The 61,611-nt window shown below is 36.0% G+C and overlaps 1 protein-coding gene across 1 annotated transcript; it reads left to right on the top strand.

Annotated features, from left to right (window-relative positions):
• The first annotated feature begins 1,564 nt into the window (after nt 1–1,564).
• Nucleotides 1,565–57,021, top strand: TTC7B (tetratricopeptide repeat domain 7B). Its single transcript, XM_010017578.1, has 15 exons — nt 1,565–1,589; nt 2,966–3,120; nt 4,252–4,420; nt 18,085–18,215; nt 20,366–20,487; nt 33,213–33,291; nt 34,673–34,845; nt 38,504–38,567; nt 43,812–43,949; nt 47,769–47,852; nt 48,941–49,045; nt 50,342–50,459; nt 50,649–50,706; nt 55,511–55,583; nt 56,857–57,021. The coding sequence occupies exons 2-15, from the start codon at nt 2,971–2,973 to the stop codon at nt 57,019–57,021; spliced, it is 1,629 nt and encodes a 542-aa protein (XP_010015880.1). The 5' UTR covers nt 1,565–1,589; nt 2,966–2,970.
• The last annotated feature ends 4,590 nt before the right edge of the window (nt 57,022–61,611 follow it).

Below are 61,611 nucleotides of genomic sequence, written 5' to 3'. Positions count from 1 at the left end.
TGCTGAACCAAAGCACTGTTTTTAGAGTGTCATTTGGATTCCTTGCTATGTTTGACATTTGTATTTCCTCAGCGTTCTTTAGAAATGAAGTTTGCTCAGTGAAGTGTTAAACTGAATAAAAGAAAAGAGGAATGTTGCTTGTTAAATGAAATACTTTGGTTTTGATGAGTACAGATCAGGGAGGAAGTATCAACTTGCACATCCCTTAAAACTTAAGCTACCACTTAGCTTTAAAACGACAGTTGGCAAGATTAATCTTCATTGTTATTCTCCAAAGTAGAACATTACTATGCTGACCCAAAGTATTATTTTCAAGGTCCACTCTTTTTTTTTAATCACCTTTTTAAACAGTATCATAAACAAAATTTGTGTACTTGGAACATTATCTGGAGTCTTCTGAATATTGTTAGTAAAATGCCTGTGCTGAAGGTCACTCCTCAGTGACCTATTCTTTGTAAGGCAAAGAGTTGCATCCTGTGAACATGTTCTGAAGCACAGTTTTGTGAGTTTGGAGCAGGCCTCTGATGTCTGAGACCCTTTCACTAAGCACATGTTAAACTGCTTATACCAAAGACTAACCAGCCTTGCATCGGTGTACAAAACCATCTTTTCTGTGCATGCAGTTTACACTCTGACTTCCAGAGAGACGGAACAGTTGCAGAAAGAGCAGTCCTACAGTGTGTTATGCTAAAGCTATCTTTGAGCAGGGATTTAACGTTGGTTATAATATCTGACTTTACTAGTTGTTTATAATAATACTGTGACTATGTTAAGGAAATGCTGAATTTGGAATAAGGCTGTAAGGAAGGAGATTTAGGTCAGTTTAGTGTCTTGTTTAGTTTGCAGCTTAAAAATGAAGCTGTGTAAGCTGTTGATTTTTATGAGTTATGCTAAGATTTCTGTTTGAAGTAAAAGAACATGAAGAAAAGGCTGTAACAAAATAGTTTCTGAGTATGGTTGACAATTAGTAGGTAATGAGATTTCATTGTTATACTTTAGCTGTATTATTGAGTAATAGTAATTTTTTTTTGTTTTAACTGGGAGTTGTATGTCTTTAGTTTTTTTTATTTTAAATTATTTGAAAGATGCCAAGTATCATTATTTTTTCAAATGTCTCTAAAGTAACAGTACACCAGGAAGGCACTTTCCCCCCTCCCTCCTTCCATATCTTTCAATGAACCCACATTTTTTGGCTAGCATGTATCAAAGCTGTATCCAGAGTTCATTGTTGTAACGAAGATAAATTGAGCAGAATTAAAGACAGCTTAGGCAAAACAAAATGTGTATGAGGAGGCATAAAGGTGCTTTTAAAAGAAGAAAGTGTATGTAGAAAGTGATTTTTTATTTGGTGTTGTCTGACCTGGAGATGAGATGAGTATAGCTGAAGTATCAGGAGAAGCTTTGGTGGGCAAAGGAAGGGAACTGTTACTACAAATTTGAGATTGATGAATTTGACAGCTATGATCTGAAAGCCAGAAAATTAAGCAGGCTGGTAACCAGGCTGCACCTGTGGCATGGCTTGTCTTCATCTGGATGCTGATGTCTTTCCCTTCTGCAGCAGCGTTTAAACAGTAAAATGTGAGTGAATGGTAGTTGAGAACAAATAAATGCCCAGATTACTATGGCTATCTTTCCCAGAACACCAAATAAAAAGCATAGATGGAAAAAGAAGCATTCCCTTTTTGCTTTTGCTATTTGTCTGGTCTCTTAAACTCTCTGTTGAAGAAATTATGGTTAAAGAATCAGCAGTTAGCTGGAGGTTTTAAGGAAAAAAAAAATATTCTAGGTTTTTGTCTTTCTACTTGATAGGACATATACAGAACTGGTCTTTATAGCTTACTGTATAATGGCATTGTACATGGCTCATATACTGACATGAGACTGAAATTTGCTGTACTTAAAAGGTGAGATAATGCTGATGCATTTATACTTCCTGAGGAAGTAACACTGACTTCTGCATGTCCTGGTCTTTCTGTCCATTTCCATAACCCATAATGGCACAGTGCTAAAGATTATAGGGTGCTGAGCACTTTTCTGATCACTAGCTTTTTGCCTTTCAGCTTTTTATAATCTATTTTATTTATTGTTAGGTTATTTTTTGTGTTATTCTGACATTGTTTACAAGACATGACCTGGTCTTTTCGAGTCCCAGACAGCAAGGTGATGATGTTTGCAGCTCTCTCCTCACTAAAGGAAGTATTCGACATGTTTCAGTAAAATAATTTTCATGGTCCTGGATAAGGGCAAGGAAGAGGATGACCAGTTTCTTGAATTTCAGCAAATGTGCTAGCTGCAGCTTTACTGGGCAGCCTGATGTTACGTTCTACCTTCATGTCTGAGAAATGGAGGTAAGCCTCCTAAGAAGTAGGGAGAATGATGAGAAATGGACTGAATGGAATGGCTTAAGCCTTAGCAAGCTCCAAGTGCTGTCTACATTCTTACAGCCGAGATACAGATGGTGATCAAAGGCATTGTGAGGGTCATGTAACTTAAAACTAGTTGTATAAAGGAATCCAATATTCATATTTGAAACTATATTTGAATCCAGTATTCATATTTGAAATTAAAATAGGTGTTTTGTGAAAAACACACCTTTTTTTTTTTTTTTTTTTTATGTTAAAGCGAGTATCAGAAGTGTGTCTTGTCAAGTTCAGAAAGCTATGTAAGGCTTTTGAGTCAAGTGTTGCTTTTTAAGGAGGAAGGGGAAAATACTGACTTCAGGCTAATGTTCTAATTCATTATAGTTTAGAACACAGGAGACTTGATTCTACAATGAATCAGGCAGGTAAAAGATAAATTGAGAAGTAAAATGAAGTGCCTTATGTCTTGTGTTAAATCTGAGTACTTGATGCTGTGTTTGGTTTGCTTAGTTTGTATTTAAAATTCAGGCAATTGGCTGCTTCCACTGAAATGTTAGTAAAATGAAATTATTTCTAATATTTAATGTGTTTGTTTTTATTTACAGATGACATGGCAGAGCTTCTTCTTGGGGAGTCCAAACTAGAACTATTTTTGAAGGAAAATGCTCTTAAACAGAGCAGTAGCCCACGGGGGCCCGGGCCAAAGCTGACTGAGGTCAGGAAACATCTCACGGCAGCACTTGATAGGGGAAACCTAAAGGTATGTGTCAGTCTGAGCACGTATTAAAAAAGCTGAAATTGATTGGAGTACTCTGCTGATCATGGAGAAAAATGTGCAAAGTGCTTGTGTTTAATATCATTGCTATTCCCAGAATCAGCACTATGCTGTTTCATGGCTCTTTGTGTCTTTGTGGACTTTTATTCAGCTGAATTTCCCAAATCTTTTTCCAGTAGAGGAATAAACAAATAGCTATTGACTTCAGGATGCTTAAGTGAAGTACTTAGAATCTGTTTTGATGAAGTTTTTCTTGGAGTATATAACTATATTATTCTCTGTAGTGCATTAAATAGAAGTGTTAAAAAATGCAAAATACTTCACAGATTTCTGTAGTAGTCTGAAATACTCAGAATAGGTTCCTTAAGTTATGTTTGTGGGTGCAAAAAGTGAGGTTAATATTGAGAGCATTTTCTGCCATAACGTTTTGATGTTCTTCACCATTCCAGCCCTTCTTGTACTTAAGTATTGTTGTAGCTGCTACATCAGCTTATCCTTTCTGTACTCAATGTCCGCCTATTTGAACTCAAAAGAACCTTGTTTTACAGTAATCTGTAATGTTTCTTTTCCTATGATTTGTGGGAGTATTAATTTCTCTTCCTTTTCTTTCTTTATTCTTCCATAAATCCTTTTTTTTTTCCAAGACATTTTTTCTGCCCTGATACTTTGAAATCATGTGAGTTAAATATATAGGCTATGGAACATATATAATGAAGTTCTGATGCTGTGTTATTTTCCACTGTGCTTGTGGTGTTAGAAAATCTCATTGGAGGGGTTGTAATGGTAGGTTGCTTTTGAACAGTTTTGTCACCCAGAAAAGCTGGATTCTGACTGAGAAGTATTTATGATGTATGTGTAAATAAATATGTGAGTATATAAAATGACTGGTAGTGCTTTTCAGTACTGGTGAGTGAGTGGTGGAGTGAGATTTTGTGGTTTCACCCCCTACCCAAGCTTCCCAAATATTACATGAAGACAGAATTCTGTTGGTTTGCTCTGTTACTGCTGAGGGTTTATACAGTGAATATATACAGAAAACAGACAAAATAATTATCAGAAAGAATTAAGTGTGTTCTATCATAAAAAAAAACTCCTTTCTATTCCTTTTCCTTCTAGCCAGAATTCCTACAAGAAGCTAACCTAATTATGGCCAAATTAAACTATGTGGAAGGAGATTACAAAGAAGCTCTGAACACATATGCCAGAGTTGGAGTTGATGACTTGCAGCTAGCTGCAGTGCCACCATACAGGCTACGGATGATTGCTGAAGCATATTCTACTAAAGGTAAGATTACTCTTTCCAGTATAATAATGTGGAAATAGTTTTTTAAAATTTAATTCGTATCTTGTCAAATTCTAAAGAATTTTTTGGCATGGTGGAGTACCACGTTTATAGATAAGTAAGAGTATGACTTGGCTGCTTTAAATTATTCAGTGTTTGTGCTAGGTTTGAAAAGACTTGAACCTCAACTAATGTTGTAACTGTGCTGCCACCCAATCAAATTTTTTGATACGTGTATTTAGAAGTCCTTCCAAATGTAAATGTCCTAATAACTATGGCTAGGTGCTAGAATTACTGTCACCGTTGCTGAAAGATAAGAGTTCCAGAAGTAGTGCAGTTTTTTGTGCAGTTTTGCAGTTGCTGTGAGCAGAATTGGAGAACGTTGATTCCCATGTGATAACTTTTACTGAACGTTAAATGCTCAACCTAAGCTAAATTGCTTAACTAAACTGTTGAGAAAAATAGTAATAACATGGTAAACAGTATGTTTCTTATGCAGTTTTATTTTTAATTTTTTCTTACATAAATATATTCTAAAAAGTCAGAAAGTGAATTTAATTTTTATTTTTTTTTAACTAGTCTGGTATAGTGAAAATTGTAATTCTGGCCTTGTGTCTTAAGGTGGCAGTGCCACTTCAGTTTAGAAAATTCATTAGTAGTCTAGGCAGGGTCAGCGTGTTGAGAGAATTGGCAGTCTGTATGCTGTAGGTGTATTAGGATTAACTGTGTCTAAATGTTTGCTTTGGTCTGCTGGTGTTTAAGTTTGGGTTTGGTTGGATATGTACTTTCTGTTATGGCAAGAGGAGTTTCGAAGTCAGTGAATACAATTTATGAGAGACTTCAATAGCATTCAGTGACAACTGGTCAAGGATTGTTTCTAATACTAGTCTTGGAAGAGAGTGACTATTTTCCACCAACACAGTCCTCTAGTAAATATTAGATAAGCGTGTATCATTCTCTATAGCTATGTCAGGGAAATAAGAGAATTAACTGATAGCAGAGACAAAAGGATGCTTCCTTAATCTGGGCAATATTTAGATTCAAGTGGGAAGAGAGTACATGTGGAGATCTTGTATGTGACATAAGTCTGCCCAGTTCTCTCATTCAGTATCTCTGTGGGCTTTCTGGCAGTGTCTGGTATGGGTAGACTTCCACCCAGCTCTGTGATGTCTGGTTATATTTTGGTTTGGTTTTTTTAGATCTATGAGGATATCTGTTGAATTTGTCATGTTCGTTCCATGGAAATGCAATCTTGGACATGATCAACTTTAAGTAACTGAATTTGCTTATATCTCCAAGGAATCCCAGTAATTTAATTGAATCTTTTCCCAGAGCTCAGCTCTTCTGGCTCATTTTTATTTGACCTCATAAGGATATATAAAAATTGAAACGTAAAGGCATCAATTTTGCAGGAAGGATTAGTAATACTGATTTTATCTAATGTTAAAATAGTTTATTAGAAAATAGTAAAATATGTGTCTTTCCTACCCTGGAATGTTTTATAGGTTCAGTTTATTAAAAAAAAAACAAGGGAGAAGAAAACCAGCATGTCTTCTGCCAAGACATAGAGCAGTTTTTGCCTATGATTTAAAATGTTATACATAAACATTTAAATATGTCATACCAAGCTTTATCTAATCTTGATCAGACTTCGTTAGTTTGGTCACTTCTACTGGGTGACTGGCTACCAGTTTATGTGAGCAAACTGAGCAAACTGTTGATTTGTTGTTGTTCTGTTCATGTTCAGAATAATTTTTTTTTTGTGATTTTGTTTCCAGTTTGAATGGGAGATTTAATATCCCTTTTTTCCCATGGTAGCAGGTTGCAAGAATGTCTTCCATGTGTTCTAGCATGAAATAGAAGTCACAGAGCAGTCTTAATTTAGTATGTGAAGTTTAGAGTAATTGACATATGTTTAGAGTAATTGGCAGCTAAATAGTATATGTTTCTACCCAGTAATGTACAGTTAATTCTCACTCTCTTTCCCCTTCTGCTGGAGTTTCTTCTTTCTTCTTGTAAGAGTGGACTATTAAACTTTTCGGTCTGATTTAAGAGTCTCTTTGGATGTGATTGAGGCTTGTAGTTATTACCCAGCTAAATAAAAGTTATTCTTACCAGGTTTTGTGCTTCACTGGGATTCGTATTTCTTGTTGCAAGTTCAAGGATAACCTGATTATGTAAAGACAAAATTGTTCTGGGTATTCAGATTTCATTTCTTTGGCAGTCATGAACTTAGCATCATGTTATTAAGCAGTGAGGGACTATCTGTGCTGCCTTTTGGCAAGCATGAGGCCACCTGCTCTACTCAGTGTGCCCACCTGCACAGCAGCAGTTGAAGTTACCTGGTTTTTGTTGCCCCATTTCAATCCAGATTAGGGCAAATTGAGTTCCCGTAGATTTGCAGTCTTGTATGCTGTTGTGTAGCGATCTGACGCTGATGTACTTACCTCTGACAAAGGCATAGGGCAGATAACGAATGGTAGTTTTTAATTGCCTTAATTTTTTTTATTTTTTTTTCTTATTTAAGGTGGGACCACCTCCATGTGCTTACCTCCTCACTCTGAGGTGTCATTCTGTAACCTCAGAAGTGATAGATTGAGTGGGATGCTTGAGTTGACATGCTTGTTCTTCTACAGTTGTTACAGGGTACTAAGGGAGCACATTATGCTGTAACCCTAGGCAGTTAACAGTTCACAACAAGCCCTCAGAAATGACCTGCTTCCCATATGCCCCGTCTTAGACTTGGTTGTGGAACTTACAAAGCATGCATTTTTGTTCTTCACAGCAAAGAAAGATTCAGCATATGTGTATGGATGCAACAAAGTGCAAAAATGGGTTCTAGGTCAGGTTCAAGCTAAAATTTGCTGGAGTTTTATCTACTGATGGCTGGAAAGAAAGGGAGGAGGAACAGCAGTGCTGACAATTGTAGGGAGAAAAAATAGAATCAGAACATGGCAGGGGAAGTGAGATCCCCAAACACTTGCTCTGCTGTGTAGGGTGTGTATGTATTTCTGTATGTGTATATATATGTGTATGTGCACATATATAAATATACTTCTGTATGTATTTATATTGTTAGAAAGTAAGATGTTTCAAAAATCAAAAGAGGAGTATTCTTACTGCCTCTTCAGACTCTCCAAAGTGAGTGTGTCTGAATGCATTATCTATCAAGGTTGTTTGTAAACCTCACTGCAAAATACTCATTAAATTACAATAGTCTTCATTAAAAAAGTAATCATTACAATATTCCAGAATATGAAATTTAATGTCTTTGCACCCCTGCAGTCTTCGACTTGGAATAACTCTGTCATTAAACCAAAGAACTAAAGCCATCTAGTGCCTGCAGCGCACGTACATATTTTTTTAATTACATAAATTAATTAAATGCATGTATATTTTTAAAAGAATGTTTTTAATTCTCTGTGCTGTTTATAGCTCTAGGTGAGGACAGCATATTCAGAAGTATATAAGTGAAAGGCATAAGACAGAATGATAGTAAGTCAAGCAAAGGGTTCAAAGGCTCTCAAAACCCAGCAAGGAAGATTAAACGATTGTTAGTCTTTTCTTGGAAATGTCTAGTTAGCGACATGCTGCTCCAGATCTTCCGAAGAAAGCTTCTTGATAGCTTTGTCAAAATGCAACATTGTAAAATTTCAATGAAATTCTAAGAAAATCCCATCAACTTTTCTGTCTCCTTGACAGACAACTCTTTGCCAGCCTGTGATGTGCAGGGAACCACAGGGCCTGAGTGCCCGAGCAGTGCTGGAAAGTGGTTTCTGTCTGTTGCTTCTCCTAGAGAAAATGTTCAAAATTGTAAGTGTGGTGATAAAGGCACTGCTGTATTTCATCACACCAAGAAAAGCTCATGGCCAGTTGATTGTAATCATGAGGGGGGGATAAAAAATGTTTGGAAAGAAATTCAAGGAATGAGACAAGTTTGGGTTTTTTGTGTGTTTGTTTTAGTTTTATTGGTGGTGGTGGTTTTGTTTGTGTGCTTTTGTGTTTGTCGTTTGATTTGGTTTGGTTTGGTTTGGTGATGGGTTTTTTTGTTGGTTTTTTTTTTTCCTCTGGCTTTGGCAACAAAAGCCACTGGTAGCAGTGATCTCTTACGCTTTACCTTGAGTAGAAGAAGATGCAGGAGTGGTCTGCTGAAAAGTGGTCTGCTGCTGTGTCCATTAAGCCAGCAGACTAGCTATGTGAATATGCATGAAACAAAGCCTCAGAAACTTGATTAGCATAGGTCTGGGCTCAGCACAGTTTAGATATCCCTCATGGAAAAGTTGTGAGGAGGTAACTTCCATGCAGGACACATAATGTAGTGTAATTCCAGAATGTTCCTGCCTTTCTTCACCATTCCCTCAAATTCTCAAGTCAAAACCAGACGTGTAGTAGAGGATGATGTTCTTTTATGTGCTGAACTTTGTGCATTTTTGACCGTACACGGATTTTATATTTTTTTTTTGGTATGTGTACCCATAGAACACAGTTCTAGATTAGATCTAGTGTATTTTTTGCTTTAAGAAAAGAGCTGATTTCGATACAGTGCTTCTGAGTAATAATTCTGTGTTTCTATGGTAGAAGGTGTTGTGTGGGATAAAGTATTAATAAAATCATAGTTGTGATATTAAATAAAGAATTTTCTTAGATTCAGACTTACTTGAAGAAACTGAGTGGGGCAAATGTCATATAAAACACTGAAATGAAAAGATGGAGCTTTTCAAATCAATAGGCCACTTTAGTATTTGGAAAAACAAGAGACTACTTGTTTGAGTCCATTGGTTAGTTTTTCCCCCATCTGCTTGTAATGACATTTGACATGATAACAGAGGAAAAGCATCTGATAAAGCAGTTTTCTGAAACAGAATGTCTGTGTTTGAAGGTGCCAGCTTATTTCAAGCAGGTGTAACGAAGGAAAGAAAGATAGGCATAAAAGGAGGACATTGCTGAGGACATGGGCTGATTAGTATGACTGTTGTCACGAAGTGTTAGCCTGAAAGCAGGTATAATAATGTTGCTGGCACCAGCTCCCTGATGCTGTTGCCCTTCGTTCTTCTGTAGTAGCACGTAGAGGTAGGTCTGCTCCTGTAACCTACTGTCTTAATCTGAAGTTTTAAGAAGCAGTGCAGTAAAAAGCAGCTTTTTTTTTTTTTTCTTTTGCCACAGATGTAGCTTGCACATTGGTATTAGAGCTGGGTATTAGAGCTGTCTTATGCAGTAAGGACAAAGCTAAGATGAAGCAGGAGGAGGAAGAGGCAAGGACAGTCTTGAGATTGTGGTGGCAAGCCTTGGTTTAAAGGAAAATGTAGGGGGTTTTGCACATTTCTGGCTGTATTAGTTGACGTTTAAGTATCTGCTTAGGAATTGTAGAATAGTTTGGGTTGGAAGGGACCTTAAAGATCAACTAGTTCCAACCTTCCTGCTGTGGTCAGGGACACCTTCCACTAGACCAGGTTGCTCAAAGCCCCGTCAAACTTGGCCTTGAACACTGCCAAGGATGGGGCAGCCACAACTCTGGGCAACCTGTGCCAAAGCCTCACCACCCTCACAGTACAAAATATCTTTCTAATGTCTAATCTAAATCTACCCTCTGTCAGTTTAAAGCCATTCCCCCTTGTCCTAGCATTACATGCCCTTGTCAGAAGTCCCTCTCCAGATTACGTGTAGGCCCCCTTTAGGCATTAGAAGGCTGCTGTAAGGTCTCCTCGGAGTCTTCTGTTCTCCAGGCTGAACAAACCCAGCTCTCTCAGACTGTCTTTATAGCAGAGGTGCTCCAGCCCTGATAATCCTCATGGCCCTCCTCTGGACTCACTCCAACAAGTCCACATCCTTCTTATGACAATCTTCTGATAAGTAGAGCAGGTTCCCTTGTTATAAGAAGTTAATTTTGTCTCTTCAGTAGCCATTTGTTTACTTTCTTTGCTAGATCAGTTTAATTGGCAATGCTCAGTCCTGACGCTAAGGAAAATCTTAACTTACCAAAAATTGAAATAAGACAAGTTAGGAATCTGTAAAGAAGTAATTAAAGACTGTATATGTCTGGCTTCCCTCTCCACCTTTTTCATCTTGGGCTTGTGAGGCTAGCTCCAACTTTTCGTACTCCCTTCTCTTACAAGACCAACCAGAAAAATGCTGTTACCATACAGAAGCCTATATTTAGAATCCATTTTAGTAATGGCTGAAGCTAATATTCGCCTAGGGATATGGCCTTAGGGAACAGGATAATTAATTTTTTGCAAGTTTTCAACAGCATATGAATGAGGTAATATACTGAAAAGCGCACGCAGGCATTATTCAAATACCATGCATGGCAATATCTGCTGTGTTTCTAAGCAATTTCTGTGTGCTTATGGAAGCAGAGATGAGATGCATGCACAGTGGGATATTGAGGTGTTAATTTGAGGAGGTGCAACTTGTTGGTAACTCTGAAATAACAGGTATATATTTAACTAGGAAATAAGCTTATGGAAATCTTAGGTAACATGATTCTTATACTGCTGCGTAAGTCAAAAGACAATTGAAAAATGAATTTATAATACTTGATGTTACAAGTTAGTGAATACTTTTATAAATGCTTATAGATGAACACAGCAATTTACAGGTCTGGTATTTCTAAAAGTCTACAACTTTGTAAACTTGATTTTAGTAAAGATTAGTAGATTACTCCAGGTATCTGTCAAGATGGCTGTGTGTATTACAGTAACAAATTCTTGTTAGGTATTTGAGGGATGTCATTTGTAAGTTAGTCTGTGACATTACAGGATTGTAGCCTTATTGCTGTAGGCCATTTTACGTCTCATATTGCCTGTTCAAGTAACTGTGTTTATATTTAGGTGATGTATATTGAGAAAGGTGAGACTGTTTACTGCTGCTGACCCATATTGAAATTTAATGTTGCGTTTACCAAGTTAAATGATTGGCTATTAATTATTTCTGTTTACAGAAACATGTAAATACTCATTAGGTTCAGTGGAAGTGTTAGGTGCATGTGAATTGCTACTTTGCAGTTAGCAAAAGATGCTGTGCTTAACTTTAATCATACACGATTGTAATGGGATCTTGTACACTGCTAGCCTGTGTCAGCAGACACCAAGCAGTTCTTCATCGAAGAATGCTAAATGAAAGCTGTTTTAGTAATTATGCTTGGGATCTCTAGCCTCATTAGGCAATGGGTCAAGAACTCAGCTTAAGTTCCCTCCTCCTGTATTGCCGTGCGAATGTTGCAGCCTGTCAGCAGGTGGTTTGCGGGCCACAGCTTGGAAGTCAGTGCCATAGATAATTCAAACTTCGTTAAAGCCTGTCTTTCCCAGTCTATTTTTATGACTTCTGCCCTGCCTGAGCAGGCACTGGGGGGAACCCAGGAGTTTGTCCCGCTTGCCACAGTTCTGCTTTTAGCTCTGGTATTTGAAATCCAGACACTGAATGAAAACAATATGTTTCTTATTAAAATAGACTTCTTCAGGACTTGAGTGTTTTTGTCATTCTTAGTTTCTTTCAAATCTCTAGAATTTCTTCAAGAACTTGCCTTTGGCAGAGTGAGGAGAGGGAGAAAATGTTCGGTCAAAGTGAAAATTAGCGATTCTGTTCTTTTTTCTTATGCCATAGGAAGAACTGGTGTCACAGTGGAGCCTGGTCTTTTTTCCTCAAAGAAAGATGCTTGTAGGAACAACCCTGAAAATTTACAGCAAAATAGCTTAAATTCCATAGTTAACCCATCTCCTTTCTCCTGGGAGAACAGCTTCCTTGATGTCCACTCCATATACTGGTGTGTAGCTCTTCTGCTTTGGGGAGGGTTCATCTGAGATTCACTCACTCCAGCAGTGAGTTAATTATCAGTCCTATTTGCACATTTTAGCTCGAGTTTGAACTTTTTCAGTGCCTCTACAAGGTGCTTGTCTTTCAAAGGACTGTATTGTAAAGCAAGAGTTGGCTGGCACATGGTTCTTAAATAAATGCACATGTGAAAATACTGATCTCTTTAAATTTTAAAAATATTATAAAAGTCTATTGTAGTCTTCAGAAAATACAAAGATTTGAATGCCATCGCATTTAGAGGAAAAGTGTAACCATTGTTTCTTGTTATTCCAAGTTATCACAAAATATTGTTAGGTTTTGTTTTGTATTTTTACCTTGAGAAACAGAGACACTTAGAAGCATTAGCATAACTATGGCGTTAGAAAAGCCCTGCTAATGAAATGACATTGCAATATGAGCATACGCAATAAAATGCTGTCTTCAACTCTGGAAAGTTGTTTATGTTGCTCTGGGTGTCATCTAGAATGGAATTTAATTTTCTCTAAGTAGTCTGTGTTTAAAAGAGTGGCTAGTCAGAGCTGCTTCCCTTAAATTCAAGTATGCTGAGAGAGGGGGGCATTGACTTTCTTTCTGATGCCTTTTCAGGAAAGCCAATTTGGTTTGAAACTAGCCATACAGGAGATCCTACCTCCTTACAGCTGTGGGAGAACTTTTCCCTGTGTCTTGGCATGGGGGGATGGGCAATCCAAGATACCTGAAAAATCAGAGAAATTGTTAATCTTTCCTTAGCTTGTCTAAAGAAATAGTAGGAATTGCCTAACACAGTGCATCTGCAGTAACTGTGAAAGTAAGTAGTAGTTCATTATAAATATATTTCCTTACTCTCCATTCTTACTTTTCCTCCTTTCTGTTATAATAATTACTTTACAAACACCTGTAGAGAATTGAAGAGCATTCATGCTTTGCTTTCTAAAAAAGTTCTCTGGAAGCAAGTCATAATCTTTGAGGACTTCTAGAAATAGGTCCTTCCCTTCAGTGAGATTAGCAGTGTTTTTTCTAAGCTCAGAAATAAAGTGTGGGAGTTCTATGATAGCAGTAACTCAGATTGTTTCAGTTCCTCTTTTGAAATTACTAATGTTTGCCATAGTCCATGTAATTGCTTGCTATAAATACAAAACTTTTTTAAAAGGAGTTGAAAAGGGTTTCTTTTGTGTGTTTCTAGCTTGGAACACTTACCAGTGTTGCTTTGCATATTGTATACGGAAGAATAAGTGCTGTGTACTCAAACACACTTGGCTTTTATTTGTCCATTTAAGGAAAACAGGAAGCAAACCCAGAAATCTTTATCTATTGATGCAACTGTTTCTTTCTTGCAAAAGCATGTTTCTTATGTATCAAACAGTCTTTCACTGTTTTCCCTCTGTCCTTTGACTCGTCTACGGAAGACAGTAGATAAACCATGTGTCCATTGTTATTTATGGTCTCTAAAATTTATACAGATGAACTACTGGCTGGCATAATGGAAAATCCTCAGATATACAATGCAGTAAATGTGAAGAGTTTTCTCAGCCTTGTGTGGGTTTTTAATTTGTTTGGTTTGGGTTTTGTTTGGTTTTTTTTTTAATGGTCTCAGTAGTGGTCTGGGTGGTAAAAATACTTGGCAAAGATCTGAACTGTGCTGTGGATTCCCTTTTTATATTAGAGTAATTTTTGTTTTACTCTGTGTAATGAAATGGGAGTGTCAGTTAATCAGTTTTCCTACAGAACATTTAAGTCTGCCTTTTCTTTTTTTTAAAGTAGTTTGTAGGTGAAAAGTAATCGCTGTCATTGTCCTTAACGTAAAAATAATAAGAATAAGCAAATATATTGATGCGGACTTCTTAAAAACTGTTTGTTTATTACTTGTTCTTACTCAGTCCTTTTTTTTGGGTAGTGGTCTCTGTGTGAATATGTGGTGGTAGGGCTGCTGTGCTTTTGTATTTATAAAAAAATTAAATCATTTACTTGGCATAAACTTGGCCACTGATCTGAGGCAATAGACATGAGAATGCCACTTGGAATAAGCGATAAAGCCGTCTACTGTTTGCTTTTTGAATCTTTTACAAAATATGGATAAGTTATAAAGTTTTTTAAGATTTAAAGGAAACCTTGCAAGTTATCATGTAATTTAAAGATGAGGAGTACTCTTTTCTTGTCCAAATACTCTTTGTTGCTGTTTTGCTCTTCTGACAACTTAGAGTTACTTTGCAAAACATGTGAGCTTAACCAGTACAGGCTCGTATTCATTTCACTGCTTCTCACTTTCTTTTCCCCTCAGGAGTCAGCTTGCTTGATATCAGTACTAGATATGTATGAGATAAGTGTCTTCCCAAAATAAAACTGACCCAGTTTGTTGGAAGCTTTTACTTGATTTTGACTGGAAAGACTTAAACTTAAAAGCGATGAATATCAAAGTCATCCTATCAACTGACGTGATATTCATGAATGCAGAATAAAACAAAATAACCAGTAAAAGTTAAACAAGCCAACAGCTATGTCCTTTACAACAAATGCAATAGTATTTTGTTGCTGTAACATGTAGCTCTTTTCCAAATATCTCAAGGCAGTTCATAAACAGTTGAAGAAATTCTTGCCCTTTTGAGGGAGAAAAGCAGAGATTCCTGCCTGGCAGGTGCGGGAACAAGCACAAAGGGAGACCTGACTTGTCTGAATATATGAAAAAGTCCTCAGCAGATAGTTCAGGGTGATTTGTATTTCTTTGAAACTCATGTGTTTCTCACTTCTGTTTGTTACTATTTGCTTGTTCTTTTGTTTAAGGGCATAATATAATAATCTCTATTTTAATTAACTTTTATCATCTCTCGGTATTCTTACAAAGAAGGGGACAGTATATTATGTGGTTGTCATTGTTGTGTTGCTACTTATATCTATTTAAAATTAAATAATACTTTTATGTACTTTAATACATTATTTCTTAAATTTAATCTGTATTTAAGAAAAAAATTAAACAGCTACTCTGGAGAAATTATAGGTTTAGCTTGTTACAGAAATCATAATTTATTCAGGGGTTTTCTTCTAATTGATATGTTTTTGTTTTTAATACAGTATTGAATTGCAATTATTCCTTCTGTCATCAAAACAAATACAGTGTCCAAACCATCCTGTTAAGTGGTCACCTCAGGATAGTTCTCCAAATGAAATTCCTACTCCAAAGCATTGTATGTTTAAAATGTATATACTTTCCCAGATTGTATCTTAAAGAAAATTCTCAGCCAAAATGAGAGAATGTTCTTATAGTGAGTTTTTCAGATTAAAAAGATTATAGTTGTGGCCATAAAGCATAAAAATAGAAATAATAAATCCAAGTCAATTCTACAAATAGACAGTTGAGTAATATGTTTCATGTAGTGGAGGATTACTGTGGGGTACTGGCTGTTCATGTCATGGGAGAGAAGGGGTGGGGAGGAGTGATCCGCTTACCAACTATCTGGTGCTTTCAGTCGTTTGACAGTTTTACTGCAGCTCATTTATTGTATTTTATGGCCACTTCTATGTCAGTTTGAAGGTTTTTGTGTAGGACACGGCAAACTTTCTATCCAGCATCAACATTGTATTTAGGTCTTATCAGAGGGTCCATTCAAGCTTACTATGGTAGCAGAAGAACTGACCTTTTTCTGAAGTTTAATCTTGCTGCTTTTGGGTCTATGATTTACAGTTAGCAAAAAGACTTTTGGATATTTGCTATTTAACTGAAAAATTAAAAGAAAGCAGATTAGTGTAGGCTACTCTAGACTATTTTCAAACATAGTTCATTTTCAGAGATATGTTGGGTGAAACTGTAACATGTCAGAAAAGTCTGGTGTCTGTTTGCTTCACTTTAGGAATGTGTAGGTTTTTGAAAAGTGTATTGGTTTTTATTTTGTCTTTAGCAGAGCAGTTAGTACTGGAGTCAGGATTTTGTTTTAACTGGATGTATATCTAGCAAATAGAGCTGTAGAATATCTGTTGATTGTACTGGTGAAAGGGTGGATTGGAGGGTAAAAGTGGCCAGTAAACTCTGATACAGGCTTAAGGCATCCTCTCAAGCCAGAAATATGGCTTGATGTTTTTTTTTTTTTTAAATACAGATCAATTCTACTTCTGTGGGGAGATATTTAAACTTAATAGATGTTTTAAAAGAATCTGGAGGTCGTAAATATTGCATAGTTCTGAGTTTTATTAATAAACAAACTCCAGGTTCCATGGCTGTGTCTTCCTAAGTTGTTTTAGTAAGAAAACTGACGTAATTCCAATAAAACATACTGTCCTCACCTTACAGTATTGATGGGTAGAAATCTTTTTGATAAACTAGTCTCCAAATTAGGGTTTTGTACTACATGGCTTTCTGCAGACATCTGCCCAATATATAACTGTGTTTTGTTGTTGGTTTTGGTTTTAATTGCTCCAGCAATAGATTCTCAAAACTCTGGGTGATGAATTAAGAATATATTCATTTAAATTATGAGTTACATTAATGTGTGAGTGGTTGAAGGCACTTTTAAGATGAGCAAGCTGACAAGCTGGAAGAATGACCTGGAATAAGTCTCTTAAGAAAATGTAGAAAGTGCTGTACCTCAATACAAATAATTACTCAAATAAATACAAGATGGGGTAACTGATGAGGCAGTTGGCCTGCAGAATATGATCTGGTAATCTGTTACAGATCATAAACAGAAGAGAATGTTTTACTAATATGTAAGGAAGGGCACTGAAGTTCTGATTTGCATTTTCATTTGTGTTTTTATGTATCCTATACCAAAACAAGGAATCTTCTCTGCTCAGTGCTATTGAGACTTTGACTGGAGCTGCGTATCCAGTTTTGGCACAGTTAGTCAAGAGAGAGGTAACCAGTTAGAGAATGTCTAGAGGAGATAAAAATGATTACCTGTCAAGGAATAGAGCATAGTAAGGGAGAATTGACATTTGCTGTAAGCATGACTGTTTCTCTCTAGATAAACATAGGAAAAAATGTTTCATAAAGAAAGGAATAATCTCTCTGTGAAGAAGGAGTAATTAATCTGGGGAGGGAGATCTAGACATTAGGAGAAAATGCTAATTGTGAGAGTAGTTGAGTTCTGCAATAATTTGCATAGGAAGGCCAAAGCATCCCTGTCATCTGAGGCCTTTAAGAACAGGTTAGACAAATGTCTGGATTTGGTTGATTCCTTGGTCAGAAAAATGGATTAGTGTTCTTCAGGTGCTTTCCAGCTGTTTTCTCTAATTATCTTGGAAATAACTGTAATAGAAATGGCTTCTGTAGAAGATAGCATAGATTAGTATGAGTTGTTGGGTTTTTATTTTAGACAAGCAAAGACTTTATTTTATTTTTGTCCTTCAAAGTACTAGATAATGTATTTGGATACGTCCTGAGAGGAAAAGACTTTTGTGCCTTGATGAGAGCGAGCTAGCTACCTCTTGAAAAACTTAAATACAAAATTACTCTTCCTAACCACTTTTTTTTTTTTTAAATGTATTTGTTTCTATAGGTGCTTCTGCCTTGCACAGGCACTAAGTTTAATATTGCCATGAGTGCCTTTCTTCACCCTGCCTTGGTTTCTATGATCAGTCTGGAAAAATGAAGAGGTATTCAGTAGTTTAAAACTGGTATAGAAAGACACTAGGGGTTTTTGTGGTAGACCATCATAATGTCTTTTAAATCAAAATCGCTTAAAACAGTACTGCTTCTGGTTTTATGATTATTAAGAAGAGTTACTGTTAGGTATGTGTTTCTTAATGTCTGTATCAGAGGACCATACCTTTAAGCTTTTGGTACAGGGTCTTAGCCTGTACTGTTTTTTAGGTGTATTATTATATGACATTATTTTTTAACACTTCATTTGAAATTTTATTTATTTATTTATTCCCTCCCTGCCCAGGTCTCTGTCTTGAGAAGCTGCCAATTTCTTCTTCAGCCAGCAACCTCCATGTGGACCGTGAACAGGAAATTATTACATGCTATGAGAAGGCAGGGGATATTGCTCTTCTGTACCTTCAGGAGATAGAAAGGGTAAGATGGGATGATTTGCTTAATTGAAGAATTGCGTGGCTCATTTTTCACTGATGTGGTGTGGTGTTACCAGCAGTTTCGTAACTCATCTAAAAGACATCTGATATGGTTTGTCTTAGGGCTTTGATGCACATTTACAATTGGACAATAAATTAATATGCCTTAATGGATGTCTGGTAGCTGTCCTCCTGAATGTTCTCTCATTCTGACCTCTTAGAAAATAGTGCTAGTAGTCTAAAAAGGGACAGAGCTCCTCTGAACTACTATATATATTCAAGATGCTCATCTGTGGCCTCTTCTTACCCTGTAGTAGTTCATTTACGAACATGGGATTATGGTGTCTTTCAAATACACATGTTGGAATATGTACACTGTATGCATATACTAACTAGCTTTTCAGATAATTCTTAAAAAGAATTGAATTCAAAATGAAGCTACAAAGACTGAAAACTGATCTTCTTGTTTATTTGGAGCTAATAATTTAACTGGTTTTAAGTCATCTTTATAAAACTACTTGGCAGTAAAATTCTGAAATAACATTTTACCTATCAGCAAGACACTTAAGCTATTGTTGGTGTGTCCAGAATAGCATCTGAAAGTACATTTGCTTCAACTAATAGGCCAAATCCTGTGACAATGAAAAAATCATCAGATATGATAGCCAGATAAACATATGATTTTAAAACATAGATGAACTTCAGATAAATCTTAATAGTTTTATAAATTGGATCAGGACAGTGTTCTTGGACTTGGTGGCCTATTTTCCACTTTCTCATTAATATATTACTCACTGTATGTATGATACTACAGATACAGTTAAAATCGGAGGTACTAGACATGTAGGAGATCTGTTTTTTATTGATGAAAGCTTATATATCTGGGCTTCACAACGTTAGACAAAATACAACTTACAGCTCTGCAGAATAGTAGGCAAGTTACTGTTTTCTCTTTTCCTCCTATTTTCTAAGTTATGGATAATGAATTATGGAAATTTCAGGTTAGGCTCTTTATTTGTAAAGAGCATAGTGCTCTGTGATTTAAAAGCTTCAGGCTTTATCTGAATTTAAAGGGATACATAGGCTCTTTTATTTCCTCTTCTTATTTTCATTTACACCATTAACCTTGTCTTCTGTTCTGTTTCTTAGCACTTAGAAGTGGTAAGATTTAAGTGTTATAAATGCTTCTTTTTTTTTTCTTTTTTTTTTTTTTTTTAAAGAAAAGATAATTTGTGGTACCCTTTGTTTCTAGGAGTTACACACTATTGCATTTTATTTAGGCTTTGAGATATGTCTGGATGAAATACAATACACTTGGGCCTCTATTCTTTGGCTTGTGAATAATGTTAGAATTGAAGCAAGCTAGCAGTATCAATCTGACCCTCTTTTAACACACTTATTGCTTGTAAGACCCAGGCTTGTCCTTTGACAGTTGTCTTTGAAGGGGTTATTGGAACTGGTTAGGGACACACAAGCAAAAGGAAGAGGAAGGAAACCGTTGGTGAGATGGGGTAAGAAAAGTGATTCACAGTGCTTTTTAAATAGAGAAACATTTCTATTTTCTGAGTGTTTTTTGCTTTGGGCTTTTTGTTTGTTTTGTTACTGTCTTTTAGTGGCTGATCGGCTGTGTATGGTGAATATGATGGCAAATGAAAGCTGATAGCTGTCCATTTTGAGAGCATTTTTAAAGTCAATGTTATACAAATTAAATTATTTCTTCTTTTTTTTTTTTTTTTAATCACTCTGGAGGTCACTTTTAACCTTCTTACTGCTTTCTGCAGCAGTCTTTGTTTACTTAACAGGGGTTTAGATTCTGAGAACTGTCACCTGCTACTGATTAAGGTTGCAAATATGCCATTTCATATACTTCTCTTTTGTATACCATTCCTCACAAAAGATTCTGAGAAATTATTGTAAAATTTTCCTTAGTAGCATTTCTGCTTGGTGAAAAGATTACCTTTAAGGGTATAGCCAAGAGCAAAAAGATTTATATTTTTGTGGGAATGGAGGTAAGGATAGAAATAGTCTACTAGCCAGCATCTACAAATGAAAAAGATTTCCCCAACATTAAATATTAACTCTGTGTAAAAGTCCACAAAACTTGATTTATTTATTTATTTATTTCTAAATAATTTTTTGTGTGTGTTCCCTTAGGTAATTAATGCCAATATACAAAACAGAAGCCCTAAGCCAGGGCCCACTACACATGAACAAGAACTTGGTTTTTTCCTGGAAACAGGACTTCAAAGAGCACATGTTTTATATTTCAAGAATGGGTAAGATTTGATTCTCCTTTTTGTGTGTTAGCTTTTCTGTTTAGGTTTTGTATTTGTGATCTAATTGGCATCATAATTTTTAGCAATTGTGGATTGGCCTCTTTTTAACAAAGTGGTATCATTTTAATTGAAATAATAAGGCTACTCATATTACATTTATTTACATGTTGTAAAATAATTTCTCCAAAGTATATTAAACAAAGTATTTTATATTTTTACTCATGTAATGTGGGAACTAAAAATACCATAAAGTTTATCTATTTGAAATTTCTTTTACTTTATTGCTAGACACTGTTAGAAAGTGATTGACAACATATTGAAACTCTTTATTTTTATAATTTTGATTTTTGTAATTTTTTTCCAAATCTCTTCAGTTGTCACTTATTTTAACATTATGCTGCAGGATAAATGTGCATGAAGATCAACAGTATGTATACAAATATACAATTTCCTTTGTACCTGCTCTATAGTTCCTTTTAGATTCTGCATGGGAGATCCTTTAGTTTATTTTGAGTAAGGCTTCCCTGAAAAGCCTAAAAATAAATTCACATATCACGGAAAATGAAAAAAGAATACAACTGTCAGTTTTTAAGAGCTTCAAAGCTTGGCACAAGCGGGTTTTAAGTACATTTCTGACATTTGTTGTTGAAATGACAATAGTTTAAAAATGTATTTGGAGGGCTTCTCATTTCACTGGGAAAACAGAAATTGGTTGAAATGTTGGAATTCTTGATAAGACTACTCTTGACCAAAAATGTCTCTTATTCTTTCAAATACATAAACAGGAGATGAAAGGAAATGGTGCAGTGTCTGTAAGGAGTTCGAGATTTTAGTGTACCGATGGTAGGGTCACAAAAGACTATGCAAGTTTTCAAACTCTTAAGGGTTTTCAGCATGGAAATGATCACTAAGCTCTTGAAATCTCATTCTTAAAGGAATAAGTAGCACTGCAATAACAGGTGATCTTGAGAGTTACATTTTAGTTCTGTTTTCATCATTTAATTGCAGGAGGAATGGAATGTTCTGAAAGTTAATTTTTTTTCATTTACCAGAGCTAAAAATAAAATTTCTGTTTTCATGTCTGCACAAAAGATAAATAAAATATGCTTACTGAAATAATCCCAGTGGCAATCATAGTTAAGAATAAGCTAAAAATTCCACATTTTGAAGAATTTTGATTGAAGGCCAGGAATGGAAATGGTCCATTTAATCTCAGATATTGTGTGTGAAAGCAATCAGCAGTAGACAGAGCACATAAAGATTAGTTGAGAAAACAAAACCCAACCACACAAAAAAGTCATGCTGTGGGTTATTAAGGAACATCCACCCTAGGTTTTTCCTAAACCAAATCAGTTGGTCTGGTGTGAACTTTGAAAGGCTGATTGTATTCCATGTATACTTTAATCCTTCACAAAGGAGCTGTTGGTTTTCTCGTTAACTCCTACATAAGCATATAATCTTCTTTGCAGTCTTGAGTACAATGGTCACTTGCGGTTTACCAGCTAATTATGCATTACATATTTAATTTTCAATTTCTTCTTCCAATTTTATTGGCCAGTGCTACTCTTCTTGAAGTATGAGAGGAAGTGAGCTGATAGGAAAAATAGCTTTGTGTCAGTCGTTATTTCACATGTTCCTGCAATTATATCCTTTCTTTTCCTTTCTTAATTTAGAACCAATCCCAATTCTTTCAAGATTTCCTAATAGGGTCATTGTTCCAGGCTGCAAATCATGTTGGTGCTTTTGTAGGTCTATATTTATTTAAGTTTTTAACTTGGGTTCACCAGAACTGAACAGAAGTTTAAACATATAGCATGCTTTTTAATACATTTAGGGATGCTTTGCTTGGGTTTTGAATTTGTCATCTCTCCTGATACTAGGTTTATAGAAATTAGATTCAAGATCTTTCCATTTGGCTTTGCAACATACTTCAAGTTTGAACATAATCTAAAATTGTAAAGATCTTATGAACATTTTTAGGGAAAGGAAATGTAGCTAGCTTTAATATAGACACTTTAGAAAGGGAAATGTTTATTTTAAATAAACTATATTTTTCAGTTGAAGCTGTAGATATTAAAAGTGCTTCAATCCTGTGGAGGAGGCAAGGAATTATCAGAGTTTAACTGCTTGTGAGTGATGGGGGAGAAGGGGAAGAGGAAAAGTGTGCTCTCTGGTTTTACAGGCGGACTAAATCTGCTATTGATAGTGCAATGCAAAAAAAAAAAAAAGACTCAATAGTCTGAATGGAAGAATGTTATTTTAGTGCTTTATCAAAACACAAATCTGAAGTTAATGTTTTATTGCAAAGTGCACAGAATTTTAGTAAAGACTGAAACTATATGCCCATTTTTCACTTGGGAGAAGAGGAACGTTTCAGCTTGGAAATGCATAACAAAAAAGTTGAGGAAACAGTTCTAAAACCTAAAATAGGGTTTAAGTGCTTTTTAAAAACCATTCTGAAGTATGTAACTAAATGTCTTTCAGGCTGTTTAAGCAAATTCTATTTAGTTTAGTAGCTGCTTTGTTAATTTCATATTGAAAGAGTTCGAAGTCCTGATGTTGTTCCAAGAAAAACTATGAGCACAGGAACTTTGACATTAGTACTTTAACATAGCTATTTTCAAATAAAGTACCCCGAAGAGAGAAAGGACAGCTGCTTATGTACCCAGTAATTCTTCTCTCCTGGTATTTTCCTTTCTATTCATGTTATGAGATAAGTAGGTTTTTGATTCTGAGGTATTAGTGGTCAGAAAGATACTGGAAGCGTTTGCTCTTAAAGTAAAAGAGCTTTCTGGTTAAAGTCTAAAATAAGGTGGCCATCATGTGAAAACCAGACTTAGCTAGCTTTCAGAGCTCTTATTTGTGTCTTCTCCTGTATTTCACACCCTCTCCAAAGATATTGCTTTGTCAGAGTTCAGGATCCAGATTGCAGTTTAGTCTGATCTCTATCATGGTTCACATTCTGAGTCAAAACGTGACAAACCCAGACCAGATCTGTACTCCTCATGGTGCCATTAGCTCTTCTGACACAGCTGCAGTGAAGCAAGACCTCCATGGGCTTCTCCAGAAGAGAAGACATTTCTTAGAGATGGTCTTTTTCCCCAGTAGAAAATTAACCCCTTAAGCCCCAAATCTAAATAAAAAACCTCAACCATTTTTTCTGCATATAATTGATTTTTATTGTGTTACAAAATGTTCAACAAGCACAACAAAAAAACCCAAGCTCTCTAGTTACTCACATATAGAACTTTTCTATGCAGAAGTTGTTTCTTTTACCTGTGTTTCTTTTTCCACCATAGCATAAATAGGAATAGCATAGGAATATAGCTCTCATGTTAGTAAGTAAGGGAGAGTGGATAGAAACCAATCTATTAAGTGCTTCTATTGCATGTATATACTGATACAGTGCTCACAGCTGGAGATTTTACAGTGATGAAAACCAGAAGAGAAGAATTCGTGTGACAAATGTACATCAAGACTGTATGGCCAGCTGTCCACTGTATTAGAATACTCATCACTCTCTGAATCTGTTGAGATCTTGTTGCACATTCTACATCAGTCCCAAAACAAATTGATTATTAAGTAAAGAATAGAAAATAAAATGAAATTCAAAAAAATTTACATCCTACAAAGTATCACATTCTTTATATGTGACATATCACTGCTGTGTTGGAAAGTTAACAAAATTACTTCTGTTGCAGTTTTCAAAACAACTTTGTCCTGGAGATAACTGTTACCATGTTTGTGTGATCAGGAACCTAAGGCAGAATACATTAAGATAGAGACAAAAATCACTGTTTTCCAATCGCTAACAAAAATGAGTTTGCAAATACTTTAATATCTGTCATATCAGATGCTTTCCTCATCCTTATTTAAGATACCGTTCTTACTCCGTTAGTTTTCATTGAAAAAAGAGAATATATTTGAATGTGAGGGGAAATTATTATTTCCTCAGATACTCAGATAAAATCATCCATCAAGAATGCTTTTTCTTTCAATACTTGTTGTGTTTATTGCTCAGAATTGTGTCTTATTTTCAAGAGTTTAAAACAGATTGCATTGTGAAGTTATAGATAAAAAATCTGGCAGTTTTACATGGAGTACTAAGGTGGATATAAACACAAAGGAATCACTTCCATTCAAAATCATCGCAAATAACTTTTGTAATAATTCGATATACAAAGCACACTGAAAGAGTAATGTTAGTATCTGAGTAATTTTGAATTTTGATAATTTTAATAATTTGCAGTTGGAATTCTGACTCTAGCTCACTTTTTCCAAGAAGGTAATTTGGAGGTTTTTAGCTGATGTACTACAAGTCTTGCTGACTGTGGTTGTTGCTTGCGTTTGCAAGCTTCAAATTCAAGGTTTTGTTTTTCTGTTGTGATGGGCAACAAACAAAATTGTATTGAATCCTTCAGTTGGGGAAGGAACATTTTGTGTATTTACCCTGCTCCCCCCAAAACGCTTTCTTCACTGCTGTATTTAATGTTCTTGTTTTTATTTTCTACTCTGATTTTGGTATTGGTCAGAAGAACACTGCTTCACATGCCAGGTATCACACGGCATGGCTACGCCTGAAGTTCTTGTTTTTTTATTCTTTTTTTTGTTCCTTCCTTGCATCTTGTAAGATACAGATTCATAGGATCTCACAGGTTGAAAGAGACTCTGAGGGGCCATCTGGGCCAAACCCCTGCTCAAAATGTGGCTGGTGTAGAGCAGCTTGCTCAAGGCCTTGTCCAGTTTTTGTGAGTGCCGCCAAAGATGGAATTTCAAATTCTGATGAAGTTTGGGGCTTAGGTGTTTTGTGAACAATATTCATGAGATACATCACCTGAACATGAGCTGCAGGTGATTAATTAGCCTACAACTAATTAAGTCTTTTGATTTTCTTTCTGTTAATACTGATTTTAGTCTAAAGGGCAGTTAGCTGTTGCTGTATGATAATTATTTTCACCAAGAAAAAGATTTTGTTCTATGATTGTAGTATGTGTCCATTTCTGTTAAAGCTTTAGTAACAATTTAACATGGAGCTTTTCAGTATTTTGAATTACTCATTAATAATTACATTGGTTCTTTTTTCTTACTGAAATAATTTTTGAACTGATTAAAAATGACAGAAGCTGCCAGTTTTAACTGCAAAAATGTTAACTAACTCTATTATTAACTTCAAAAGGAGGAAACTAGGAGGTAGGAGAACTAATTGGTGCTAGATTTCTTTACAGTAGTAGTAGAAAGAGATTTACTAAGCCTTAAGGTAAGTTTGCTAAGGAAATACTGTATGTGTTTTGATCACAGTAGCGATAAAGGGAACTTGGCTTTTGGAAGAACTAGGAGACTAATAATGTACAGAGCTTCCGAAAACAAAAAAAAAAAGCAACCAACTAAAAAAACCTCCAAAACAACAAAAGCACCAACAATAAGAAACTTCCCTAATACTAAAGGACAATTCATCTTTACCTTAAATAATAATAACTATTCATAAGCTATTTTTACAAAAAGAGTTACCAGATTACTTTGAGTATTCAACACTGTCCTCTGAAGCTGTAGGCAGTGCTGTACCAATTGAGTTGTATCAGAGTGTTTATAGATTCAAAAATCAGTGAACAAAGTACTAAGAAAAAGTGAATACTGTGCAGGTGTTTGAGGGTGTGTGTGTCTGGTTTCATTTGTTATTCAGATTAAAGGCATTTGAAAACTCATCAATTCTTTCAGTCTCCATTCCTCAAATTATTTCCTTGTCATTGCGCAAACAATTCACAAAGTTATTTCTAATTTTGTAAGATATAAAACAGTATTAGACTGACCATGGTTGAGTATTCACTGCTGTGAATACCTTGGAGACATAATACATATTACAGAAATGCTAGCCACAAGCTGAAGCTTGAAAGGCAAGGAAGCTCTACTTGTATGTTTTCAGATAAATACTGGAAAATGCCCCTTCCCTCCTCCTGATTTACATGTCCTTTCCTTTTAAAATATGTAACCTCCAGGATAAAGTGCTATACAGCCAGTTTACTGAGAAGTGCTTGTAATGTTGTTGTGTTGGGGTTTTGGTTTGGTTTGGGTTTTGTGTGTGTGGTTTTTGTTTAGGTTTGTTTTGGGTTTTTTGTAGACTTGCAGGCATTTTGGTGTTTGTACTGAAATAGTTTTGTTTGGGTTTGATACACCTCTTAAATCTGACCTTTTCTGCCTCACATTCTCCTTCCAGTGCTGGCCCACTCTCCCAAAAGACCTTTTTCTGAATTCCCATTTGATAGGCTGTATTTTAAGCATAAGAAGGTAAAAGCAACACTTCCTTCTCTAGGTGTATGGTGCCTTGTCCATTTTATTTCGGTCCTGTGTGTAAGCATAGTACGTATGTATAAATAATTTTGATGAAGTTTCAGTGCCTTTCTGTTTACTGAATCCCCACCTTACCGAACATGGGTATTTTAAAATAGTTTCTTTGGAAACAAGTAGCTCCTCAGACATTATGTGCAAACAGATGCATGTCTGTCTGGTAAGCAACTCAGAGTGAAGTAATCTCATTTACTTCACTGTGATATTTTTATAAGACCTATTGGCAGGGGGTTTTATAGAGGTGTTCTTACGTTCTCTTTCCTGGAAGAAGTGTTGCTGTAAGCCTCATGCTTAGGAATGTGCATGCCTTCTTACCTGCAGTGAATGAACAGTGGAGGAGTATAAAGAAAGGTGATTATTAATAAATATTCTGCTGATATGTTTTGCACAGGCTTTTCTTTCCAGAAAGTGTTGTCCCTCTTTGTAGGTTAAAATGGCATTTTGTGTGTTGTATATAGTATGAGTTTGGAGAGTTCTGTCTCTCCCTGCCTTTCCCCAAGTTAATGTATTCAATTACAGTGAACACTGGTTCATGATAAATTTAAAGAGTATAAAAATAAAAGACAGCTCAGTAACCATTTTCAGAATTGCCATTATGTGCAAAAGAGGAAAGGAAATCTTGTCCTCCATTCTACTTTTGTTTAGTATAACAACCTAATAGCAAATACAAGAGTTGGCAATACAAGGACAAAACTCTCATTAAGTACACTAATGAATAAATGCCACATAAACAACTTAAAGCTGTGGAAGACTGTGTGTGTTCAATTTTGACATCTCTAGCTAAACAGAAGCAGTAGCTTCAAAATAAAACACCTCCAGGAGTTACCAACAGATTTAGAAAATCAGCAGAGGTTAGATAACCTCTTAGGTTGTTTTGAATATTTTTCTTTTCTTTTTTTCTTCTCCCTCCCCTGATTATTTTTCACTATCACTTTTCACAGTTATCATAGTGCTCTTCTCACATGGCTGTCCAGTGTATTATTCTTTGGCTTTCAAGTTGGACAAGCATATCCAAAATATGACATCTTCTTCGGTGTTACCACTGGGAGGGCTCACCTACACACAGTGCTCAGGGTTTGGCCTTGTTTGTTGTTGCTCAGTACTGCGTCTGATTAAATATCTGATATGTCGCTTTTAGCTCTTTGGGTTCTACCAGTGTTACACTTTTGTTGATGCATCCCAGCTCTTCAGTTGCTGCTTAAAGTCTTGCATCTTAGCAGAGTATCCTTCCTTTATGATTTCTGCTTGTGATTTCTGACCTGTGAATCTTTAAGACAGGTAGTGAAGCCATACTCATGTTGGTCACTCTGTTGAAGTTCTCCGTGCTTTTTGTATGCTTGATATTAAACTGAGTGACTTCTTAGGTCTTCAGTTTGGTATTCTAAACAAAATCACTGTTGGTGCTGCACATTCTTCCTTATAGTTCTGTAGGAGTTTTTATATTAAAAAATACAGATAAAATAACTATAAAGTTTATGACAATACAAATTGACTGGTGTGTAATACAGTGTTAAATATTTACCAGCATGAATTTTATTTTCTTTATTCCCTCAGTTAACTTATTTCCTTAGTAAAACTTTCTGACATCTTTCAGCAGTTTTTTCTTGTGAATTCAAGAATGAGCTTTCTTAATTTATGATTTCCATTGACACCATCTTAATCTACCCTCATTTCTTCTTCTGACTAAATCTCTGCTTGAAAGGAGAAACTTGAAAAATAGTAGGAGGTAAAGTGCAAGACTTCTAATGTACTGTTTCCAGTAACTGGAGAAGGCCTTCTGTGAATCTGGTCTTTGTGCTTAATAGTTGAATCTGGTACTAAGTGTATACATGTGCACCTATATACATGTATATAGTGTGTTGTATATATACACTTAATTGAAAGAACAGCCAGGAGGAGCTGGGGTGATGGTGTCAAGAGAAGTAGTAAACAAAATGTGTAGTGAAGTCTTCTGTGGAGTCATTCTTTCTCCAAAACAGCAGAAAACAAACAGCAAAGAAATTACAGCTTTGTATCATGATGCTTTTTTCTCTTTTTCTTTTTTTTTCAAGTGCACTTAAAAAAAGACAAGTTTAGATTCTTGCAGGAAAGGATTTTCCACATGTAATTCAGAAAGTATTATCCAGTGAAAATCAATGTTTTGTAGAAATTATACAGTATTGTGAGAATATTCAAAGTATGAAAGAAAGAGAGGGAAATGTGAGACAGAACACAACTGTCTGCAGTTCCGACTGTGTTGCCTTTTGGAGATAAGTATCTAAACCTTACCAGGATGTTTGCTTGAGGTGACTTGGATTGCATTAGATCCATCATCTTTCTTATTGTGACTAAATTAATGCTTCCACGCTCCCCCCCTCTCCCCCTCCCCTCCTTAAACCTGAGGGACAACAGGCGCAGATATTAGTCACATCTGAAGCACCATTAGTTGTGTAGAAGACTTAGCCTTGTCCATTTGGTCAGACCTTTAATAACGTTATTGCAGAAAGCCATAGAATTTCATTCCTTCTTTCATCTTTGTAGGGCTATATAAAGCAATTGCTCTAGTATGGTAATTGGAATGCCTCAGTATTAGGATATTATTCTGTTACTGCTAAAGAGTTAATCTCTTGATTTGTCATGTTTCTTGCTTTTTGCTCATATAGGAACTTGATTCAATGTAAAATAATTTCTTATCTTAATGATGATGCCAAACATGCTTTTTAAAACCAAGAGAGTTCTTGGTGGTGATGGTGACAAATATATTTACACCAAAACTTTGCTACTGCTGGCCTACGTGCTTATATTCAGGTCTTCTGATCCTGCATCGAAAGTTTGTCTTTACTGTCCCTTAATTGTCTTCCTGTACTTTCCTTGTATTGTGTCTACAGTTACTGATTTCTCTCTCTGTTTAAAAGTGAACACCTTTGATAGATGCAGTTAGAATGTTTTCAGAGGAGCATAAAAGTTGATCTTTTAGGGTGCAAATATGTAGATACAAGGATGCAAAATTAGCCCTAAGGGCATCAATCCATATAGACATTCATTAGTAGATTGTACTTTAAATCCTGGTTCTCAGTCTTTAACTAGTATAGTGCTACTTAAAGAGTCAAAGTAGTTGGTTGGTTTGTTTGCTTTTTTCTTGAAGATTCAAGGCAGCAAAACACTTTAATTAGTCTTTAAAAACTAGGAAGATGCAATTCAAAGGGCTTGAGTTATGTGTGTCCTAATGGGAGGCAGACATAAAAACACAAATATAACTAGTAGTGTCTATCTGTGGGATGTCTTTGTTGTGTCTGAAATCACTTAAAACGTTTCAGCTCTGAGTGCATGTTAATGTACCTTAAAATTCCTTGTCTCAAGAATGGAAGTGATCTCAAAGTCATTTACAGACACTGTGGGATGTTATTTTCTAAGTTAACCTGCCCTTTTGCTTGGGCATTCAGTCATCACGGGCGTAACTCCTAACATGAAGGCACATAGTAGTGAAAAGCAGGTAAAAGTTGTTTGCATTCTAGGCTAGGCAGGAAAAGTATGTGCCAGAATAGCCACCACCCTCTTCTCTGCAGCGTTACAAACTGTTAACAAATACAGGAAATGTACTTTGCTAAAAGCTGTGCAGTGTGGAGATCTACTATATTGTTCATGGTATGTTTTGCTTCAGTGCTTGTCTCTCAAAGCATTTAACTTAAATTTTTGAGTGATTCAGATTGTAGTTTTGAAGTGTATACTTTTTTAGTATACTTCCTGTAGAAGATGCTCGACAAATCTGTATTGTGCTTGTCTTCACTTGTGCAGTGGATCAGTGTTAAATGCTTTATGAAGCAAAACCTAATTTTGTATTTTAAGGTGTTTGGGGTTTTTTTTCTTGTGCAGTCTTACTGCTTTTTTCCATGATACAGTAGAACTTCAGTCGCAAGTTTCAGTTCCTTGCAGATGCTTATAAAAATGCAATAGGTTACTTCATGACAACCTGTCGTGAAGTTCTTAAGGACATTTAAAGGTTTCATACTTTTTCAAAAGGGTGGGGTTTTTTTTTGTTCTTGTAACACATTGAAAGATATAAACTTCATGTGGAAAAGATGCTAATTCCTAAAATTTCATAGAGATTTAAATTACTGTGATTTGAAGTTCTACTACATAGTGTATGTTTCATCTGTACTGGGGAATTAGTATTTCAAGCTGACAAGTTCTTGCTCTTGCTCTTTTTTCATAATTTTGCAAGGAACATTTTATTTTTTTGGCAAGTCTGTCTGTTTGGTTTTTTAAATCTTGTTATGAGGACACATCTGTGACTTTGCAGTACAGTCCTTGAGAGAGAGCTCCATTCATGGGAATATGCACTTAGAGCAGAGGACCTAAAGTTGGGATTCCAGTGGTCTGAATTTGGCTCTCTAAAATATTTGGCATGTGGTATTGCTGAATGGTATGTATTTTGGCTTTCCAAAGGTGCTGAATGTATCCAGCTTCCACTGAGTTCAGAAGTTTTCTTTCTGTATTTACTTCATTAGTATATGGAGTTGACGTACTATTCATTAAGAGGCCTGCCCATGTGAAATATATAAATAAATATAATCTTTCATGCAGTTGTTTCCATGTTAGATGCATACACAAGATTAATTTTCTGTTATATGTACTAACTGGTCACTCTGTGGGCAGATTCTGCTGTAACATGGAGTTTTTACAATCATTATTTCTGGTGTGACTGGTTATTATTTCTTTTTAACCAGCTTTGACATAACTTTCAACCTGTACATACAGGTTTCGTTATTTGGAAATGCTAATTCTTTTTAAATAAGCTTATATAAAAAAATATTTTAGAAGGCGAACTTGTGCTAGTGAAAGATGTGTGTGCTAGAGACTAAAATGTCTGCAATGCACTCATAATCCTTTATTATATAAAGCAAAACAGAGATGACCTCTGTCATGTGATCTGAAGACTAAAATTAATGACTGGGTCTCCAGATAAAGTGATAAAGAGTTCTACAGTTCTATAGCAAGATCTCTCGCATAAAACACTGGCTTCAGGTATTCTGCAACTAAAGTTATGGGAAGGATCTCTGTAAAAATGCTGGCTTTTCTTGAATTTGTAGAGAGTTGCAATTCAGAAGATCAGTATATTAAATGTAATTGTAAATAAAGACTTCAGAGTAAGGAAGGCGGTTTCAAACCAGCTCTATAGTGAAGTGCAGTAGTGTTTTGCATATGAGAAGCTTACACAAAATGTAACATTTCTCTTGAGCCCATGATAGGCAAATGTTATGCAACTTGCACATAGAATCACATCCTTAGACAATACAACTGTATGAGCAGCAACGATTTAACGCAAAACATTCTTTTGATCAAATAATTTTCTTTTGCAGCTAAATTTCAAATAGTGAAACGGCTGTCATATGTTGTGCATTGAGGTTGCAGAAAACATTTGTTCGGCTCAGCAAAAAGCCAACCCAGTCATTCACCAATTTAAAGACAAACTGTATTAATATAAAATAAAATGTTCTCAACTGCTTTTAAGTGCAGTAGAAAAACAGATGATATAACTGATATGAGAAAAGAGTAAAGCTGTAAGACCATTCAAAATAATCTGTTGTTTGAGAAGAAAGTTCAGATCTGCAAAAATGATTAGTGTGGATGATGCCTCCTCTCTGAGGCTCTTCAATGTCTTTGCAAAAGCTGTTTAGGCAGCAGAAGTGGATGAAGCGTAGGTGAAGAAACAAATCTGGGTTGCAGAACCAAAAGCCAACCGGAGTCAAGAACAAAACACTGATTCCCAGTCCTCTTCTGTCCACACAGTGGGCCTTCTTGTGTTTGTGCTCTTTCCTCTCTGAAAAGGAGAGGGGAAGAAAAATTTTTACATTACTTTCACTGAAGAGTACAAGATTTACTCCTTTTTTATTTTCCTATTTTAAGATGTCAAGAGACAGTTAAAATATAATGGTGGGGATTTTTTTGTTTTGTTTGATTATTTGTTTAATTTTTCCCCCCAAGTTTATACTTTGAAACCTAATGTAATTGATAATTAAAACACCTGTAGTAGAGAGACCAACTTCAGTTTTGTTTTTTCATTCTTTTGGGTGGTCACTTCTTACACTTTTTCTTGCTTTCTCTTGAACTATCTACTGATCATGAAAATGATTCTTTTTTCAATAAGCTGTCAGGGAATGTTGTTATGGTAATCAGCAGTGGGGTTCCCAAATGGAGATATATATATATATATATATAGATAAATAAAAATATATATCCATGCCTATAGAGAAATATATATATATCTCTTTCAGAGAAAGGTGATGATGATATGCGGGGGTGGGGGAAAGGATAACATGGATTTTAACAACTTTACTGAGTAGTGTATTAAGGTGTTACCAAATCCAAGTTGGAATACTGTCGAATTCTATGTTTATATACAGGAACTTGACAAGAGGAGTTGGTAGATTTAGAGAGTTACTAAGAGCTGTTGAAACAAGAACTACACAAAATCTGCGAATGGTAAGTTATATTAAACCACGTTCCTTTTGCAGCATCTGAATTTTAGTAGGCAGGTAAAGCATAAATATAATGGATGAATTAGAGACAAATACCAGATACACAGCATATTGATCAGGATCTGTTATCCACTGCTTTATAAGGTTACATTTCCTGGCTGAAGTGAAAAAGGCATGTTTGATACCCGGTCTCTCCTCTATTTCTCTTTCATGTTTGTGGTTATGGTTAAAACCTGATTGGTCTCTGACTGACCATATTTTCAACTTTAATCATAGTTGCTCTATTTATGATTTACCATAGTTTCACAAGGGTGTTGTTTCATGGTTTTGTAAGGTAATGAGAGTAAAGACAGTGTAGTGTCTTTATGTGTGTTCTATTAAGTTGGAAGTGATGGAGTTATCATTTTTTTATTTTTATGATAAAGCTTCTTAAAGGAAAACCATAAAAGCTAAATCAGGAATGTTTGTTATTTATATTGTCAGAAAATAAACCTTTACCAAAAGAGTGATGTATCTTTTTTGCATCTTTTTATAGTTAAAGGCCAAGCATTACATTTTTGCTCTAATGTAATGATTGCCGACATGTCCTAGATTAGTTTTCTAATACTAGGCTTTTAAAACTTCTACAGTGGTAATAAGTAGTTGGTTTCTTAATTAATTTAATAACTGTTTCCTAGTAAGGTTATAAAATTATTAAATAATAGACTTTCAATGGAGAGGGATAGTATTGCAAACTTTAATAGAACAAAAGATGAAGAACTTCTTATGGTACAGGAATTAAGGTGGAAGATGCAGATTGATCATATTATATTCTCTGTAGCTTAAACATTACACTTCTGTTGCTGGGAAATGTTGCTGGGAAATACTGCCAATTCTGTGGAAATATAGATCTTGCCTTCTTTCTACTGTGCTGGTACTAATCTCTTGAGTTTTCATCATCATGATATATAGTCATGCAGCTTGTATGCATATTTATTAAACGTTAAAGAGACGATTAACCTGATAGTCATAGATTGTAGGATGATTTAAAAGCTTTAAATCAATATTATTTACATAATATTTATTTAAGTATTTCTACACCTAAATACATTGTGCCACGAATAGTTGGTCAAAATAAACTTTTTCAGACAGATCAACAGCTACTTCAAAAGTATCTGGATTTAACTGATAAAATTGAAAAATTGTTTTTATTGCCATTTATTTTCGTTCTGTTTGGAGGATTGTACTGGGTACTTTCAAACAGCAGTATGCCTGTTTTTTGGGGTGTTTTAAAGTAACAGAAAATATATTCTATCTGACTAGTTTTCATTAGAAGTAATCCAAACATTTTTTAAGAGTCAGTGTTCAGCATTTCTAAGGAAAATATTTATCTTTTACTTTTACAGACTATAGCAAGACAACTGGCTGAAATTTTGTTACGAGGCATGTGTGAACAGAGTTACTGGAATCCACTGGAAGATCCTCCTCACCAATCACCCCTAGATGATCCACTTCGAAAAGGTTCAAATACTAAGAATTATGCACTCAGCAGAAGACCGCGGGTATACACTGGAGAAAAGTATGGCTGAGTTTATACCTCTCTTGTTTCTGTATTTGCAATTGTTACCAACTGCACTGGGTAATTTAGTTTATATTTTTTAAAATGTAGAAGGAATTGCACAATGTGAATGTTTCCCATGCCGTGTGTATATATATATTCCCTGAAGAGAACTAGGGAAGCAACATGCTTCTCCAAGCAGCAGTGTACACAAGACCAAGACCTTTTGTTCTCAGTCCCCAAAATGTTATTTTTATTCTGTACTGGGGTATATGGCAAAGTCAATAGCTCTCAGTTATATCTGGGATACAAAAGAAAGCATGAACTGGGTGGCAAATCTGAAATTGCACATTTTAAAAGTTGCATGCTGTTTCTAGACCTCTATTCTGCTCTGTCATAAAAAGGAAAGAATTAGCAATATGGAGATTCAAATTCATCCCATTATGAAAACCCAAAAGATATCTAGCAATTTGACTCATAGTTTTAATGTTAGTCTATTTCCCAAAGCAGCTACCTCTTAGTCTTCTTAGGTTAGTTTTGGCATTTCTTTATGATGCCACCATTTTGCTGAGTTTTATTCTTTCACTGATTGAAATAAGTAGTATGGAATGGATCATTTTTGTGTTCCATATCCTATGGTTAATTCTAGAGTGGCTTTGGTGTGTATCTCTTCCTTCTTGAAAATGTCCGGGGTTTTTTAAACCACATTAGCCATTAGTATTATTATTAAAGGTAGATAGCCCTTTTCTTGAATTTGAACTTTTTCTGAAGTTTTAATAGCTTGTTGTTTGTTTTTATCTGATCAAACGTAAAATGGTTTCTAAGGTTAAAGTTGTTTTCCTTGGACATGCTCTGACAGTGCTAAAATATATATCAAAAAAATTTTGTGATTTATTACAAGGCCTTGGGTGTAGCTTGCTATCTGAAGGTTACATGTTAGTGTCAAAGCATGCTGGTAAAATCTTAACCATTTGGCATTGTCTTTTTTAATTTATTTTTTGCCATTGATACTACATTTGATCTGATGGAATTTTATTGCACTTTTGTTTTACTCAGTCTGCAACTTTTCCACTGCTCTGCTTGTATTCTACACGCAAGTCCTTGTGGGACTGTGTATTTTGTATATATTTAATATAGTCAACAGCCATTGCTTACTTGTTTTGATACGTGTTGGAAAGCACTATGAGCCAGAGAGCTGAGCAGTGGGGATAATGATCTAGCCAGGATTATGATTTGCTGTAGTAGGACAGTGCTAAGTTATACAGATGGAGAAGATAGAATTTCTATTTAAGCTTCAGAAAAAAAAAAAACAAACCAGAAGAGGTTGTGGAGCTGGAGAATATCAGTGGAGATACTCAAAATCCAACTAGACATGGTTCTGGGCAACCTGCTAGTTGACCCTGCTTTGAGTGAAGAGGCTATACTAGACAATCACCAGGCACACAACCCCCAGCCTCAACTGTCCAGTGATTCTCTGAAATTGGTGTGATCTGAGAATCTCAAGGAGCTTGTTTTCCGTTCCATATGAAAATTTGACCTTTTTTGTCCAAAGGATTTATTAATTTGTTTTTATATTGTGTTCTAGCAGGATTAAAATCCAAGCATTGTCTTTTAATTTCAGTTTTGTCTTACTATGTCTAGGATGTGAAGTCATTAGAAAGCGGTCTTTTGAGCTTTAAGAAAAGATGCACACAGAGTTGAACATTCAGTTTGCCAAAACAACTCTGCAAGCACATAATTAACAAACTGTACAGCCTTTTTGCTACAAAGGAAATACTTGGTTTGTGGATGCACCTTGATCACTGCACTTAAAAAGTATGCATCTGTTGCCCAAATACAAGGAAGCTTTTTTAATGCAGCGTCACACATTTTCTCATTGAAACTACTTCATTTGACACAGCAAATTTTAAAGAGTCTGTTCCCCTCTTATACATGCCTTATTAGTCAGTATGAAAGCTTTTTTCCATAATGTGACCTTGTTGTTGTGTGCAAAAGAGTCTGCTTCTCTGTCAGATTGCTTATAGAAGTGGTCCTACCTTAAATTCTGCAGACATGTTTTGGTTTAGTGATAACAGTGTATTTATATTGTAACATGAAGTACTGTCCTACTTGCAGGCATTTGAGTTGTTTAGCTGCATGTATTGCAGATTTCCATAATGAATACTTCATATAGCAGCAAGCCCGTATGATTATGGTGTCACTTTTTATGAGGAAGCAGAATAGCCTTTATCTTCAAAGATTTCTTGCAGTTCTCCTTCTTGATCTAGAATACTTATAGCAGGTTTCTCAGGCTCAGTCTTTCAACCTTATGGTCTTCATTCTCAACTCAGCCTTTTGTAGAACCATGCCTCCTGGCAAAAGTCAGACTTTGTTCTGTGTAATTTTCTTGTCCTTGGGACATGTAATTGAAGAGTTCCATCATTTCAACAGATGCTAAATTCTGCGTTGAAGACTGGATAGGTAAATGGGGAGCTCTGTGATGCTTCCTCTTCACTCCTCATACCCTGTCCTGGGTGGTTCTTATTCAGCAGTAACTGTGGTTTGAAATTTCTTTGTTATGTAAAAATAAAACAGTCTTCTGAGATTTAGAATACTTTTCAAAATCTGATAGGCAATTTGCATTGAATAAAAATCCAATAACAAAATAACCGCCTGGGTGTCTGAGCTGCTGTTTTAGTTTTCATTTCCTTTCAGGCATTTAATTACTGCTTAAATTTCTAATGCATTTAAAAAAACCCTAAAAGATGTTTTGATCTCAGACAAGTTTTGTTTCCTGTTTGTAATATATTGTAGTTTAAGCACCCTTTGGACTATAGGTGTTGCTTATTAACAACAAGAAATTATTTCCGATATTTAAACAGGTAATTGTGGAAATTAGAGAAAGAAATCTGAGAAGTTAAAACAGTAACTATTGTTTTGTGTGTGAGAGAGAAAGAGAATGAATGAATGATTTCCTAGCAGTCATGTATCCAATGCAGATTACTGATGTCTTTCCAGCAGCATAGAAAAGCATTCAGAAAGCATCTAGTGTTCAGAAAAAGCAGAAAAGGTTGCAAACTAGTCCTATGCAAACATTTAGTATTGTCATAAAAAATTGTACTTAATTAAAAACAAATGTTTTAACTGCTTGGAAGTAACAGTGATTATGGCAAGCAGGCAGAGATTGCCTTGGCTCTTTTTTTTACATACTCACATCTATCGAATGCGTAAGAAAACCAATTCTCGAGCACATCTGATGAAAGACTAATAGAAGTATTTCTCCATGTATTGCCTAAAATACAAAATTTATCTTGTTCTTGTGAGAGAGTTTCTTGTTGCTGACCTTTAAATCAGTGATGTAGATTCAGCTTACACAGATTAGGTGCCAGAGGCTAGTTAAACTATGGGTACAGTTTTTACAGTTATCAAGTCATGTGCAATTTGGAGGTATTTGAATGTGTTCACCTCTTACAGCTGTGGTGGTTTCATTCTCTTGTTGTGTTTGGCCAGCTTTTCTGAAATCCGAATTTAAAGTATTGCAAAGAAATGTGTTTTAACCAATAATTTATTCTATGCAAGTTACTTTCTGTTCTCTATTCTGGAAATTTTCCAGTTTTTACAGTACTTTTACTGTATTTTTGTAAGCTACTCCTAAAAGTAATGTGTTCTGCTTAAATAATTACATTCTCGTTTTGAACAGCATCTTTTGTCCTCAAGAAAATACAGAAGAAGCCTTACTGTTGCTGCTTATTAGTGAATCTATGGTAGGTAAAATAAAGTGAACGTGCGTGTGCTGTATGTGTATATGTTTTCTTTGGGTATTTATTACATTGAAAATATAACTTTTTTTGTCGTGCCTTACTTTATGACTTGTGTTTCATTTTCTGTTAGGAAAGCAGGCAGTTACTTCTGAAACTCAAGCTTCTTTTCCTCTGAGCCAGCAAGTTGAGGTCTGCAAGTGTTATGAATGATTTTTCTCAATTAGAGTGGCTGAGTGTAGCTTCCTTCTAACCATGGGCAGGTGAACATAAAGCCAGGCCATTCATTTGGCATTACTTATCAATATGAACCACTGTTATAGCAGCTAGTTGCCATTCATACAGACTCAAAACATAAGTTATTTTTGTTCTGAAAAACGAATCAAGGTCTACTAGATGAGCGTAATAAGCATAGCCAAAAACTATTATCCATTGTGCATTCAATCTCAGATATCAGTCAAATTTGTAAATTATTTTTAATGGAAGTGGCATTAGCTTTTGATACTGGTGCTAATGGATTTGTTTATTTTTTTATGTCCCCATTTCTGCAATAGGTGATTCCTTTCAATGGTCTACTTGTGCCTTTTATCAGCCTTTTGTATTTTCCTCTAGTGTAATTTTACTACCCATCTATCAACTGCCATGTACTGACATGCTTATATGAGGCCAGTTACATGTTCTCAGATGGCAGAAATGAAAAGGTGAAGCTGTAATTTCTGCTGGTTTTCTAACTGGAGGAGTGGAGAACCTGAGACATCATGTAACAATCTGTCTCACTGCGCAACAGTGATACTTGGTCTTTTAAGTTCTGTAGGTAATTCAATTGCTTTCATGCTCTGACGTAATTTCTGTTTTGATATAGTTAAATGGGAACACAGCATTTTACTGAATATTGTCCTATTTGAACTATTTTGAAGTGGCAAACATTCACATTGTAGTGCAAACTATTTTCCACATTCCTAGTGATGTGCATTGCAGTGTTCATGACAGAATCCGTCACCAAAAAACTAGACTGAACAACTATTTCCATATACCATGTGTTGGTTTTGCTGCAGTATACCACTGAAATTACCACTAAAAGGAGCTGCCCGTGCCTCCTTAAGGGGCCTGAGCTGCTTGTGGAGATATGCAGAATTCTGATGTGAACTGTGGTCATGGTGTGAAGTGGAAGGAGTCATAGTCAGGATCTGGCTATGGATTACTGTATTTGTATGTGTACTTCCTTGCATTAAGATGAGAAAAACCAAAAGTACTGCCCCTCCTTTCAAGTGACTTACAGCTTTTCCTTTGTGAATTAGATCTGCCTTGATTATATCAAACGCTTGACACTGTACAGCATATACTCTTATCAAGCTTTCAGTATTTTAATTTTTTTTTAGAATAATTATTGCAGGTTGTCTGAGGCAAAAGAGTTTTTTTCGGGGGGTATAAAGTCTTTCACATAATTGGCTTACTTTGGCTAAATAATTTGTTCAAATTGGTTTGGGGGGGGGAAGGGGAAGATTTAGCATAAAAAATTCATCACTACAGACTTACCTTTCTGAGAGTTGAGAGCTGTTACTTCAGCCTCAGTGCATGCTAGCTTTCTTTTTTTCTTTTCTGTAGTAGTTAAGAATTAATATGTGATTTATGATTTTGAAACCAATGTTTGGGAAAGAAAGAACAACAGTTGCAGAAGATTGAGTAAGCATTGGTATTTTGAGATGGTATGGTGCTATTAAAGTAGTATGATCCTTTCCTTGCATTGTCCATGAATTAATAAAAACACAGATAAAGTCTCAAGACTTCTGTCTTTCAAGAACTTACTCAAGTAAATACCTTAAAACAGGATGAGGATCTGACATATAATCTGACATTTCAAGGCCAGGCTGGACAGAGCCTTGGGTGACATAGTTTAGTGTGTGGTGTCCCTGCTCATGGCAGGAGGGTTGGAACTAGATGATCTTAAGGTCCTTTCCAACCGTAAGTGTTCTATGATTCTATGAAGTAGCATTTTGTGTAAGCAAATCACTACATATATACGAGCCCTAAATCATACTGCTAGTTTCAGGGAAGTGGTGTACTCTTCCATCATTACTTCTTAATTGAATTAGATCTAATGTACCATATATCCAAAAAAAAAAAAAAGAGTCTTACTAGTGGATTACAAATGCTACGTTTGTGTCACCTTGAGTTCTCTTAATTTCCAAATTCAGTAAGAATGCTTCGAGTAAGATTTAAATTGTAATATTTATGAAAGAAATGCTATGGGAAAGATAGTTCTGTGCTTTTTAAGCGTTCTAATTCTCTTGTAGATACATTTCAGAGTACAAAATGTCTCTTTTAGCCACATGCTACAGTGTATTGTCATGCCTAATGAGGAAAGTCAGCTGCAACTCTTCCATCACTCTTACTGTAACACATTGTTACATTCTAGCTATTACACTTGTGAAGTATAGACCAGCCTTTCCTTATCTAGGCAGAAATGAGTAGACAGGACTGACATCTTCACACTATGGTGCATGTACATGTTGCTGCATGTCAGCTGAGCTGTAGCATTAGAATCACAGAATGATTGAGGTTGGAAGGGACTTTTAGAGGTTCTTTTGTCCATCCCCCCAGCCCTGCTAAAGCAGAGCCACCTGGAGTAGGCTGTGCCTGTGTCCAGACACATTTTGAATATCTCGAAGTGGGGAGACTCCACAACTTCCCAGCACAACCTGTGCCAGTGCTCCGTCACCCTCCAGTAGATGACAGTATTTCCTGGTGTTCAGAGGAAACACAGGGAACTGTGTTTCAGTTTGTGTTCACTGCCACTGATCCTGTCACTGGGTACTACTGAAAAGAGACTGGCTCTATCTTATTTGTACCCTCCCTTCAGGCATTTATACACATTGATAAGGTTCTCCCCACTGAGTATGCCCTTCTCCAGGCTGAAGAGTCCCAGCTCTCTCAGTCTTTTTTCATAGAAGAGATACCTTAGTTCCTTGTTCAACCTAGTGGTCGTTTGTTGGACTGTCTCCAGTAGCTCCATATTTCTCTAGTACTGGGGAAGCCAGAATTGGACCCAGTACTGCAGGTGTGGCCTCACCAGTGCTCAACAGAGGGGAATGCTCATGCTCATGCAGCCCAGGATACCACTAGCCTTCTTTCCACCAAGGGCACATTGCTGCCTTCTGTTCAGCTTGGTGTCCACTAGGACCTCCTCTGTGTTCTGGTGTCCTCCATGTCCTTTTCTGCAAAGCTGTTTTTCAGCTGTGTGGCCCCCAGCATGTACTGAATGGTGCCAGGTGTTGGTTGTTCCCAGGTGCAGGACTTGAGGTTCCCGTCAGCTCATTCCTCCAGGCCGTTGAGGTCCCTCTGGATGGCAGCACAGTCCTTCGGCATACCAGTTCCTCCTTCAGGTTCTGTATCATCAGCAAACTTGCTGAGGGTACACTCTGCCCATCATCCAATCATTAATGAAGATTTTGAACAGGATCAGGCCCAATATTGATCTCTGGGGTACACTGCTAGTCACTGGCCTCCAACTAGACTTCGTTTCACTGATCACCACCTCCTGGGCTCAGCCTTATGTGTTATTTGTAGCCAATGGTAAAATGGCTCAGCATATTCTTTCTTCCACTGTGAGTGAACTAAGTTATACTACTCGCATTTGTCTCAGGCTTAATGTGTGTAATAGAGAAGTGTGGCCAGTTGACACACTGCAGTTTAACTGATTGCCACTTTATTGTGTCTGAGACCATGGCAATTCTGAAACACTGGGCACTGCGCTTTGTACATGCATTCTGTTTTATAATGCAGAAGATGATTGTCCAAATATATAAGATATCTTCAGTATTTACAAGGCAACCTCTCCTATAATACTGTTTTGGCGTTGTCAGCCATTTTTTCATAAGAAGTGCTAGGTCATAGCTTGTTCTATACTTGCAAAGAATTGAGTCAAACAGTGATTAAATGTGGAGTTAAAAAGAAAGAAAATCTTGAAACTGGCTAAATATTTATGCAGTGTAGAAAGGAAAAACCAAAGACTTCATGATCAGAAGAAAGCAAAATGTCTTTGTTGGCATGTGTGTGCCGGGGTGTGTGTTTTCAAACCAAGCTGTGGTTTATTCACTTGATAATTCCTGAAATGTCTGCGCATTTTACGCTCCATGTATCTCTCTGAAAATTTCTTTTAGTATTTGATTATTCTGATTTTAAAGATGTATTGAGTATGCTCAGAGCTTAAATTGTTATCCTGTTAAAGCAAAGAAACAATTTAGTATCCATTAATGTGTGTCATGCCTTGCCTCTGAAAAAGGAGGAAACAGGCTGTCCATTAAAATTTACTGTATTTAAGTAAATGTATTAAGGGGCCATGCCCTGTGTAATTAAATATAAAAGGGTGGGGAGATGAGGAAGAGAGAGAAGGATCTTTAACTTCTGCCTTCAAACTACCGGATATACTAGTATTTGTACTAGTGGAAATATTAAACGCCAAGAAATCTAGAAATAGATATCAAGATAAGATATTTTCAGAGGCTTGATGGTATAATGGGAGAAGTCCTGGGTAGCTCAATATAGGTGGTCTTAGTTACTGGGAGACCTGAATTTTATCCTTTGTTCTTCAACAAGATTTGTCTGTGAACGTGATCAATTCATTTAATCCAGTTCTAGTTCAGTTTTCTTCCTTCTCAAAAGGAAAAGTTTAATTAAAGAAGTAGGTTGGCAGTGTGCTTGTCACAGAACAGGATTGAGAGTACAAAGCTTTATTGCAAACATGTCCTGATTCCAAACCAGTGCTCAGAACCAGGGACAGTTTTTGCTTCTCACTTGTAACTCCTGAAGGTGATTGTGTGGTTTTCCCAGCAGGTTACCAATCACAAGTGAGAGAATAGTGTCAAAATGTTACAAAGAGAGAAGAAATCGATTGCCATATTTTACAAAAGCTGGAATAGAGGATTTTAAGATCCTTCTAATATGTTTTACTAGCATACAAAAATAAAATTAATTATTTAAAGATAAATATATGTTGTGTTAAAAAAAACTTACTTGGTTTCTGAGAACTCTTAAGTAATTTTAAATACATTACCTAATTTATGTAATTAGAATTGAGTAATTAAAAATAGATCCATACAGAAACATCAATCTATAAATTAGTAGCAGATACTGTCTCTCTTCATCTTCTATATCAACTCTTGTCAGTCTGAATAGCATGGTTATTCCTTGAATGAAAATACAGATTAGATTACAATGGCTGACTGTTTCTTTCTCTGTGGTATGTTTCAGGCCAATCGTGATGCTGTACTGAGCCGAATACCAGAACACAAAAACGATCGTATCATCAGTTTGCAAAGTGCATCTGTAGTCTATGATTTACTTACTATAGCCTTGGGAAGAAGAGGCCAATATGAAATGCTGTCAGAGGTTTGTTGATAACAGTGGATATTCAGTTGTGTCTTAATTGCTTATTTCTTTTAATTATGCAAATTTGTGGTAGTACTCAAGGGCTAAACAAATACAGGACACTCTCATTCTGACTAAGGCATAAATACAGTAGATAGTTTCCACCCCAAAGAGTTTACTGTCTATATTTTTGCGTGACAAGTGGCTTGAGGTGGTCAAGCACAGAAATTTTGTGAAAGGTGTGGTAAATGTTTAATGGCACAGAAGTTCACATGGGTTTTGAGGGGAGGAATGGATCTGCTTAGAAGGGTATACATTAAATGGAGACAGGAGGAAGGAACAGCAAAAGATAAAAGCTGTTGATGATATAAATGATAGATTTAATATCTAGAGAAAGGATCTGTGAAGTTTTATTTCAAAAGAAAACTTTCTCTTAGACCTCATAATATTTGGAGTGCTCCAAAGTCCTTATAGCTTGGAAAATGGCTTTGAAGTTATTAAAACAGAACTGTACTTTTTCAGGTCTGTAGGAAGGTGCATTCTCTATCTCAAATGTCTTGTGTTTGTTTATGCACCTTGCATGTGTTTTGTTAGATTGTGGTGTCTTTGTTGTTCAGGAAATTTTCAAGTATCCTTAACAGCTTTGTATTTAAGAAGCAGCTACAGCTCTCTGGGCAGAGCAGATATTTCTGCTGCTAAAAGCAGCGCTCACACAGTAGCAGGATGTTTTTGTTGACCATGATTATTATTGGTATCCAGAAAGAATACTTCAGCATGTGTGGTAGGAAAGCATATCCATGGATTGATTTGCTGAAAACGGCTTCTCCCTGCAATAATAGAGAACTATTAGGGGGAAAAAAATTTTCCCAAAAAAACCCCACAACCCACAAAAAACAAACAAAAAAAACCCCACACCAGTTCTTCTCTGGTTTATCTAGGTAGTCAGCCTTTAATCTGCATCTCCTGTGATGTTAAACTCTGAATTTGGGTTTCCTTCTTCTTGAAAGTACTTCATAACTGCAAGTTGTGTGTACAAGTAATTTTTAATCAGTACAATAGAAAGACTTTCACAAAAACTAAGGGGTATGAAAGCTCATACAGAACTCTAACGCTAATCTAATCAGGAATCTAAATAAATCTAATCAGGAATAATCCTGTTTACTTGCCACTACAGACTTCATCAGCTTCATGGGAATTTAGGCAGTTACACCAAAGCTGTAAGAGATTACTCTCCATGTGGAATCATGGAGTCATAGAATCACATGTTTTAGTCTAGAACTTTTAAAGGATAGACAGTGATCGACAGTTATCTGCTCCCAAATCCTGCCAGTAGCCTGAAACTTCTGTAATTTAGACTGTTACACTAAACACAGTTCAAAAATATGAAAACATTCTGTTCAGTTATGTAATAGGCATATTTTTTTTTGCTGTCTTCATTCTTTGTGAGCTAATTGGGATTGCTCTAGTGGAGCTGTTGCAGCTTCAAGTCAGAAAGCACCATTATTCTAACTCTGCACATGGTATTCACCCACCAGCTCCAGTATCTTGTAGCTATAGCTGGTTACTTACAGAAGTAGTTAGTTGTGATATAAAAATATTAAAAGATGAAAAATCTGTCTCATCCTTATTAAACTGTTCTAATGCTGAGTCATGTTCTTAATTGAAAAGGTCTCATTTCTGTGTGGAGTTTGGGCTTCCAGCTTCTGATGGCTTTCTCAACTAGATCGAAGAACTTTCTACTGTCCTATTTTCTTCCTAAACAAGTCAAGTTGGTTTTTAAGATTAGTAGGATATGACATATTGAGCTTATCAGTGTCCTGCTAGCAAAGATGTTTTCCAGACCAGAAATTTTCCTACATATTAATCTGTCAACTCTCTAACTTCAAGCATATTGTTTTCATGAGGATACCTTAGTCCTAAGCAACAAAATTCAGTGATACATTCAACATTACATGTTCATGTAGTGATTTGTGATTGTTCAATATCAAGAGTAGCATTTCTGCCTTTCAGGAGAGGGATTGTGTTGAATGTGTTTTCAGTTAGTTAAGACAGTTACCATTATCCTGAACATTATCTTAACTTGCAGTTTTCCAGAGTACTGTTGCTTGTTATGTATCATAGAATCATAGAATAGTTAGGGTTGGAAAGGACCTTAAGATCATCTAGTTCCAACCCCCCTGCTGTGAGCAGGGACACCACACACTAAACCATGTCGCCCAAGGCTCTGTCCAGCCTGGTCTTGAACACCTCCAGGGTTGGAGCATTCACAACTTCCTTGGGCAACCTATTCCAGTGCCTCATCACCCTCACTGTGAAGAACTTCCTTCTTATATCTAACCTGAACTTCCCTTGTTTAAGCTTAAACCCATTACCCCTTGTCCTACCACTAGAGTCCCTAACAAGGAGTCCCTCCCCAGTATCCTGTAGGCCCCCCTCAGATACTGGAAGGCTGCTATGAGGTCTCCACGCAGCCTTCTCTTTTCCAGGCTGAACAGCCCCAACTTTCTCAGCCTATCTTCATACAGGAGGTGCTCCAGTCCTCTTATCATCCTCGTGGCCCTCCTCTGGACTTGCTCCAACAGCTCCATGTCCTTTTTATGTTGAGGACACCAGAACTGTACACAATACTCCAAGTGAGGTCTCAGGAGAGCAGAGTAGAGGGGCAGGATCACCTCCTTTGACCTGCTGGTCATGCTTCTTTTGATACAGCCCAGGATACGGTTGGCTTTCTGGGCTGCAAGTGCACACTGCTTGCTCATGTCGAGTTTCTCATCAATCACCACCCCCAAGTTCCTTCTCTGCAGGGCAAATCTCTTGTTGATTTCTTGTTGGAGCATGTTGCTTCTTGAAATTACTTGTTACTTGGTTCAGAAGAACCCGGGTTATGAGGTGTGCATGTTGTTGTGTAGGTCACATGCACATATATGCACAGATAATCCCTTGCCCCCACACATGCTAGTCACCAATTTTTTGATCTTATGGAGAAAAAATTATGTAACTTGTCATATTTCATGCTGAAAGGACAGGGTGCTGGGCCATCTAGTCTAGGTCATGCTTTGCCAAGAAAGATTGGAGCAGATGATCCCTAAGGTCCCTTCCAGCCTGGTGTTCTCTGATGCTAGGAATGAAGCCAAGTGAATAAAACTTGAAGTCATGGAAAATGAACGGTAAATTGATTGTTAGTATATTGAAACTCAAGCCTTTTAAAATAATCTACAGTTGTGTCCTGTCTCTCTACAAAGTTTTTAAATCCTAAAGTATTAACTTCTCTAATTTCTTTATTTTCTGCCACTTAGAATTGGCAATTTTTAATTAAGCTTATAAAATGATTATTTTTCTCATTGTGAACAAGTACCTCTCTAATGCTCATGCATATGTTTATGAATATCTAAAAATGGGAGAAGAGAGTATGATTAGGCAGCCTAAAAAGTTATAAACATGTTTTGACTTTGAGTATCAGGTTTCCATGTACCACTTGTTTGTGTGAATCTCTGAGATTATATGGTTGCCGTAGGTCAGAGTTTTGGAGATGCTGAAGGTATTTGATGGTACATTCAATTTACCTTCAGTAAGCTGATATTTATTATTCCTTCTTTCTGAATAGGACAGTAGCAGCAGGAGTATTTAAACAAACATAATAAGTTAGGAATCAGTTTTCTTTTCAATTCTTTTTTTTCCATATAGAATCTAGCAGCTTTTTTCAGATAACTTATTTGAATTATTTAAATTTGGATTTACATGTATTTTAGGTATGAGTATGTAAGAAATTTTTTATGTTAGTGTGTCGTTTTAGATATTGAAAAATATTCCCTTAAATAACAATTTTCCCCTCAAAATTAGTGTTTAGAAAGAGCCATGAAGTTTGCGTTTGAAGAGTTCCATCTGTGGTACCAATTTGCATTGTCCTTGATGGCAGCAGGAAAAGTAAGTCTTAATTTTTGGATGTAATTCTTCTGTTGATGGCTTTTGATAACAACATTTGGCACTTCCATAATTTCATCTGGAGGGTTTTTTTGAAAATAATCATAATCCTTAAATGAGCTAAGTACACTGTACTCCTGAATTTATGCCTACTGCTGTACAAAGAATGTTGTTATTTCAATAGTTTCTAACTTAAGAAGACTGAAAGGCAATGGTAAGAACTGTCTTTACAACAAGCTTAAGCCTAACTAATTGAATTTCAATAGTGAATTATACCAGTTGGTATTATCCACTAACAACTTGTTTAAGTGATGTTTTGATGAACAAATTTTATGCTTAGGTACAAATTATTTGTGATTCCTTGTAGTCTTGCTTTTTTATTTCTTTTCTGACTGTTCTTTTTTATTAATTTGTATTTTATATAATCTAGGAACATACGTTATCAGATGCAAACTTGTATTTTCAGTTCTTTTTGCTTTTCCCTGACACATTATGGAAAATAAATCACTTTCATAGTGTAATGTAAATAATACTAATTTTCTAAAAAATCATTCTTGAGGTAATTTGCTTATCTTCAGTATGGTGAAAAACAATAATTTGTATTTTATTCAGAAAATATTTTTAGAATCACACTGGTTTTGAAGAGACTTGATTCTTCTTCCCATTCTCTGTTTGGTTTCTAAACCATGACTGGATGGAAGAAAATGAATTTAAAAAAGAGGAGCAGTGCCAGTCTGTTATACAGTCTTATATCGGAGTTATTGCTAAGACTGTGTCCTGCTCCTGCTCTTTCATTTCAGATGTTGTGAGCTTACAGGCCTGTCAGATTTTTTAAATGTGTCTCAAAACTGTTTTCTGAATCACGTACCACTGGAATGACATACTGGGCAGATGTTTCACTGGGGACACTTAATGAGACTTCATTGGGATTAAATAACAGCAGCAGTGACTGAAGTCTTGTGTTGCTCTTGCATGAGGAATTGTGAACAAACATCAATAAAATGGGAAAAATAAGTGATGGAAATAGGAATCTTCTGTTTGTGAAACATATTTATGCTTTTAGTAATTTCAGTGGAAAATGTTTTTAACAGTCTGCTCGAGCTGTTAAAGTCTTGAAGGAATGTATTCGTTTGAAACCAGATGATGCAACTATTCCACTCCTTGCTGCAAAGCTCTGTATGGGATCTCTGCACTGGGTAAGATTGGTCATTCTCTGTCTTTTCAGCAAGAACTGTGCTAAAAAAAAAATACAGCACAGGTACGTACATCCACATGTATATCCTTGTTTGAATGGCTCATTTAAAATATTTGAGAGCAATAGTTATGTTTATCAAGGTAGCATATCTTGATACTAATCTAAGACGTAGCAAAAAATGTACTAGAAATTGAAATGGCATACAGAGATTAAAAATGCAACTTAGACTTCTATTTTCTCTTCAAGAGAACAACAACTTTTTTTGAAAGATAATGAGACAAATCTCTTATATTCAGTAGACTTTTCTGGAGATACCATGCTTGTGGGCAGCTGGGATTCAGGAATTTTAGTACGGACAGTGTCTTTTTAAAATGTGTTACTTGAGTTGTATTTTAGATAACCTTGAAATTGGTGTATCTGTATAAAAAACATTAAGGTGATAGAAGATTATCATGTGGTTTTCAAGATACATGTATTTTTTAGAAGACTTAGTGTATTTTAAAAAGGAGGAAAAGAGGAGGGAAATGTCAGAATCGGAAATTGAGAAACAGTGCAATAGCAGAAACATGACTTGTTGAGGCTGAGAAAAATACAGTCTTAATAATTAATACAGATCCTTAGTCTGTAAATTGTTCCCTATGGATTGACTCCATATGGAGAAGCTTACTGTACTTAGCATTTACACTTACTGGAATGGATTCATATGTTTCAGGTTTGGGGTTTTTTTTCTTCCTACATTGTTAAATAGTGTGCTAACATGGTTGTGCAGTTAAACCTCGATGTTTTTACATGCTTGTCTATTTATGACTTTACATACATTCAGCAATACCGTATGTGATGCAGAATTCTGGGTGGCTATACGTTTTGTTTTTTTCAGGGTTGGACCCATAGTTTTTGTGAGTGGTTTTCCTACAGAAATAGTTTATGGGGCAAGAACTCTATTTGTGAAATACAAAAAATGCTAGATGGTATCCATAGACCAGAAACACCTTTTTATTAAAGAAAAAAAAAAGGTGGGGGGAAGGGGCAAAACCACAGTATGTTTAGAAAGATCTGTGTGTTATGTGCCACAATTTCTCTCAACCATAGGAATGGGTGCTTCAACTTAAAATCTGTGTTCTTTACTAAGTATCTAGCAGGAAAACTTAGTCTAATGAAAAACAAAGTAGTCCTTAAAAGCAGTCATGGCTCAGATTTCAACAGACTCAGTGTGCATGATACACATGCTGTGTGTTCTCAGTATAATGTAAGATTTAGCTAGTTTTAGACTTACATGGGTGTTTTATAATATTTTCAGTTGGAAGAAGCTGAAAGATTTGCCAAAGCAGTTGTCGATCTTGGGGACAAAACATCAGAGTTCAAAGCAAAAGGCTACTTGGCACTGGGATTGACTTACAGTCTGCAGGCTACTGATGGTAAGATAAGAACAAACATTCATGTTTGGAAATCCCCGTGTTGCCTAAAAAAGGATACCTAGCAGAATGCTAGACTCAAAATTGAAGCTTCTGTGTGCAACCACTTTCTCAGTCAATGTATTAAAACTTCTTCAATGAGCACGTGGAATGAAATCTCTTGATCTTGCTGATTAAGTATATCCTTTTTAGCATCTTTGCGAGGGATGCAAGAGGTCTTGCAGAGAAAGGCTCTTCTTGCATTTCAGAGGTGAGTGGGTGTTAATCTTTTCATTTCATTCTGCTACATGTAGTAAAAAGCTTATATGTTAAGAAGAGGGACTTGTAAAAGATTGTGTAATGAGGATTTCACCTCTAGGAGTACAGAATTCTTTAGTGTTTACCTCACATTTTCTGTCAGAAATATCTAAATTAATTTCTAAGGATTTCCATTTACTTAATTTTAAAGACATTTGTGTTGTTTTCTAGTATAAAATATTTGCTCAAAGTATTCTGTTCTGATCTAGAAGGGAAAAACATATGATGCAAGGTTTCAAGTCATGGTTCAATGTGATAGTGTTTCTGGAAGAGTTGATAGCTGATCAGATCGTAAAGCAGGCTTTTGCAATTATCTCTGTAGAGGCAGAGCAATAATTGAGGCCCTACCACTGTGCATGAGGGGCAAAGTGCAGGTAGTAAGGTAGTAAGTTAGGGGGAAAGAAATAATTCTGTCTGGAGATTTAACAGCATAGGCAGTGACAATGCAAATGCCCCATTTTCCAAGTGCCTTACACAGAAGTACTGCTGTTGGGTATGACAGTAGTCCATTGTCAAGGCTTCGGCTCTGCAAATGAAATAACAATAAACAGGTGAATGAGAATATCTCTACCCTAATTATAGAAGGAACCAATCTTGATGGCAAACGTGGCAGAAGTGCTGCAGCATCTGAGTATGTCTCTTTCTATGTTTATACACCCTTGAAAACCCTTCATTGAGATAGGTGCTTCCTAAGTGCTTCAGGGAAATGGATTTGTGCATTAGTGTGAATATTAAGTCTCAGATTTTTGTTGGTGATTTTGTATCTGAGCTGATAGTGTTGGAAAATACGTTTTGCAGGTAGCTTTAGAGTTTGTAGGTAGCTGGTATGTATTGGCCAGCCTTTTTCTGTCTTGTCTTAAGTATTCCTCTGAATGTAAATATGGTTTGCTCTTCCTATTCCTTAATGGTTTTAATAGTTTTTAATTACTTCAGCATTCTTTCTCCGTGTGGAAACTGAACTTTCTACCTCCTGGTTTATACCTCAGTTCCTCACCCATCCCTCTTATCACTGACTTAATCATCACTGTTTCAGAAATACTGTGCTAACCATTTCTTGTCATTTCTACCCATTCACTACTTCTGAGGTTTTAATAGTGAATTGCCTTCCTCTGCTAATTCTTTGAAACAGCAAGTGATGAAATGAACTGTAGTCTGAGCTGACACTACCCTCCATTTTAGTATAGTGATTCCCAAAATTCTCTTTCCCTGCTATTGATCTGTCTGGAAAATTTCCATTTTCTGAGGGTTGAGATTGTGCAGCATTTTGACCACCTGTAAATCCGAGGATGCTTTTATATAGATAGCATGCTGCTTATTGTGGTAATATTTTATTAGCTTTCTCTAGAAAAGGAGTAAGTTGTTGGAGTTAAAAGAGAATATATAATACATGGTTAAAAGAACTATTTTTAAATTATATTCAGCTTCTTACCACTGTGAAATTACTTTTTCACACTATTCAAATATCGTTGCTTGGTTTTGTGCTATGTTGTCTCTGATCAGGAACTTTTCTGTTTCATTCTCTACAGATAAACAGTAAGTCTCTTGATATGTTCTTAACTGTTCAGTTTTTGAGACTTCCCAGCAGCGAACAGTGCCAGGTGGAATCTGAAAACAGAATCATAGAGTAGTTTGGGCTGGAAGGGACCTTCAAAGGTCATCTAGTCCAACCCCCCTTCTAATGAACAGGGACATCTTCAACTAGATCATAACCACATCCAGCCAGGCCCTGAATGTCTCCAGGGATGGCGTGTGTTAGAATCATAGAATGGTTTGGCCTGAAGATATCTGGTTCCAACCCCCCTGCCATGAGCAGGAACACCTCACACTAGACCATGTCACCCAAGGTTCTGTCCAACCTGGCCTTGAACACTGCCAGGGATGGAGCATTCACAACTTCCTTGGGCAACCCACTCCAGTGCCTCAGCACCCTCACAGTAAAGAACTTCTTCCTCATATCTAATCTAAACTTCCCCTGTTTAAGTTTGAAGCCATTGCCCCTTGTCCTACCACTACAGTCCCTAATGAAGAGTCCCCCCACAGCATCCTTACAGGCCACCTTGAGATACCAGATCTTCCATCTCTCTGGGCAACCTGTGCCAGTATTTTAGCACCTTCACTGTAAAGAAGTTCTTCCTATTATCCCTTGCCCTATTGCAACAGGCCCTGCTAAAAAGTCTGTCCCCATCTTTTTTATAGGCTCTTTTTAAGTACTAAAAGGCTGCAATAACATCTCCCTGGAGGCTTCTCTAGGCTGCACATACTTAGCATCTTTTCAGTGAACAACGACAGATATCCTTTAGCTACATAGATTGAGTGGAACTTCAATTTTATAGTGATACGGAGCTTTGAAATGTTTGTGCTAACTAGCAGAATATACATTTATACACAGAAAGTCTTGGGAACATGAGGATTAATTGCATCTGGTTTTTATGCATCTTTCTGATGCTTTGGAGTTTTCTTTGTCCTTTTCCTCTTGCCCTCTCCCCCTCCTGCCCAGTTGATACAACCTCATAGAAACAATATTTTGTGTTTTCAAGTGCGTGTTCCAGGGTATTGATGTTAGTTTATATGTTCATCTTCTCTATCAGCCCTTCTCAGAATTAACTTGTGCATAGGCTTTCAATTAAAATAAAATAATCTTTTGGAGATGTTAGTAATGTGAAGGGTGTATGTCACTCTAGTGAATTGCTAATACTGCTGTTAGTGATATTGCTGATATGGGAAGCTCAGACTCCACACGGATTCTACTCCACTTGAATAGAATGGTTTGGCCCTCAAAAAGACCAGAGTCTCTGCATGTCAAAAATCACATAGCAAGCAAGCAGAGAAGGGAAAAAATGAGTTTTAAAAGGTGATTGTTCTGTATATTAACATTTTTTTTCACTGCTTGTGTTCATAGCTGTACTGGAAATACACTTCAATGTGTATCATTGTATTGATAACACAAGGAACCAGCAATATTATCAACCAATAGATGGTACCAAAATCTTGTTACCACAGAGAGTATGTTATGCTCAGCATACCAGAGTCATGCTTACTTTCTCTTCCCACATCTTTAAAATAAATGTGGACGTTGAAATTCTCCATTCATCCCTTACACAGTTTATAAAGCGAGCAGCTGTACTGGACTTAGTATTTTGATGTGCCGATGATTTTATTTTGTTTTGTTTCTTTTGGGGGGTAGGGTGTTTTTTAATCACTTAGCTAGAGAACCAATTCTTAAAAAAATAGAGATTCTGGAGAAATACAGTTATGTTTTGGATCATTACCCTTACCTATGCCAGATTTCAAGGCTACCAGTTTGTTATAGGGGCTATTTGAGAAGGTGCTTGTTGCCATCTTCTCACAGTGCTTAACAGCTTTTTTCTTTCACTGTCTGAAGCTTGGGAGACTGACAAGTACTCTCTAAGTTAAAATTTCTTGTTCTCACCTAATCTTGCTTAATGTCTGAACTTTAATTTCAGAAAAGACTGGTCCTGGACCATGTTAGGCTTTATATTTGACTCTGATCTCCAGTTTAGAGGAAGAGTTAACAAAATATGAAACTGTTTCCTAGTTACTTAAACTACTTTAATATCTTATGGGTGTTGTTGCTAATCTGATGGTGCTGTCTCTTTGTTCTTGGGAAGACAGAAATGCACAGGTTGGAAGCAGAGCCTTTGTAGTTATTATGGCTTAAAAGTCAATTTTGTTCCTCCCTCCCAGTGTAGACGACTCATTAGATGTTCTGAAGATGTTTCTAAATGAGCCTCCAGTAAAAGAATGCAGCAAATATAAACTAAAAACATAGTTCAAGGCTTGCTGCCCAGTATTTACAACACATCATATCAGGGATTTTGGGGTACAGCTGTAATTTTTTTGTCTTTATCTTCAAGCACATTCCCCCACGCCCACCAAACTCTTATCTTGCAACAGAGAGATTGTGTAACAGAGGAACAGGTGTATTACAATTACATCTTCTGTAGGATGAGTGTAAATATTACTTAGACAAAGTGTGTGCATTTGACAAAAACATTAAAGCCAAACAAACAAAAAAGGTGGAAAGAATTTATTTCTTTGTTTTATTAATTGGGGTTGCTTGCAGCAGTAGTAGTTACAAATATTTTGAGAGTGAATAATCACAAAATACTGCTGCTGTTGGGCAAAAGTTATAAAAAGGTCATCAGCATAAACTTCTTCAAACATAGGTTCATCATGAATCAGATCTCATGCTGTCTTTTACTATGCTATGATGCAGAAGCGATCCAACTAGATTTCTTTTACATTGCTACATTGCAACATGCTCTGCTAACTTATTCTCAAAGCAGCACAAAGTCAAGAAGTAACTGGCTTCCTAGGAAGCTTAGTGTGCTAGACTGAAAATGAATGAGCAGAACTCTGATCTACTTTGCTGCAACTCTTCCTCTTGAGTTCTATGCTTCAGAACCATCCTGGTCAGGGTCCTTGCAATTGCTTGGGTACTTCTTGTATTTGCTCATTCTTTATATTACTCGTTTTTAAGCTTTATACTGAAATTACATTATTTCTGTTAAAAATTACTCTTTAATGGCCCAAAGTGCTTCTTTTAAATCAAGGATGATTGAGAAGAGTGATAAAAGTCACTGGAATGGACACCACTTATATCAAAGTATGAGTATACATGTAATGAAGATACCTCAATATGGATACATAAATCTATGCATTTGTGTGTATTTCTGACCTGTATTAACAGCGGAAAAATTAACTGGTTTTTTGCTTTGTTTTTTTTTGTTTTTAAGGGCTCACAGTTTGTCTCCAACAGATCATCTGGCAGCATTTTACTTGGCACTGCAGCTTGCCATATCCAGACAGGTTAGTCGTGTTTTAAAATTGTAGCCTCACCCTGTCATATGAAGATTAGAATTTGAATCTGTTGATGGATATAGATGAAGATTTCAATTAAAAACAAAAAACCAAGCAAACATCATTTTCCCTTGTGCGTATATTTGAAAAAACCAAACCCGAAATATTCTCTCTGAACACCTTGAGTTCTGCCACAGTATTTCCAGCTCTAGGATCAGAAATAAGACATCAGTCATTAAATTTCTTTATTTCAGCATTTATGTTGCTGGATGAAGAGAAATAAAAAAAGAAATCCATTTTTACCCTCTTTCTATCTATTATGTGGTGTAATCTCTGCTCAGACTTTTTATCTGGAGAGTAGGACTCTTGAATCTAGTCTTTGATGATCTTGACAGATCTCAAATCTCCATTACCTGCTAAGATCTGTGCCTTTTCTGAATCCTTGTAGGAGGTTTGGTTATTGTGAACAAAACTGCAAAATTTTTTTTAAGAAAACTGGAAAAATATTTTAAAGCTGTAAAAGAGATCAGAGCTCAGTCCAGCTTATGCAGCTGTTATATTTAAGGGATTTAGGATTCTACCATCTATCACATGAATTTGGATAATGTGGAGCTGCTTTGTATATATCATGGTAAGTCTTTTCCTGTATCATGTTTATTTTAGGAAGTAGTTTTGAGCACAGTAGTTTACATAGTCTAGGTGACTATTTTTCATTGCTAATGAGTAGCAGAGATATTGGGCTGTGTCACAGAGTGGAATGGATTGTCACTTTAATACCAGAAAATATTTTTCAGTGGCAGGCTATGACTGTACTTCTGAATTTCAAAATTCTCATCTTGCTTAATTAATTTGCTTTTCTTAACAATTAGTGTACTTATTCTGAGCAAAAGCACATACAGCTGAGGAGATTGTTGCAGTCTAGCTGTACATTTTAGTTAAAAGTACTACAATTAAAATATTCTCAAAATCATGCAGAAATACAACCAATACTTGAAAAAGCATAGTAAGTGAATGTTTTTAAAGAGGTAAAGGCAAGTGTTCTACTAAAACATGTATCTTATTTTCAAGGGTTAGTATATTATTTAATTGTTACTGTTCACTGTAAGGCATCAGGTCCTTTTTAAACTTCTGAGTAGTGTCTTACAGTAGTTTATAGAATTCTGCATGATATCCAGGTGAATATTTTGAAAATTTTATGGACATGAAATCAAGTAATAGGCAATAATTCTAATTGTGGTGCTTTCTTCTTCTGCCCTTTTTATTTATTTACTTTTTTAATCAGATACCAGAAGCTTTGGGATATGTTCGTCAGGCTCTGCAGCTACAAGGAGATGATGCCAACTCTCTCCATCTTCTTGCGCTCTTGCTATCAGCCCAGAAACACTATCATGATGCTTTGAATATCATTGATATGGCCTTGAGTGAATATCCAGAAAATTTTATGTGAGTGAATGTCATGTTTGCCTTCTACACTTTCTCTCGTATTTATTTTTTCCTTAGGTTCTCATCTCATTCATTCCAACAGGGGATGGATTTGAGGATTCTGTTGTTATTCTTGTTTTGTTACTTTTTTTTCCCCTCAACAGTTTTTTCCCTGCCCATTTAATGTAAGTCTGCTTTTTATTAAAGCCTTGTTAAATAGGGATTAAGGATTTGATTTTGGAAGGGAGGCTAGAGCTGGATAGTTGATCTTACTTTGTTTTTTTCCTGCAGATTCTTTGTTTAGATAATTTCTTCCTGTTGTGTGCTTCAGAGTAATATCTATCTTCTGTTTTTATGCAATACTCTAAGAAGGATAAACAAGACTTTACTATTAGCCAGGATAGATTTATCCCATCCGACTTATAACTCTATGCATATTGTATGGAATTTATTCTGTAAAATACATCATAACAGAGATTCTCCTCTTTTGCCTGTATCTGCCTGTGTCAACCAGTCATTTGAAGTTAGCTGATGCATAACTAAACAAGTGAACTGGGAGGAATATTTGGTAGATGTTCTCTTAAGAAAGAAATCATGTTCTTAAAAAAGAAATTATTCTTTGTGTTTATTCTTTGTGTTGAGTATGTACATTTGGATTTTTTACTTTTGTAAGGGTTTTTATAATTATTTATTTTCTTATGAAACTCTATTCTTATGATAATCTAATGAAATTCTTTATACTGAAATGTTTCAGGGACAGCTTCCATTAACTTCAAGTGTTGCATTCTGATGGTTTCCCAACAGTCACTAATGTTGAAATCCATAGTATTACAAGTGTCCTTAGTGCTTATTTAGAGAATTTTTGAAGTATTGCAATCTTAGCTGTTAGATGACTGGCCTGTATCAAAAATTGTTACTATATCAACACACCAGAAAAATATGATTTCTTTAAGAATTATTAGTTTGAAAATAGAGATTATAGTCTTTTTTTCTTACTGTTGTTTGACATGTCGTGCCTCTTTTTGGCTGTCTGTATAAAGTACTGTTGCCTTTTTAACTTAGATATCTGACCAGGACCAGTGTTGATATTGCCTCTTCTCAGAACTTCTGTGGCTCACAGACAGTTCTGTGCAACTGATTTTGTGGACTTTTTCTGTTTCTCACTTCCTAGTTTATAGCAGTTCATCTCCCAAACCTGTCTTTGCTTTCCTCAGGTCTGAGAGATCTGTCAGTAAGTCATGGTTTCGGAGGCAATTGAAGTAACAGCTACCTAATCTTATACCCTATTATTGTTAAATAAGTTCAAAACCCCATGATCTGTCTGTTCTTGTTCCATCTTCTGCCACTTAGTGGCAATGTAAATGACAAAGAAGCTGCTGCTTTATCTCTCAGAATAATAATAGACTAGAAGAAGTATTTCTGAAACTGTTCCCCCTGTTGTACTAAGAGACCATAGGATCATTCAGTAAAATGTTTAAAATTACTTTTGTGAGCATTCTGAAGATTTTTTTTGGTTTTTAAAATATGGTTCAGGGCCTTTTCATACGTGTTTATAACTGCATCTTGTGGTTAAACGTTTGCCTGAGTTGTTTTAAAAAGTACTGATTTTTCTATTAATGTATGAAATCTGTCTATTAATGTATGTGTGCATATTAATCATACGAGTCATAATAGTAGTTCTAAATTGTTAGTCCTGTTATATAATACAAACACCATGGTGATACAACGTACTATGTTACAACCCACTGGTACAGATAAGGGAATTTGAGAGGAGTATCTTGGCAGTAGGAATTGCCATCAGATGTGGCAACAACTGCTGCAGAATCCAAGGTGAAACATAGCTATATATATCTCGAGACAGTCTTTTAGTCTTGTTTTTAGAGCTGTCAAGTTACTTCTAGCTCCCAGAGAAGTCAAGGATATGATTGAGATTTCTTATATGCTTTCTGCAATTGATACTGACAGCTAGACACACGTATCTGGTCAATAATACAAATTTGGATTGATTCTTTCACGTAACTGTGTTATTTTTGCAAGGATTTATCAGTAAAACCTTGAGTTTACAATCTTGTAAATGATATCTGGTGCTCTTGAAATGGTTGATGACTTGTGTGTGTGTATATATGAAAATATAAACCACAGGTGCTTAGTGTCATGTTGATTCCATTTTCTTTTTCTCCAACTTGTGTAAACAATACAGTCTCAGAGTACCTCCTGACTGTCTGGGAAGAGATCCTCTTGTGTTCCTCTAAGGCTTGAAAATTTTTAGATATTCTGAAACATTTGATTATTTGCCTATGGTACCTTATCGGCTTTTGTAAGCACTTCAAATATCATCATATTTATCTTTCAGTTACGTCTGCAATCCCAGTAAGCTAAACAGTACAAGAGTTTTCTTGGTACTTTCTGTATTTCTGTTAGAATCCATTACCTCAGCCTTAAGCAAAATGATACTTTGGTGGCTATGCAGCACAATAAATCTCTATACTTGGAAAATATTAAAGTAAAACATAGGGCTTGTGATTTATGTTATTTCATATTCCTTTTATTATTATTCTTATCCTTATAACTCTGTATGCTGCTATTGTATTACCGCACCGAGTGCTGTCCTGCCCTGTTCACAGCCTTATGTTCTTTCTGTTTGCTTTTCTTTGAAAAGAACTTAATTTTTCTGAAGTTTGCAACACTACATCTTTGTAAAATGGCAAAGGTTGCAAGGAAGTCATAGAATACACTGTGAGTCATGCTGAGAGGTGGATACTTTCCAGCACTCTTCTGTTGTAATCAATTAGTAAATATGTGGTCTGTCAGTTTTTAACATTTGAAAATCTGGTGCACTCCTAGAATTCGTGTTCAGTATTTGATGCATAAAGCAAGTATACCTTTGTGTCTTATATTAGTGTAAACCTTCCTGTGCTATAAAGGTAGAAACTTGCTGAACAAATATGGCCAATCAGATAAAGATTTTGTCCTATGCACATCTAGGTCAGTAAGTAGAAAGAAATTCCTTAGAGCCAAATTCTGTCCCATCAATATCTAAAGGAGTGGAAGCAATGAGCAAACATCACATTGTGCTCTTAGCAACAAGGTACAGCTTTTTCTTTGACTAGAGTTGATTGTTCTTCCTTTGTTTGTTACACTGGCAGCATTAATATGCAATCTGCTCTGAGACCTTAAGGGGTATTGGAGAAACTATTGGTGAAAATATAAGAAACCTCTAAAATGGAAAACAATATGTACTAATGTTTTCCAGAAATAATCAAAATGCAAGGTATTTGTTAAATATCTATTGCACTATTGGTTCAAATTTTTTGTAAGCTTAAAATTCTAGGTTGTAACTGCTTTACTTATAAACCAGTTAGCTGTGTTTTTCAGAGCAATATAATCAATCTACTGTTAAATGCTAGCTAACCCACAAAGCCTCCTGAAATCTGAGGGTGCTTCCAGGAAAAAGAAGGTCTCAAGAAAAAAGATTACTTAACAGATTGATATTACCAAAAAGATTGTGACTACTCTGTTTTGGTGAGATGGGTTAGGAGTAAGGTGCCAGCACCAAAAAATCTGAATAGTGAATCTCAGTCAGGTCCTACTGCATTTTAATTAATCTAAAATTACACTGTTTTTCCCCACCTTTATTAGACAACTTATCCCTGTAGGAGAAATGTGAAGTTCACTTCTTCTCCAGCTTGACAGGATTTGACCCCACAGATAATGCAGCTCAGAGTTCTAACCCTGAAAGTATGTGAGAGACTGGATAAGATGATCCATTTCTCCACTTGAAACAGAAGCATGGGCATGTTGCCCTGAATGCAAAGAGAGTAGGCAGGAAGGAGGCACAATATATTCTAAATTACTAGAGTACTTAATTGTGAGTTGCTTGGGTTTTCCTTGAGTTTTATTTATTCTAATCCATTGATTGTCTACCCGGAAAGTATAAGCAGTCCCAGAGGTGTGCATTACAGTCTGAAGGTGTGTTCAATGTGATGCAAGGTAATGGTGGTTGTGTTGCATTGGTTCATATTGGGCTTGTATATTTTGTGCAATATATATAATACAGCTATATGTGCAATTACCTGAAGAGCCTTATTTACAAACTCCTTTCCGTGTCTTTTTCCTATCTTTTTATCTGCTTGTTACAGGAATCTATATCTTAGCAGTCCTTTGAATAATAAGAGATCTTGAAACAACACTTCTCTCTCTTTCTGCCTTATGGTTAGTCAGAAGTAGATTCTCAGTCAAGGGAGACAGTTAAGTTTCTTAATGAAATACTTGTGATACTGCTTTCTTAATCTTAGCTGTTTGGGGTTCCCTTGTTATTTCAAGCATTGGGACAGTTAAAGATAAGTATAGTGCCTGAAATTAGTGTAATTAGGCAGAATAAATAACATATTAATTGCTAATTTTATGCTGAAAATTGAACTGCAATGGATAGCAGCTGACAAGCTTTTAAAGTAGGAGAAGTAGGAAACAGCAGATGGGTTATTTGAGGAGTGCAAGCGTGTTATTTTAATGTTAAGTACACTCAAAAAGGAAAGACATATGGTAACAGGTTTGAAGACAACTGAAGACTAAGTTCACAGTTTAAACATTTACATTTGTTGAAGTGTGATGGAAA

The sequence above is a fragment of the Nestor notabilis genome, unplaced genomic scaffold (genome assembly GCF_000696875.1).
Source record: "Nestor notabilis isolate BGI_N333 unplaced genomic scaffold, ASM69687v1 scaffold1847, whole genome shotgun sequence".
NCBI lineage: Eukaryota > Metazoa > Chordata > Aves > Psittaciformes > Psittacidae > Nestor > Nestor notabilis.
This window is presented reverse-complemented; position numbering and strand designations above follow the sequence as displayed.

Bases quoted from the DNA above. Each gene is read 5' to 3' on its own strand.
- TTC7B (XM_010017578.1), top strand. From the start codon at position 2,971: ATGGCAGAGCTTCTTCTTGGGGAGTCCAAACTAGAACTATTTTTGAAG. The intron at 34,846-38,503 runs GTATGGCTGAGT...CGTTTTGAACAG, and splicing joins CGGGTATACACTGGAGAAAA to CATCTTTTGTCCTCAAGAAA. The intron at 50,707-55,510 runs GTGAGTGGGTGT...TTTGTTTTTAAG, and splicing joins GCTCTTCTTGCATTTCAGAG to GGCTCACAGTTTGTCTCCAA.